The sequence below is a fragment of the Perognathus longimembris genome, chromosome 28 (genome assembly GCF_023159225.1).
Source record: "Perognathus longimembris pacificus isolate PPM17 chromosome 28, ASM2315922v1, whole genome shotgun sequence".
NCBI classification, from domain to species: Eukaryota; Metazoa; Chordata; class Mammalia; order Rodentia; family Heteromyidae; genus Perognathus; species Perognathus longimembris.
This window is the reverse complement of record NC_063188.1, coordinates 2,383,582-2,455,670: the sequence shown is the minus strand read 5'-3', so window position 1 is coordinate 2,455,670 and position 72,089 is coordinate 2,383,582. Positions and strand designations below refer to the sequence as shown.

Sequence of the window (72,089 nt, the reverse complement as noted above, 5' to 3'; positions counted from 1 at the left end):
GTCCCATCCTCCAGGAGCTTTGACTTTTCATGCAACTCATAGGTAGGAGGTCTGTCAAATCATGTCCAGTTCCTCATGTCATGGCAAAGTTTGAATTGGTAATGTAGCCAAGAATGACTACTGGAGAATGTCTAGGAGAGCTGTTCTCCTGGCCAGTGCAAAGAGGATATCATAACTGCTTTGGGGATTTCTCTGCAGCTAGGAATCTCAGTGCAATCAGTTCCCAAACCACTCTTGCTATCTCTAATTCCAATGTGGAATAAAGAGAGCAGGAGGAAGGTAAAATGACAAGGCTATTAATATACAAGGAGCTGCGAAGCCATTATCATTTATTTCAAGTGGTGGTAAAAGCAGATGACTCATCTTTCAGAGATGCAGGACTTTGTACCAAACATTCTCGATGGTTTACTGGCTTGCCTATTTTCCAGAGCCTGGAATTCAGGAAACAGGGCTTCTGAGCTTGATTAACTCTGATAAAGACTTTTCTAGAAGGTCTCAAGGGAACAGAGAGATGTATCAACAAGGATTGGGAGCAGGGTGGTTTCCCCATGGAGATAGAACTATCATGCTAAACCAAATGCTCTGCCTTTTCCTTGCCCTCCATCACTAGCCACAGTTCCTTGCTTTAAAGTGTAACAATGAATGGTGGGAGTCTGAGGCTGCCCTTGTCAGGAGGAGCACATTTTCCCTGGTGTCTTGATCAAAGCATGTCTTCTCACAAAGCAATGGGAAATCAATTACTGAGTTCATAATACCGGCTGGGCCCTGCTGTTGATCAGTCATATGCCTGGCTGATGATCAGTTTCAATCATTGGGAGAGTTGAGCTTGGTCACATGCTCTGGGTAGAAGCTCTGCCACTGAATGTAGAGTGTGTAGCATCCTGTCCTCCAAGAGATTTGCTCAACAGTTTGGAACTGGGTGGTTCCAGTGTAAGGCACAGCCATACTCTTTTTAATGCATCATCAGTAATATCATTGATTGGCCATGGCTCTGAGGATGGAAAGGGCATAATGGTAGAGTAGATAAATTTGGGATCTATTTGCATGGACAGCTTTGACATCTAAGGGGAATCAGAATTTGGAAGACAGTCCTAGCCTATTCCCACATAGGAGGCACTATTACAAATGGGACATTCAATTTAGTTTAAAGCAGGAATGGACAGCCCACTAGCTTTACAGGACAACCTAAGTCACATTTAGACTAGCTCCACAGCAAAAAAAAAAGTTCTTTGACATGATGAATGAGGAATTTTCTGACAGAAAACTGGAGAAGCCTATAGAAATTTCCTCTTGCTTTGCAACTCAAAATTGACCAGGACAAAATATTTAACATTGAAATTTTCATGACTCAACTACTCTCATTCTCTGTGTACATAGGCAGGCCTGATTAGATTTCTGTATGTATAGCTATCCACTCCATCACATTGGTATGTGTTTTCATAAGGCCAACAAACAGGTGGCACAAAGTAATAGTCCTGATAGTATATGGACCAGAGATTAGCCAAGTGCATAGAGTCATTATACTCATTTGGCTATCTCAAACTCAACACTAAGACTTCTACCATTTCTTCAGAGACAAGTACGTTGGAATTTACTCCTTGCCAGATTACACTAGTCTACAAACAGTCCTAACTATCCTGTGGAATTCTGGCTTCCAGGCCCACAGAAGCTAATAGCAAAATTATAAGGACACACAGAGTATTATTCATATTGATTTAATTACAAGGGAAGAGCATATTATTCATAGAATAATCCAGACTCCAAATAGTTGTAGGTATTGGGACAATCAATGTAATTAGTCATAGAGTTTTGAGGGTATTCTTAGAAAGAAAATTACTTTCCTTTCTTGAGCTCCAGTTCTATTTCTATTTGTCTGATACAAGAAAGATGATATTCTCTTGCACACTTAGGCTGTGTTATTGTTCAAGTCAACTATTGTGTTGGATCATTTGTGGCGCTTTTAGTGCAAATAATGAAAACTCTCACCTAGACTGACTCAGACAACAAAAGCATTTATAACCAGTAAGTTGAGATGTACGTGGGCTGCTGAGTTGCTTCATTCAGCAGCTGAGCTATGTCATGGAGAGCCATGTCTTCGACACCACATTGTCATTGCTTCTTTTCTTTAGTGATAGAATTTGAAGAACAAGGACTGAACCTAAAGTCATCTGACAATTAACTCACATATCTGTCTACTGCCTGTGCCTCCATGAGATTATGGCTATTCAAAATACATCAATTGCCTTCTGTTAAGAGTCTGTATCAGATAAAAAAAAAATCGCTGAAATAAATCTGAAGAAAGCTATCTCAAGGAAGCTCTAGTGTCAAGTAGCCTGTGAAGTCCCGAAACTTTAGTAATGATTTGAATCCAAGGAAAAAGTAACAAATAGATTGCAGGCATCATGGGATCTGGTCAACACACTTCTGCTCAGGCTTGGTAAGAATATTTTTATTTAGAGGGATTTGGAGGGAAGCAAAGCTGGACTGTTTCTCTAGTGTCCATGTTTCCAGGCTGGGTTTTCTCCTCTAGATTCACAGGGGTCCTTTAAGGATGTATGGAAAAGGGTCTGCCACTGGCAAGTATGGTTTAAGGAAATGATTATGGTCAGAGGTTGCTGAATGTCTTCAGAAAAACAGGTCTAAAAGCCCATTCACTATTAATCTCAATCTAGTAGCTGCTGATAGTTTGAATATGAATGGTGACCAGAGTTCAGCCAGTGAAGACCTTTGGATTTCAGCCAGGACCTCCAATGCTTCTGGTGCCCTTCAGTGAGATGGGCTCGGCAAAAGAGACAAGAAGCCATGCAACAGCAGATAGAGGGGTTTGGTGTTTTATTTTGGACTTTTTAAAATTCTGTTTTGTAATTTGGATTATGTTGACCCTGAATCCAAGTGGAAATTTCCAGGAGGCAGTTGAATAATATTGAGCTAGAGTTTAGGACAGAAGTCTAGGCTACAGGCTGACTCATTAATATTAGGCATGATTTTATACAGTACTTTGTGTTTTACAAAGCATCTTCATCTTTGGTATTTTAATTAAACTTCATGTCAATTCTATGAGATTCTACTTTTTATGCTTCCTAGTTGAGGCAACTGAGTCCTAGGTAGTGTAGAGTCAGGAAGTAACAAAGGTGAAGCTAGATTATAGTACCTCCAGTGTTGAATACTTCATATATTTCATGGTTCTTCAGACAGAAAACCAACACAACAGAGATCATAGTAGAAGCTGTGAGAACTGCTGAGATTTCCTACAGAGAGCCAGAGGAGAATTAAGCAAAGGGTAGAACCCTAGGGCTTTCATGCAAGTAGATGTGAGCTCTCTCAGGCTGGGCCTGCAGAACTATGAGCCAAGGATGAACCTTGTCTAGGATCTTAGTTCTGGGTATTCTGCAACATTGACATTTCCAAACACTTCTATAAGTATGACTACTGCAGCCTATTCCTCTCTGTGTCCTTAGTGATGTCACTTGATTCTACCTTTTAGTTTGGACTGTAACTATAAAAATTGTGCTTTAGGTGGGTGCCAGTGGCTCACACCTATAATCCTGGCTACTCAGCAGACTGACATCTGAGGATCACAGTTCAAAGCCATCCTGGGAAGAAAAGTCTGAAATATTCTTATCACCAATAAACTACTCAGAAAAAGCTGGAAGTGGCACTGTACCTCAAGTGCTCTACCACTAACCTTGAGCACAGAGAAGCTCAGGGACAGAGCCCAGGCCCTGAGTTCAAGCCCCAGGACTGGACAAAAAAAAATTGTGCTTTGTGGTTCTGACTCCTGGATACACTCTTAAATTCTTCCCAACTCACCCTGGGCCTCCCAGTTTTGGTCAAGGTGTAGGCTGTCTAGCTGGCTACATCTGGGAGCCAGTGACTGGGAAGTGTAACAGGAGAGAAATAAATTCGCCTCATTTTTTCATCTTGCCTACTAGATCATGGAGGAATGCTGTGATTTGCCCAAATGGCAAACAAATCCAGGGAAAGTTCAGAGGACATATTAGAAGTGAAGGCTTTGTAGATTACAGAACAATTTTCCAGATGGTTCTTAGAGGGGAGGCCATGAGAAAAGTCTTAAAGGCAAGCATTAACGGAAGTTCAGTTAGAGGAAGTATCAACTACCAAGGAAGAGGAAATTTTGGGCTCCTGCCCTCTAGGCAATTGGATCCCTGGTTCTAGGAGCCTAAGGGCAGGAGGAGGGGAGCAAACCTGGGTGGAGGATAGCCATACTTCCTACATCTCTTTTCCCAGCCCAGGAATGAAAGCGCTTCATGGGAGTATGAAGAGGTGGGTCATCGCTATTTAGCATCAAAGACTTTGAAACAAATTATTTGTACCATATTAGGAAGGAAAAATTTCTTCTAGAGTGCATTTTTCCAACTTAGCACAATCCAATACTGCAGACATGTGTAACATCTTCCTGATGACTCTCGGTTCTTCTGTCCTTGGTCGTGACAGTAGTTTTCTCAGATACTACTTAGAGACAGTCACTTTACTCTTATGGAAAATGGACTCTGATGATTGCACCTTATGAATCTATGTATCCCTTTTTTGCCATTAATCTGTCAACTGCTTCTTTTCATGATTGTCAGTAAGCCTATTTCTTTCATGCACCTACTTTGTGCTTCTGTTTTTGAGACAAGGTCTCGCTGTATAGATCAAGCTACCCTCCAACAAGCCATTCTCTTGCCTCAGCCTTCAAAATGCTCTGTGAATCCACTTTCTCTTGCTATATTCCTCATTTGCTTTGAGATGGGAGTTTAAATGCATATATTTTCCAGAATTTTCTGTAACCTAAAGCTTGTGGACTCTGCTTCCTCTGAAAAATAAAGTGTATGTGATATTGAACTTGGCAGTCACAATTATGATTTCAATTATTCTAAAGGCCTCTTTTTTCTGTTTCTTTTCTCAGTAAGCATAACATATTCAGTCTTTTACCAAATATTTTTGAGCACTTATCAAATGCCAGAGAATCTTCTGAAGGCTGGAGGTACAGAAGGTCTTTGGTCTTTGAAACTTTCATTCTGCATGAGAAGACACCTTACATGCTGTACAAGAAGATAGAAATGCCATGAAGATAAATGAAGCTGAGGAGGGTCATGACATAGTGTTCAGGATGCAGGTCATTATTTTTAATAGTATGCTGTAATCGATAAGGAAACTGCTTGAGGGAATGAGCTATATGGACATCTGAGGTGGTGATCACTCAGGTACAAGGAGGAGAAACACAAAGGCCCTGAGGATGGAGATGGCATGCCTGATAGATCGGAGACAGGGCAATGCTGTTAAGAATGCTAAGCAGAGTGAACAAAGGACAGAGGAGAATGGTAGGAGATGAGGTCAGGGTGATGAGAGGGAACAGATCTTGTAATGTCTTCAGAACTACTGGATGGAAAGATGTTAGTTTACACTCTGATTGTAATAGGGACCATTAAAGAGATTTTGTGCAGAACAGTACTGTTAGGGCTGAATTATATGCCCCAAATTTATAGACTGAAGTCCTCATCCCCACTACCATAGACTGAGACTGGTTCTGGAGATAATGTCTCGAAGAGGTAATTACAGAAAAATGAGGTTATTATGGTCCAACACACACTTGGCAAGTGGTTCTGTCCATTTGAAGTAATCCAAACCAATATGATTGGTGTCCTTATAAAAAGAGCAGATGGTGACACAGATAGGCACAGAGGAAAGTCCCTGTAAAGACAGAATGAAAAAAAACAACCTTATACAAACCAAGTAGACAAGTTCTGGATATGCAGACACCTTAACCTTGACTCCAGCATCTGGAATCATGACAAAGTGTATTTATATCGCTTAAGTCACTTACTGTATGCCACTTTGTTATAGGATCTCTAGAAAATCAACACAACAAACATAATCTGACAACTTAACAGAAAACCGCCCCTCTTGGAAGTGGCACCATGGCTCAAAGTCATAGAGCGCTAGCCTTTAGCAAAAGAACACAGGGACAGCACCCAGACTCTTGAGTTCAAGCTCAAGAGGACCAACAAGATAAAAACAAAAGGAAAGTCACTCTGACATCTAGACAATAAGCTATTTAAACCTGGGGGCAGCCACTTGAATGTCACTTGTATATGAATATTGTGGAAAAAGAGTGAACACTGTAAGAAAACATGTGTGGGACGCAGATATGAAGGAACTGATGAGCATAAGCTTCAAGGAATAGAGAAAGGATATGCTAGCAAGTGTGAGTGACATGTACAATGAGATAAACCTGTTTTCAGTAAGAGTGCAGAAAAAGAAATGGGAAATTCCTTGGTCTGGCTGTACCTAGGAATCCCTGTTAACAACACACTCTCAACTGGGGAAAGAGAATCACAATTGACATATTTTTGAATTGTGAGGAATAATAGAAAACACAGACAAAGAGATGAACTGATCTCAGAACAATGTAGAAGATGGTTCTTGGAAAGGGTGAAGATAGAGCACAGGACACTGAAGAATATAGGTAGGTCAAGTGTGCACAACAGAGTACTATAACTCAGGCTTGCAACCTCCTAATAGATAACTTCTTTGAGTTTTACTTAACTTCTCTTTCCATTGGAGCCCCAAATTCACACCTTCCCTACTCAGAGATGTTGAGGGTGAGGGGAGGGAAGACGAAGGCTGAGGAAGGGCTTGTCTACCAGTTTTTCCTTACTGGCCACTAACATTTAATTAGCTGGACAACATCAACGTCATGATGAATATGGAACCAACAACCTACAAGGAACCCGAGTTAATGACTTCAGAGGAACAGGACTAATTGTCAAGAGAGTCTTTCAGACCAAGACTATTTAGTAAGAAAAAAAGTGCTTTGTTATTACAGCCATCCTACTGATGGTCTCTGCTAGAACAGCTTAGCTTTATGCTAACTAAAATGGAATTGCATCTTGACATAGGATACTATTGCAGAAAACACCCAGCAGGTAAATGGCAAGGACAAAGCCATTGGATAGTTTAGGCTTGAAAACTAGTAATTCTTTTCATGTTATGGGAAAGCATGCAGAAACTGTCACCAAAAATCACTTTATATGCAGTGTAGTATCCGCTTATCTGCTTGAGATTCTAGCTTTGAATATTCTCAAAAATCCAATAGACTGTTCAGTCAATCCAAAGATGAACCTGTGGTAAGGATTAAGCTAAAGAATACCTTAGCACCAAGCCCATTATTTTCCCAGGCACTCAAGTAGCTAGAATTACATGGTACAAAGAAACCATGAACCAAGCACAGAAATAAAGAATAAGGCATATCTGTAATGAGAATGTAAAACTGGAAGCAAATGTACTCAAGCCAACCAAATTTTGTTTCAAATTTCTCATGTAAATGTTCAATTAGGTAAAACATACAGAAAATAATATGAACTGCAAAGTACCTATTTTTAGCCCTACTTGAATAATTGTCAACTTACCCATCCCCCTCACTCTTCCCTGGGGTTGATAATAAATGTAGTTTTACAATCATTTTGTTGATGAGTCAGAGAGAGAGAGAGAGAGAGAGACAGACAGAGACAGAGACAGAGACAAAGAGAGATAGAGAGAAAGTGGCAGAGAGGGACAGAGGGAGAAAGGGACAGAAAGAATGAGAGAAAGAGAGAGAGAAATGAACATAACCTAAGGTTATAGCTCAATGAACATATTCTTTTAAATTGTTTTTATTAGAATTATTAATTATACAAAGTGAGTCCTTTCCCCATGATATTTCTACACATGCATGTAATGTAAGTTAATCATATTCACCCCATTACCTTTTCTTCTTCTCCTCCCCCAAGTTTCTCTTATTTAAATTTTCTTGCAAATGTATTTAAATGGATTTCATTATGACCTTTTCATATGAGCATGAGATGTATTTCAATTATATTCTCCTCTCGCCCTCTTTCTCCCTCTCACCTTCTACTGCCCCTGTAGTCTTTTTAGGTTGATGAACTTTCTATTTGTTTTTGAGTCCAGATCATTTCACTTAACATGATGATCTCCACTTCCATTCATTTTTCAAGCAAAGAACATAATTTCATTCTTTTTATGGCTAAATGATGCTTTATAGTGTCTACATTCTTGTAACCAGCTTCCATCTCTGGATACTGATTATGATCCATTCTCCAGAGCAACTCTTAAAGCTTCCTGCATGTACCAAGCAAAGAACCAGGTTATAGTGACTTCTAGCATCATTGAATAACTACATTTGTTTTGTATTTATATAATTTTAATTTAGAAAGTATGTGTCTAGCTTTTATTGTTAACTGTACAGTCTACTGAGGCTCTCCCATGTTCTGTTATCAGAACTTCCATTTTATTCACTTATAATATATAATGATAGATTAATTCTATTTTATTGGACATTTGGAAGGGTTAAGGGTTATTATCAATAAATATGCTCTCGAGATTCTTGAACACATTGATACCTGCATGTGCTTCTTTTGGTTATATCCCAAGAAGCAGAATGACTTGGGCAATGGGTACACATATATTTCAGCTTCAGCAGACACAGTCATTCTGAAAGGACTGCACTGACTCACTCTCATGCCAGTGATGAATGAGAGCTGCCTTTGCTCTACACTGTTGCTAATGCTTTGTGTGTACACACGGAGTGCAGGACACCCTGGTATGAAGCTATGGTTTTACTGTTCATTTTCCTGATACTGTTGACAATCACTTCATACATTTTGGAAGGAGCTATTCAGGTTTGTTAAGACTCATTTGCCCACGCTGGGATGTGGCTTAGTGGTAGAGTGCTTGTCTACCACGCAGGAAGCCGTAGGTTCAATTCCTCAGTACAACATAAACAGAAAAAGCTGGGAGTGGCGCTGTGGCTCAATGTGGTAGTGTGCTAGACTTGTGAAAAAAAAAAAAAAAGAAGCTCAGAGACAATGCCCAGACCCTGAGTTCAAGCCGCAGGACTGGCAAAGAAAAGAAACAGGATTTATTTACCCACTGGCCTTTAGGGTCTTCAACATTTTTTCTTAGTGATTTTTGAAAAGTTATTTATAAATTCTGTGTATAAGCAGCACATTGTTGAATATATTATAAATGCGTTTTCCCTTTTTATGCAATGTTTATAGTCTTTTAAACAATTGGTCTTTCCACAATGCTATGAAGATATGTCCCTATATTATATTCTGAAAATTTAGGATTTTTTTCTCTCACATTTGATGTATAACACCTTTAAATTGATTTACATCTCAAATTTAGATGTGTAACCCTCTAGAATTGATTTATAAATATAGCAGGATATAGACATCAATTCATTTCTTCTAAATGGATAACAAATTGATCCAACATGGCAACCACGCCATCATCATAAATCAAATGACAATATTTGTGTGGATTTGTTTTGGTTTTCTGTTGCATTGGTCTGAATTATTACAGCTTTATAGTAGGTCTCATATGTGGTATTTTTATTCCCACAACTTTATTTTCCAAGATTCCCATGACTTTCCTTGGGCTTTTGAATTTCTTTGTAGGGTGTGTGTGTGTGTGTGTGTGTGTGTGTGTGTGTGTGTGTGTGTTAGAATTATATTGTACTGTTCATTTACATACATATGTAAACATGCACCCACACTCAAAACCACTAAAAGTTTGGTTGTGAATTGTATTAAATGTATATGCCAATTTTGTAAGGACAGTTATTAAAATATTCTTTTCCAAATCATCAACATACTTAAATATTTTAGATAAGAGAACACATAGCCACTTATGTTGACTACATTTTCCCACAGGCTCTGAAGTTGGGAACATATAACTATATTCTCCCTTAATCACTTAGAAGCAGGTATAAAGTGAAGCTTAAGATGGTAGGTGTTCTGGTTTCCATTCTTGCTGACTGAATCCTTTTTGTGGTAGTCATTAAAGCTTGAATGATGTAGAAGGCAGTATGTCCTAAGGAATAGAACAATGGGATAGCAAGGACTTGTAAAGAAAGACACTGGGTCCCAGGATGATCTTAGGATACAAAGCTAGTTTAAATTAAGACTATTATATGAAAGAAAAGTCTATGCATATATACAAGCACGCACATACTTTTTCACATCAATGTATACATGTTTTAATTTGCTATATTCGTTCCATTAGTTGTCCTTTTAGCACTAGGTTTACCACAGTAATACAAGAGAAAAAGTTGGAGAAACTTCATTTTCTGTGTTCTATCATCAACTGAAACTTTGGAAGTTCACAATCACAAGGAGGAATACAGCAATTACCTTAAAATACATGACTATTATCTTTTATTGGTCCTGTTCAGCAGAAGGTATTTATAAATGGCACATCCTGTCATGTCAGTAATTGGCAATTGGCCTTCAGAAGTCAGTCCCACAGGAAGGCTGTGAGAAGAGGGGAAAATACCAGGCAGAAGGAATCTAGGCCTAAATCTGAGGTTGTGGCACTCACAGAAAGCTTGAAAGGTACTATTTCAGCTTCTTGCTCTCTTGAGTCTCAATATTTTGCTAAAAAATGTTGTACCCTCTCTAGTCTACATTCCAATTAGCTCAACCTTCCAAGAAAGAAGAATGTGTATGGTTCACCAGAAAGGAAACCTGCCACATGGTTCAGGCAGAAAGGAGTTTACTGGGGGGAAAGAAACTGCCAGCCCGCACAAGATGGAAACGTGGGGAGACAGAGGGGAAGGAAGCAGGGGAAGAGAGGGAAAGAAGAGGGAAAAAAGCAAGAGAGAGTAAGAGAGAAAAGAAAAGAGCGGGAACTCGTGTGGAGCCAGATTATGTAGGAAAAGGCTGTAAATATTGCCAAGTGGATTGGATGTGACCTCAGAGAAGGGGGAGGTAACTGCCTCCAGGTGTGCCAGTTACCAAGTGAGGCAGGTACTGGGCGCAGACTTAAACTAAGCCTCTCTATCAAAATTATTGGCCATCCTTGTACAAAAGCACCATAAAAGCAAGGCCCATAGTGCCTCTCGCTATCCCTGTCCAGTCTAGCTCCCACTGGCATTGAACTTGTGTATGTAGGAGGTGTGAGTTAGCATTATATCTGAAAAACACAGAACAGTTCTTTGTCTCTGACCACCCTCAGTAGGAACTCAGCAAATTCCAAAGGCTGGACTTGCTTACCAATTGTGACTTTCTAAGGGAATAAATGAAAAACATCATGCAGATGAGTCATTGATATCTATTGAACATTTCTAATTAGTTCTACTTTCGTTCCAAACCTGGTAAACAGATTGGTTAGTAATTGACAAGATCACTGCTTTATGGTTAATAGTACAGCAAGACGATCCACGTGAGAATTCAACCTCTGCCGATATATTGCCTTAGTAAGTAAACACATCTGCATATTTAGGTGAGGGAGAGGAATAAGTCCAAAGACTATGGAAGTTCCGTATGGCCTTGAACTTCTATGGTTTTCCTAAATGTGTGGGAGATAAGTTATGTGTACATTATCCTAGGCCATTACTTGGACAGTCTTGTAGGACAGTCTAGGGAAGGAGATTCTGCTGTTGGTGGTTTGTGTTAGTAATGGCTCTCAATTACACCACAAATTTCCTTTAGCCAGATTGCAGTGAGCTGGAATGTGTGTCTTATGTGTATCCTCCAAAGTTATTTAGTTATTCCACTTGGCCAGCTAGTTTGTAGTATGCCTAAAGCAAAGTACGAACAACAACTGCTGCAATCTATACAGATCTTTTCACTTCTGACATGCTTTCAATACCTACATTATGTATTTGATCTTTACATCACTCCTGTGATATGGCTGGCATGAATATCCCATTTTGTAGATGAGGAAATTAAGACTCTGTAAAGGAAACTGGCTTGCCCAGGTCTTTAGCTTCTGGCTCTCAGAATGTCCATTTCTGTTCAGAGGTATGGAACCTCTGACTTTATACAATGGTAAAAGCTCTTTTGGAGGCTTCACCACCTAGTCTAATTCCTCAAGTATATGGCCAGTATCTTTGGAAAGTTACCTTCAGAGGTGTTTGATGGTGAGAACTGTGGAGCAGTTGTGCAGGAGAACCTTGAATTGCCATGCTTGGGCTAATCTAAAGCTTTGTTATTCTCTATCCAACACGCTGCCCTCCCTGACCAGGGAATCAGCTCCCAATAATATGTAACTATTTACATATCAAAATGTAAGCCTTTTGTCATATATATACATATACATATATATATGGAATGTTTTAATTTTTCTACTAATTTTAATGGTATCTTTGGAACAGAATATTTTATTTTTCAATATATAATGAAGATGTCAAAACATTGAACAATATGAACATTACATATCAATACCTAGATTCTACCACAATTTCATTGTATTTACTATATTACTTTTCTCCATCTCTGTAAGCCCATAAATTCATGTTCTTTTGTAAGCATTTCACAGCAAATACGCAAGGGACAAGAGTTATTTCCCTCATAAACACTTCATTAGATATCTCATTAAGTAAAATTCAGTATTTCTTGACTATGGTTCTTTCCCTATAAATTTTACAGTTGCACAGATGTGAAGGGTGTGTCCCTTGAGTGTATACCAAACTTAAGTAAGCCATACTCTCAGAAAGATTCTAACGTTGCCCGTGATTACTTTTCGTGCTCTACAATTATTTGGTTGTATCCATTTTCTTTAAGTTTGAGGTTGCATTTTCTTGTTCTATTTTGGAGAGCTTTATTAATGCAATAGTGTCTTCCTTTTGATTGCTGGATAGGCTTCCATGATATGGGTAGCCCATATTTTATTTCTTCTCCTAATTATAGACTTTTGTTCTGATTTTTTTATTATAAGCAATATTCCCACTATGAACTTTTTTTTTTTTTTTTTGCCAGTCCTGGGGCTTGGACTCAGGGCCTGAGCACTGTCCCTGGCTTCTTTTTGCTCAAGGCTAGCACTCTGCCTCTTGAGCCACAGCGCCACTTCTGGCCATTTTCTGTATATGTGGTGCTGGGGAATCGAACCCAGGGCCTCATGTATATGAGGCAGGCACTCTTGCCGCTAGGCCTTATCCGCAGCCCCCATTATGAACTATTTTGAACATTTTTGTCAATATATTTTTGTCAGTACATAGTTCCTGTATTTTTATTAGAGCAATATGGAGGGGGTTTATTGTGAAATTGGATAGTATCAGGGGTTCATATTCACTTCAGTATTCTTTGTCATTTCCTCAACACTCTTTTTCTAAAATACCTCAATTTTTCAATGGGATCGTTATGAGCTTTCCATACATGCATACAATTTACTTCAGTTATATTCTGTCACACACACCCTGTCCTTTCTTTCACCTCCGACTTCCAGTTGGTTCCCTCCTCTAAAGTCTTCCATTTATCCTTATACCCATTTTTTTCTTCAATCTAGTTTCCACATATGAGCAAAAGCGTACAATATTTGTCTTTCTGTGACTTGTCTTAACATGATGATATAGCATAATTACATTCTTCTTTGTAATTTAATAATAGTCCATAATATATACAAGCCACATTTTTATCCACTGATCTATCAAAGGGAATTAAGCTCATTCTATAACTTAAGCTGTAGTGCTGCAAGAAACACGTGTGTGCAGGCATCTTTGGTGTGCTAATTTGCTTTCCTTTGGTTATATGCCTGAGTGTAGTATAGCAGGATCATATGATAGCTGTGTCTTTACATTATTCAGAAGCTCTATTATGCTTTCCACATTGGTTTCACCAACTTACATACCTATTCACAGTGTATAAGAATACCTTTCATCCTAAACAGCTTTTGCTACTCTTTGTACTCTTTTTTTTTTTTTTGGCCAGTCCTGGGGCTTGAACTCAGGGCCTGAGCACTGTCCCTGGCTTCTTCCCGCTCAAGGCTAGCCCTCTGCCACTTGAGCCACAGCGCCGCTTCTGGCCGTTTTCTGTATATGTGGTGCTGGGGAATCGAACCTAGGGCCTCGTGTATCTGAGGCAGGCACTCTTGCCACCAGGCCATATCCCCAGCCCATACTCTTTGTATTCTTGATGGTGGGCATTCTGACAGGTAAGACAGAATCTCAGTGTCACTTTGATTTGTGTTTCCTTTATGTCTAAGGATGTAGAATATGTTCTTCATGAATTTCTTTAGATACTTGTATTTCTTTTGAGAACTCACTGTGCAATTTATTTGTCCATTTATTAATTGGATGGCATGTTTTGTATTTAATATTTTGACCTCTTTATATATTCTGCATGTTAATCTCTTCTCCAATGAATAGCTGGCAAAGATTTTCTTCTGTTTTCTGTAGACCATGACTTCATTCTGATAATTGTTTTCTCTGATGTGCAGAAGATTTGTAATTTAGTATAATCCCATTTGTCAATCTTGCTCTTGTTGCCTGAGCTATTGGAGTCCCATTCACAATGGCAAGACCTGCACCTGTATCTTCAAATGTTTTCCTGAGTTGTTTCAAAGTTTTAGTATTCTGTTAAGGTCTTTGATCCACTTTGATCAATTTTTTCACAGACTAGCAATGATGTAGTTTGTTTCCTGCATAAGTAAATTCTGTTTTCTAAACATCATTTATTGATGTAGCTGTCTTTTCTCAAAAACGTCCTTTTGGCACCTTTGTCAAAAATCAGATAACCATAACAGTGAGGAATTATTTCTGTGTCATCAGTCTATTCCATTGGTATATGCACCTGTGTTTTTACCAGGACCATGCTGCTTTTGCTCTCTGTCCTAATAATTGAAGTCAGGTATTGGAATTTTCAGGGCGATTGCATTGAATTTGCAGATTGCTTTTTACTATAGAGCCATATTCACAATATTAATTCTGTTGATCCATGAACTCATTATTAGTGATCTATTTTCTAGTGCCTTTTTCAATTTATTTCTTTACTGTTTTACAGTTCTCATCATAGAGATCTTCCACTTGTTTAGTTAAGTTTATTATTTATGAGATACTTTACTTTGAGCAAGCCTATTTCCCCAATTTCTTTGCTAGCCTATTTATTATTGGTATCCAGAGAACTACTGGATTCTTTATGTTGATTTTGTATTGTGTTACTTTGCTTACAATATTTACCAGATTAAGGTATTTCTGGTGAAATCTTTAGGATATTTTGTGCAAATAGAGATAATTTTATTTCTTCTTTGCTTATCTGTATCAGTTTTTAATTTATTTCTCTTGCCTTATTGCTCCAGCTAAGAATTCAATAATTTTATTTAATAAAAATAGAGAAAATATGCATCTTTATCTTGTTACTGACTGCAGAGGAAATATTTTCTATTTTTCCTCATTTAGCATAATGTTGGCTATAGGTTTATCCTATATAGTCTTTGTTCTCTTGAAGTACATTCTCTATGGCCATAATTTTTTTTCTCCTTGATACTTAGAAGTAGAGTGGTTGGATAATACAGTAGAAATATGCTTATTGCTTATAATCATCAGAAGCTTCTAGGCCTTTTGTAATGTGTTGTAATATTTTATATCATATCCAACATTGTATAACAACACCAATTCCTCTCCTACTCTCCTTAAATTTTAATGTGTATTTAATGGTATTGCCTTTAAATTTAATTTTGCATTTCCCTAATAATAAATGGTGCTTAATTTTTTCGTGTATTTTTTATCATTAGCATATTTTCTTCTGTGAGTTATTTTTCATCCCCCCCCTTTTAACGGTTTTTGGGGTGTAATCCTATAGGGATGTATAAACTGAAGATAGTGATTCCTCCGATATGTTTTAGTGATATTTTTCTTACAACCTATCACTTGAAATCTATTTTATTAGTAATGTATTATTATGAGCAGAAAATTTAACTTGAAGTCAACTTTTCGTCTGTATTGTTGCTTTCTGTTTTGTTAGGTTTTTAGTTTTTACATAACTTTACAAAATCTCCTCCTGAATTATTTTATTGTGTATCATAGCAGCTGATGTTTATTGTGGAAGATAGATAGATAGATAGATAGATAGATAGATAGATAGATAGATAGATAGATAAAGTAGATAGTAGCCCTAGCACTATATTTTCCAAAGGTTTTTATTTCTCTCTTGGATTTCTTTGAAACTTTTTTAAAAAGTAAACAACTATATAAAGATGAGTCTATTTCTGAATTCTCAATTATGTTCCACTGCTCTATATGTCAGTCTGTCTGACACATTTACAATCTCTTAATTAATGAAGGCTTACAGTAGATCTCAAAATCTGGTAGCATAGGATCTTGAACTTTGTTCTTCTTTGCAAAGCATTTTAATTTACAGCAAACACATTTTTCATTCTCCCCTTTTATGGTTAGTGACTTTTGTATATTGATAAGAACTTCTTGCCTACTCAAAATTAAAGTGAATTTTCTAAAACAAATTCTAGCAAGAAGTCTAATAGTTTTGGTCTCCACGTTTAGATTGAGGCTCAATTTAAAATTAAAATGTGATAATTGTGAAGACGGGATTAGAGTTCTCCTTTGTCTCAGTTGTTCTAGCACCTGTGATTAAAATACTTTTCTCCGTTAAACTGACTTGATTACAGAAATCTGAATGGTTGTATCCTTTACATTGGAGAAATTCAAAGGTGGGACCTAGAGGAGGTGATTCGATGATGAAGACTAAGCCTTCATGAATGAGACTAGTGTCCTTAGGAAAGACTGCAAGCTGCCGTTCCCTTGCCACCTTGTGAGAGTGCAGCACAGAGCTGCCTCTATATGGAACAGACACTAACTTATCTGCTTTGTAATCCTGAAAATCCTAGATTCAATAAGTAAAGTTCTTCATTCTCTTCAGTTTTTGTTATTATTTTAGAGTGCTGGAGTTTATCTTGGGGCCTTATAGTTGTCAGACAAGGTCTCTAAATATGCCCTTGGGCCATTTTCATATAGTTTTTTTTTGTTTTTAAAGTTTCAGTCTTTTGGCCTGGACAACTATCCTTCTATTTTTCCTTCTCACATAGCTGGAATGACAGAATATGCCACCACACTCAGTTCTTAGTGGTTGAGATGGAGTCTTGTGGACTTGTTGCCCAGCCTAGCCTCAAACTCTGATCCTTTTGGCTTCTTCATCCTAAGTAGTTGTGATTAAACATATGAGACACTGCAATTAGCCACTCTTTTCTACTTTCACAAAATGTTTTTTTCTTTTAACTATTCTAGTTTTTTTGTATTTGCATAAAGGTTTTAGAATCAACTGACCAATCTAAAAAACTATTGGACTTCTCATTGGAACTCTGTCAACTGTAGATACCAATTTGGAGTAAAGGACATCTTTGTAAGACAATCTTGTCTTTCAGTCCATCTTTTTATTCTTAAACTTCTCTCAGGTTTATTGATAGTATGAACATTTACTGTAATGTTAGTTACATTTACTTCAGAGTTATAATTTGGTGTTGTTGGTAAAGGTTATTTTTTCAACTATTTGCCACTAGCATACATACATAATTGTTATTTTCATATTGACTTTATAATATGGCATTTTATGGATTTTCTTTTTTCTTTTTTGGCCAGTCCTGGGGCTTGAACTCAGGGCCTGAGCACTGTCCCTGGCTTCTTTTTGCTCAAGGCTAGCCCTCTGCTACTTGAGCCACAACGCCACCTCTGGCTGTTTTCTATATATGTGGAGCTGAGGAATCAAACCCAGGGAAGCAAGCACTCTTGCCACTAGGCCATATTCAAAAATTAATTTTGTTGTACATATGAGAGATTCCTTAGAATTGCTTAGGACTTCTTTTTGTAGGAACTTGTCTCCAAATAAAATCTGTCTTCCAAACATATTTGCGTTTTATTTCTTCTTGTTCCATTCCTGTCCCACTTATAGTAAAAAAAATTGAAGAAAAGGTGTGTAAATGAATAACCTTGCCTGGCTCCTATGCTTAGAGAAAAACCACTCATATGTTTTGCCAGAGTAAAGATGCTCATATCTATCCATTGTTTCCTAAAAGCTTTTATAATGAAAGGGTGAAGACATTTGTCAAATGTTTGTTTTTAATAATCTTACAGAGATAGGATTCTTTAAATACTTTTACTATAGTGACTGATTTCTGAATGCTAAAAATATTCTTGAAATCATGGATTTGTCCTGGGTGTAATATATTACCTTTAGGTAGTGTTGGATTCAATTTGCTAACAATCCATTGAGGAATTTTAAATGGCCTTTCATGAGTAATCAGCCATATTTCCCAATTCTTATTTTTCTTGGTCATGGGATTTGAACTCAAAGCCTAGGCTCTGTCCCTGAGCTCAAGTTTAGCACTCTACAGCTTTGAGCCACAGTGCCACTTCCAGTTTTCTGGTGTTTGATTGGAGATAAGAGTTTCATAGACTTCGCTGCCTGAGCTGACTTTGAACAGCATCCTCAGATCTCAGCCTCTTGAGTAACTAGGTTATTTTCCAATTCTTAGAAGGTTTTGATGACTGTAAGATGAACTGAGAAGTTTACCTCCTTGTATATGTTCTGAAATGACTTGTGGAACTTTGGTCTGTTCTTCCTTCCTTCCTTCGTTTCTTCCCTTCCTTCCTTCCTTCCTTCCTTCCTTCCTTCCTTCCTTCCTTCCCTCCTTCCTTCCCTCCCTCCCTCTTTCTTTCTTTCTTTCCTTCTTTCTTTCTCTCTTTCTTTCTTTCTTTCTTTCTCTCTTTCTTTCTTTCAACTTAGGGGCTTGCACTTGCTCAGCAGGCCATTTATAATTTTAGCCATACCCCCAGCCCTTTTTGCCTATTTATTATTATTGTTGTTATTATTATTATTACTTTCTGAAGGCAGCCAGAGATTATAATCCTCCTATGTCCAATTGTCAAATCGCAGAGATTAAAGGTATGTGCCAAGCCCAGAAAATTAGGGTCTTGTTAGATTTTGCCCAGGCTGGACTTGAATCTCTGTCCTATAAACCCTGCCTCCACAATAGCCAGGAGTACAGGTGTGGTGGTGATATTTAGTCTGACATATGGCTTTAAATCTTTAAATTTCCATCTAAGTAGTGCTTTGCCGGCATCTTACAACCTTGATCCATAATATTGACTAATATTTGCTGTAGAGTAGTTTTAAAATTCATTTGTGATTTTTTCTTTGATGTATTTTATTTTTATAAAATATTTCTTTTCTTTTTTATTGTACAAAATAATAGGTTTCATTATGACATTTTTCCACATGTGTGTAATCTCGGTCAGATTCAACCTCCATTTCTCTCCTCCTGCTGCATCCTATTCTCCTTCCCTTCTATTTGCATGTTTGGCTTTTTAAACTCAATTCTGTATCTGAGGAAAACATGACAATTGGCTCTCTAAATCTAATTCATTTTACTTAAAATGTTGATTTTCAGTTCTTGTCTACATGATTTAGAAATTGTTTAATTTTCAAATATTTTGAAATGTACTAGACATTTCATATCAATTTCAAATGTAATTATGCTTTTGTTCAGATAATATTTGCATAAGATTTTAATATTTAGAAATATATTGAATCTTATGGTTCAGCGTAAGATTCCTTTTATGATTTATCTATTTTAATAGAAATTAAGATGTTGTTGCAGTTCATGGTTGTATACTACACGTATTCATTGAATTTTATTTATTTTATTAAGTACTGAAAATGAGTTTTTAATCTTCAAATTTTCAATTCAGCGTGAATTTGCTTGTTTTTTTAACTTGAATTTTGCCCTAATACATTTTATTACAGGCATTTTGAATCTTTCTGTTTCTTTCTCTGTGTGTGTCTTTCTCTATGTCTCTATCTTTATATGTCTTCCAGTCTCTATCTCTCTCTATAAATATAAGTATAACTGTGTGTGTGTATATTTTTCTGCCCTTTAGTATTTCCTTGATATCTCTGAACCTATTTTACTTTAGTCATTTTTATCCACCCTTTTTTCTCACTGGCTAGTTTCTATTGACTTATTCTGCAGTGCTTAGAATCAAACTCAGAGCCTCACAGATGTGGAGCAAGCAAGTATTTAACTACTGAGACACAACTAACTCATTTGCTATTTCAAGTCTGCTGGTAAGCCTAGCATTATTCATGTACATAAACATATTTTTATATTATTTATATAATATATGTACTATGGCCTACATGTTTTAATCATTTCACTTTTCAATACTCATATTTCTACTTGTTTCTTTCCATTTTTTCCTTTTACACCATGATGTCCTACTTGTTTATTGCTCAAGACCCCATTTTCTTTAATTTTTAAAATATATTTATAATCATTGTTAAATCTATTTCTTGATAATTACTGGATCATTTTGAATTAATGGCTGTTTTCCGGAATACGCTCTATGTTATACTGTTTCTCTTTACATTTTGTTGGTTTCGATTTTATTACACATATTATGAATGATACTTGGTCAAGTCCATAGTCAGTTGTTTTTCTCTGATAGTAGTTTTTGTTCTGAAGGTCTGGCTGGTCATCTTGAAGTTGTTTGGATTCACTTCATGCTTTCTTTAGAAGATTTTCTGAAAGTTAAATGTGTTTTGTATAATCCTCTAACTTCTACCTTGATCGTCAAACACTTTGTACCTTGCAGATCAACCCTTAGTCCAAGATCTGACGTTGGTCAAGCTAGATAAGGTATATATATTTCAAAGAAGCCTTTGTCACTCACAGTACTTGGATGGTTATGGATGTTTAACAAAAATTACTCCTATCTGGGGAAGAATTCCAACATCTACTAAAATAGCTCAAACTCTGATATTCTTGCTCCAACATTGACCCTTACCCACTTTCTGGTAGGTTTCCTGTTTCTGGACAGCTCATTCTTTAGCTACAGACTCATAGGGGAAAGTCTTTAGCCTGCCTCTATGATGGAAGCCTCCATGTGGACTTTGGAACTTTGAGGGTATTCCCTTTCTTGCAGATCCCCCTTCTTCAGCATCCTGTCACACCGATCCAATCATTTACCTACCTTTACCTCGGTATTTGCTTTGCTTCCATTCTTGTCCACTGCAAGTGATGAGGACACTTTCTGTAGGCAGAGATTAAGATGAATCTGAGTCTTAATTCATAGGCTTTATTACCTTAGTTATCATTCATGTACTCCTGTTCACTACATTCTGAAAACAATTTTCCCAGATATTTTGAAATGGCTTATGGTTGTTAATAACTGCATTGCTTTTATACCGGTTAATATAGCATAGATAAAATTCATAGCAGGTTTTAAATTACCACTGTGACTACTTTAATGAAGACTATAGGAGAGCAGTATAGCATTTGGGGCGGGGGGAGTCGGGAAAGTGTATCAGTATAGAGAAGGGATGATGGTGGATTGGGACAACATAGTAGCAGTGTAGATTTTAAGAAAGTATTGGACTCTAGATATTACTTTAAAGCTATATGCAATAATATCTTCTTTTTTTCCACATTGGAGTTTGAACTAAAGACCTTGAACTTGTGGCAGGCAGGTGTTCTACCACTTGAGCCATGTCCCATTAACCCAAATTGATATCAGCATTTAATATTAAAGCATCTACTGATGCCCCCCACAGAGGTAGAAGCAGAGGCCCATGCCACCACAGCTGCTTGGTGATTGAAATGAGGGTCTCACTGTCATTTTGCCCAAGCTGGCTTCAAGCCACATTCCTTATCATCTGCACCTCCTGGATAGCTGACACTCTATGTGTGAGTCACCGTGCCTGCCTACAGCAGTATTTCTTGATGAATTATATATAAAGTAGAAAATTAAAGTAGGAATCAGGTATAATTGCAAGGTTCATGTCTTCAGCTATCTGGACTATGAAATTCTCATCAACTGAACTAGGGAAGGATTTTTGTTTTTTTTTCAGAGAAAATTGTGAGAGTCATTTTGGAAATAGTGAATGTCAGGTGTCTTTATGACGTGTACAGATATTGAAATAGCAAGTGGACATAGGAAAACACAGTTTTCAAAGAGTGAACTGGAGTTATAAATGTGAGAGCTCATGATATATAGTCGGTATTTAGAGCTGGGAAGAAACTCAGTGTCAACGGACAGAAGTGGCTCTGAAGCTCCTTGTATCACTCCAACAACGAAAGTTCAGTAAGTAAGAAAATCAAATAAGACTGAGCCATCAGTGAGCTAGTAGGAAAATTAAGATTGCATGGTAACTTGGAAACCAAGTTAGAAAATAATGAAACTGTAATTAACAATAGCAAATGCTGCTAAAAAGTCATGTGAAATAAATGATGAATCTTAATGAATAGATGTAGTGATATAAATGTCATTGTTGACCTTGTGAAGAGCACTTCTTCTGAGGGGGGTAGGGGTTATGTTGAGTGATTATAGAGCACTCAAGAGGAAGTTGGTGATGAGAAGTGCTAACTGGTATCAGTAGTTTAGGAATAAGGCAGAGCCTTGCAGGGGTCAAGAGAGAGTTCATTTAGAGTAGTGGGCACAGACAGAGCATATGGCTGAAGTTAGTTATACAGAGTATATGTGAGGAGGATAGAAGTTATGTGCTAAGTGTTTCTATTTCTTTGAGGGAACTAGAAAATATGCTCAGGGATTGAGACTGAAGCTACGAACATGTGAACCCAACTAAGTTGAAGCCCTTCGTGGCCTCCAATCTCCCTGTCAACTTACATCAGTATTAACATCAGCCCAGAGTATGAAAGGAGAACTAGAGAAGGATTCCAGAGTTAGGACATAAGGATTTCGTTTTTTCCCCCCAGGCCTGTAGGGTCTTACAGGAATCTAAGCACCACTCAGAGTTGGTGCTAAGCAGTTGACATTATGTAAGTGCTAGAATATGTTCCTCCTTTGGTGTTACAAATGTACTGAATTAGGAGAGGTAGAGTCTTGCCATGTGGAAATTGGGTGGCTGATGGGAGTAGCAGGATTAGGACTAGGCCCAGAGAAGCTTGACCCAGTATGTCTGTAGTAAGCATTGGCTTTGCTCTTTGGTGTACCTGGGTAGGTTTGAGCAAGGCAGAAAGGTCATAAATATGTAGTCATGGGATTTCTCTAGGCCTCTCTGAACCCCCTACAACTTCCCATTGATGTGAGATCTGAAGAGCACATAACTACCGAAATTGGGCTTCAATCCAGAGTACCAGGGATCTGGCTCATTGCTGGGGGAGGGAGCAGCATTCATTTTGTTACCATCTTGAGAGCAAAATGGAGCATTTTAATTTTATTTTGAAAATGTTTACTTTTTTGTTTGCCAGTGCTGGGGCTTGGACTCAGGGCCTAAACACTGTCCCTGGCTTCTTTTTGCTCAAGGCTAGCACTCTACCCCTTGAGCCACAGCACGACTTACGGCCGTTTTCTATATATGTGGTGCTGGGGAATCAAACCCAGGGCTTCATTGCATGCTAGGCAAGCACTCTGCCGTTAAGCCACATTCTCAGCCCCTGCTTAAAATGTTTTCTTTTTGTCTGCTTTTAATTAAGCTTATTGTATCAAATTTGCAGCATATCAAAAATAAGAGAGAAACTGAATAACACTCAGGTAAAAGCATTGGGACCTTTTGGATTTTGTTTCAGGTATTTTATTATATATCTATACAAATTGTTATTGGATTCCTCCCTTGCTATTAAGCGGTGACTGATGAGAACATCAGCATATGACAACCATATCTATAGGTTTTGAAGAATGTGAACACATATAAGAGAATGTGACAAGTACTGTGTAATCTCCCCATTCAAGTATCCCCAGAATGGATAATGCAATTTTCACTAGCTGCACCTTCTTGTGTCTGATGTATTCTTAGATAACTAAATTCAAGAATTTGGGCTTTTTTCCTATCCCCCCAATACTATAGGTCTATAAACCACTCTCACATATGGTTTACAAGCCCTCCCCCCCAGCTCCCTTATTTTACAGGCGAAAGTAAAATCAGAAGTACTAGCTTCCCGTCCATGAAGAAATGAGTCTGCCGCCCAGGGTTTTTTTTTTTTTTTTTTTTTTTTTTTTGCCTTGAAACATAGTTCACGCCACTACATGCAGCCACTTTCCCCTCTGTAGACGGAACAATTTTCAGCGCCACCTTCCTTGACCTCCCCCGCGCCTGGCTTCCTCCAATACCCTGAGTGACGTAAAGAGAGTTTAAAGAAGTCAAATTAGCCCAGAGTGGCAGAGTGAAGGGCAGCTCCTGGGGGACGTGGGAGGTAACAGAGTGAGGCTGCTTATTTGATTGGAAAGGAGACCCTGAGGTCTTTCAGCAGGGAGGGAAGAAGCTCATTCATTCAATTATTCATTTATGTTCGGAGAAAAACAACTGTTATTTTAAGAGCTGGTTACAGACTGAGCATGTTAGCCCTGGAGGAAAGCTGAATTTTATTAGAAAAAAATACCCTTTGTTTATAAAATCATCTGATTAGTGCCATGTGGCCATGAGAAACAGAGCCAGTGGGCATAGAGAGGAGGTGGAAAAAGAGAGAGCAACAAGAATTAAATTCCTTGGCATAATAAAGTCACAGGTGGTTTGCTTTTCCTCGGGTGATCCAGGAACAGTGAAGTTTAGAATTCGTAGAACTGATGTGGAAGCTTAGAGGTAAGAGGATGAACTTTCCAGAAGATGAGAACAATACAGCCTAGAGGGCCATAGACTAAAGGGGCCAGGGGCCAGTCAGGTCTCATACTTGATTCTTGTTTGTTACTGTATTCAATATAATCTCTCTGTGACCCACTCCAAGGATAACAATTATTAGTATTCATATTATTGGCATGTATGATATACAATACTGTTAAATGAGTATTATATTCTTTAATTCTCACAATAACTATGAAATAGATATTATCCATATTCTCATTTTTCAGATAAGGAACCAAATAGCTTAGTAACTTGTTCAAAGTCAATCAGCTGGTAGAGGCTTCAGGAAGGATATGCTTACATATGTACTATACAATAAAAATTTCCAGTTTAAGGTTGCCAATGCCATCATTTTAACTTGTTTTTGGACTTTGGTACATTTTTGTACTGGTACCTCACACTTATTCAGCTTTCTTTTTAATGGCTGGTGGTTTACCACTTGGACCATGCTTCTTCTTTGGAATTTTATTGCTTAATTGGAATTTAGACTCAAGGACTTTTCTTCCCAGGCTGATTTCAAACTGTGATTTTTCTAGGTGTCAGCCTCCTACGTAGCTGAGATTATGAACATGAGTCATTAGCACCTAGTAGACAGACTTTTGAAGATGTACAACTAGATGATCTCTTTAAGATTCTTACCTACTTTGTAAGGGTGGTTGAGTTAAAATTGAAGAAGATTATGATGTGGCTTTTCAAGGTTCAGACTTGTGTTTTCTCTAAAACTAGTGATATTGCCCATAATACATAAAGAGCTCCCAAAATTGAACACTAAAAAAGAAATAATCCGATAAATAAGTAGGCAAATGAAATGAATAGAAAGTGTATAAAAGAAGTATGAATAGCCAATAAATATATAAGATATTCAACATCTTTATCTAATGCAAATTACATTAACATTAAAATATCAAAATGATAACTCCAGTAATATCTATCATCAAGGAACCAATCCTTAACAAATCCCAGAACAAATATTGGCTCAAATATATATATAATACATATTATGAATATTTATATATATTTACACACAGATGTATAAAGAACATATTTGCAATTGTGTGATTGGTGGAGGGAGTTAGGGAGGGAAGAGAATGTTAGCAGTTGAACAACACTGAAGCACGTTGCTATCTATGAATGAAGATAGCCAAATTAAAGTCACAGAAAGATGGAAGTGAGAGTAAGCAAGGGGTGAATCTGATTATAGTACTTTAATATTTATAATTATCCTTCTATTCAAACCTCAAAATCATTTAAAGTAACTTCACCTGTATGTATGTGTGAAATACCCCAGTAAATCCCTTTGAATTATTAGCATATACTAAAAATAAAAGAGACAAGAATGTAAAACCATCCCTGTCCATAGTATGAGTACTACTTGGAGAGAGACTCTGATCAAGGTACACTGTATATGGACATGCCAAAATGGATCCCCCGTGTACAAGTAACACATCCCAATAAAATGTAGGAAAATAAAACAAACAGCAACAAATACTTGTGAGGAGACAGAGGAAAAGGAATCTCTCTGCACTGTTGGTGGGAGTATAAATGAATACAGTCACTACAATACGGATGTTTCTCAAATAATGAAAACTAGAAATACCATATGATCCTACTATACCACTAGTGGGTATTTAGCAAAAGAAAATGAAGTCAGCTTACAATACAGATGCCTGCATACCTAGTTACTGCAACACTATTTACAATAGCCAAGTTATAGAATTAGCCTCCATGCTATTGACTGATGAATGGATAAATAAATGTGTTCTATGTGGCTAATAGATATTTAGACAGGAGATGATAGATGGATAGATAGATGATTGATTGATTGATAGATATATGATTAATAGATAGATGGATTGATAGATGATTGATCGATACCTCCTAGATAGCTACACATAATGGAGTATTACGCAGCCACAGAGAAATGCAAAGTTATTCCATGTTCAAGAAAATTGACGGAGGGGCTGGGGATATGGCCTAGTGGCAAGAGTGCTCACCTCGTATACAAGAAGCCCTGGGTTTGATTCCCCAGCACCACATATACAGAAAATGGCCAGAAGTGGCGCTGTGGCTCAAGTGGCAGAGTGCTAGCTAGCCTTGAGCAAAAGGAAGCCAGGGACAGTGCTCAGACCCTGAGTCCAAGGCCCAGGACTGGCAAAAAAAAAAAAAAAATTGACGGAACTAAAGATCATCCTGTTAAACAAAATAAGACAGAATCAAAAAGATAAATATTGTGTCTTCTTTCATAAACAGAACCCAGATTTTTTTAAAAATACATGTCAAAGAGCAACAATTTGTTTGGGAAAGGGGTCATGGTAATGGACTGAAAAAGAAATAGGGGCAGATTTAATTCAAGTACATTATGTACATGTGTGAAAATGTCATAACGAAGCCCATTATTTTGCAAAATAGAAATACCTAAGCTTGGCACTAGTAGCTCACCTAGCTACTTCAGAGACAGCAGAAAAATCCCCATGAGAGCATTACCTCCCTCCAATAAACTACTCAAGTTGGAAGTGGTTCTGTGGCTCAAGTGGTAGAGCACTTGCCTTCAGCACAAAGAGGCTCAGGGACATTACCTAGTCCCTGAGTTCAAGCCTCAACAGAAAAAAAATCCAAAAAAATTCCTTCCTTGGAAGATAGGTTGTGGCACGTAACTTCGAAAAAAAGTGATACTTAAAAACTTTGCAGATTTTTTGAACCATCTGAATATTATCTTTAATTTTTTTCTACCCAGTAACCTCAATTATTGTTGGATGGTTTGTTTCTGGTAAGTTCTGAAAGTTTACTTGCTATTGTAGATGCATGTCTTTTATCAAATACATACATTTGTGTTTGGTCATGCTGTGTATTGGCAAGGAAATGAACACATATTGTAGGTCATATTATAAAACATTGATCCTCATATACCTCATGCTAAATTTGCTTCTAGTAAAAACAGTTACATCCCAAAGCCTTGCCAAGTCAACAGAGGCGTACCTCCACCACTATCCCAATTCTCTGCAGGCGGTGTCAGTTGCACATATGAGAAGCAGAAGGGATAATTAATAGAGTTATGAGAAACTGGGACCATGTGTGAACCACAGCTAGATTGGAGATATTCAACGAGACAGAAGGACAGCCACCTCCTCTAACATAGATGAAGACACAAATAAAGATGAGTGCATCAGTGGTTTATTAGCCTTGACATCTGGATATTTTCCTCTGATTATTTTTATTTTGCATATGTAATATTGCAGTGAGGCATCTGTTCAGAGCAAGGGGAGATTAGATGTGAGAATCAGAGGTTTGAGATTGTTATTGTGGGTAAATGGGAGGGGTAAGCATTTGGCAGAATTGCCAAGAAGTGTTGGAGGACTGTTGGAAGTTGATTATCCTATATTTAGGATGGAGTCAGCTTCCCTTAAGTACAATTTTTTTTCTACAGAATTATTCAAATACTGATGTTCAGGCAGAGAAATATGAGCTTTTGGTTTATGCAGACTTGAGGTGACCAAGAATCAGATGAGAGTATAGTCAAGGCAAGGAATAAACTGTATGACTCAAACAAAGTGAAAGGTCAGTCAGAGGAGGGGAGTGGCTAGCAGTCTAGGGTGGACAAACAAATAGTGTCTTCGCCCCAAGTATGCAGCAAGCAATCCAGAAAGTATTGGTGGTCAAATAGTGGAGTGCTTATAGTACTGGTTTGTGAAGTGGACAGGACCATAAAATGACAACATCCAACATAGGACTTTGCAGGAGTGGGGCTGTGATGAAATGAAAAAGTCAGCTGTTGGAAATAAGGAAGTGAAAGAACTTAGAAGGTAGATTTAGAGAAATTAGATAAACACACACACACACACACACACACACACACACACACACACACACACACACACACCCCAGACCTTTGGGTGCAGAAAAATACTGTGAACCAGGTGCCAATTACTGTGAATGGAGCTATTGTGGATAGGAGATTAAGGAAAAATATCTGTACAGTATAACAGTAAGGAAAGAGAAAATGGGCTTGCCTAAATGAAATGGGATTTGGACAAACTGAAATCTCCTTGTTTTGTTTTACAAGAAACCAGAAAATCACAGTCCAGAGCAAAAAGTGCACCCATACAGTGTCTGTACCCTAATGCATCTGAGGTGTAAAGAAATAATGTACTTAAGAAAGCCATAGGAAAGGTATATTTTTAGAGGAAGATTGAAAAGCATACATTGGAGGAGGAGAGCAAAATTGAAACAGAAAACTAACATTAGTCAAAAGAATGCAAGCAGAATAATAAATTATGAGCAATTTGAGCCAGAGTATGTATCACACCTTTGTATTGCAATAAAGGAGCATTGCACATACTCTGAGCCATGTGATACATGTTCCACTTCTACTCCAAATGTATAATAGAAATTCTTAGGGCTGGGCACCAGTGGTTCACACCTGTAATCTTGGCTACTCATGACACTGACATCTGGGGATCATGGTTTGAAACCAGCTCAAGCAAGAAAGTCTGTGAGACTCATATCTCCAGTAAACTATTAAGCCACAAGTAGAGCTATGGCTTAAGTGCTAGAGTACTACTCTTCAGCAACAAAGCTCAGGGATGGTGCTATAGCCCTATGTTCAAGTGCCAGGACTGGCACACACACCCCAAAAAAACTCTTAGTACAAGATATAAAGAGGTAAACCCTTGAGAAGAAATAGGCATGCCCAATATTCCTGAGACTCAATGTCAGGTTAATAGGGCAACATATCACCCTTAAAATGACAATTGCTTTTGTCTTTTCCAGTGATTACTGAAGGCTGTCATGAAAGTTACTCATTACCTTCCTTTATTTTTTGATTATCAGAAGTAGAGATCTGGAGAGAGATGGTCAGAGTAGGGGACCATGTAGCTCTGTGGCTCCTTTTGTCTTCTCTTTGGAAGTAAGCTCCTCAGAAAGAATCTATATGAAGAGAGAGTCAATCACTAGAAAGGCCTTGGACCCTTCTGTGGCAGGTTGCTACTGCGGAGGCAGATACAAATGTTTTAAAACATGGGAAATTCCTTAACTCTTTTCATTTGTGGCAGTGTTTCTAAAACCCTCTGCTCCTTAAATTTCAGTGGACTTGTGACTTCTTCAATCAATATGGTACAAGGAAAAATGATGCTATTACTTTAGAGGTTAGCCATAGAATGCCACAAACCTCCCACCTGGGTTACCAGAACATGAACTCTTGCAGACCTCACCTGCCACTTTAAGAAGTCCAATCACCAAAGGCCTCATATCTAAAATATATGCAGAACTAAAAAAAATTAAATTCCTCCACAATAAAACCCCAAAGAACCAACAGCCCCCTCAACAAGTGAGCTAAAGAATTAAAAAGAGACTTCTCTGATGAGGAAATGAGAATGGCCAAGAGACATATGAAAAAATGCTCTACATCACTGGCCATAAAAGAAATGCAAATCAATACAACATTGAGATTCCACCTCACCCCAGTAAGAATGTCTTATATCAAGAAAACCAACAATAACAAATGTTGGAGGGGATGTGGTCAAAAGGGAACCCTACTTCATTGTTGGTGGGAATGTAAAGTGGTTCAGCCACTCTGGCAGGCAGTATGGAGATTCCTCAGAAGGCTAAATATAGAACTCCCCTATGACTCAGCAGCCCCACTTTTGGGTATTTATCCAAAAGACCACAAAAATAATCACACTAAAGCCACAAGCACAACAATGTTCATCGCAGCACAATTTGTCATAGCTAGAATCTGGAACCAACCCAGATGCCCCTCAGTAGACGAATGGATCAGGAAAATGTGGTACATATACACAATGGAATTTTATGCCTCTATCAGAAAGAATGACATTGTCCCATTTGTAAGGAAATGGAAGGACTTGGAAAAAATTATACTAAGTGATGTGAGCCAGACCCAAAGAAACATGTATTCTATGGTTTCACTCATAGGGAATAATTAGCACAGGTTTAGGCTAGTCACAGCAGAGGATCACAAGAGCCTAATAGCTATGCCCTTATGAATGCATAAGATAATCCTAAGTGAAATGAACTCCATGTTATGGAAACGACTGTTATATCACTATTGTAATTACTTTCAACATGCCATGTGAAACCATAGCTTCTTTTCTTGATGATCCTCTTGTACCCGTGCTATCACTGTATCTCATCTGAGTACCTGGATACTGTATATACTGGTATTAGGGAAGTGAAAGGGAATATCAAAATCAAGAGACAAGGATAAAAAGACAAATGACTCCAAAAGCAATACTTGCAAAACCATTTAATGTTAACCAACTGAACAACTCATGGGGAGAGAAGGAAAGGGGGAGGGGGGAAGGGGAAATGAGGGAGGAGGTAACAAACAGTAAAAGAAATGTACCCAAGGCCTAATGTATGAAACTGTAACCTCTCTGTACATCAGTTTGACAATAAAAAATAATAAATTCTACATAGAAAATAAAAAGGAGTCCAATCACCTTGAGACGTGCTATGTGTTGGTGCTCTGGTTAACAGGGTCAACTGAATCTAGTCTTTCAGCCATCCCTGCTAAGGCACCCAATATATGAGTACATCTGCTTCCATGACAGACCTTCCAGAAAGCCTATCAACCAGTCAAATACCACTGAGTAACTTATACTGATCCAAAGAATTATCTAGCTGAGCTCCCCCTGAATTCCTAAACCATGAGCTATGTATGCTATAATAAAATGCTTTAATCAACTGTGTTTTAGGGTCATTTGTGGTACAGCAATACCTAAGCAGAACATCAACTATAAGAGTGCAACAGTCAGTCTTATCCTCCTATTAATCCTGTCCATCTCTTTTCCCATGCTCCTGCCTGTAGCCCAAATTGGCTCAAAACACACATTTCTCTTCCCTTCCTTTATTGAGTTGCTCTATTTTGACTGAAATTGCCTTTCTCATCCCCCACAACTAAACTTTAATTCCCTATTTTCAAAGCCCGGTCTCACCATCAGTAACTTATGTCTCTTTTCCTGCTCACATTGCAGACATTCATGGCTCCTTTCCCCATGTTGCCACAAGCCATCTACTTACCCCTTCCACCTAGAAGCTTTGTAAAGGACATAATCTGTCACAATCTTCTTATCTGCATTGTTACACTATCAACCTCTTGTGGGGCAAGAATAGGCCTCTGTTTTCCTTTGTATCTCCTCTAGTGCCAATGATATTGCTCAAGTGGGTTCCCCATGTTACGGATGGGAAAGAGGACAGGGTAGGTGGCTTAGTCAGAAGGAAGTGGAAGTCAGGATGTGGTGGATATTGAGTTTACCTGGCAGTTGATCTCCAGAAGATGCTTTAGGTACGGTTAATCCTCATGGGTGAGCCTTTTCTTAGATTGGGTACAGACCAGTGGCCAAGAGTAGCCTGTAAGCAGTGTACTGCTCAGAGTTGTGATGTTTATGTATTCTAAGAATTTGCCATTTTGTCATACAGCTTGCAAAACTCTAGTTGACAGAGGACTGACTTCTCTGACCTGGTAGGTGAGAACAAGCGGGCAGCTGCAGGAATGTATGAACACATACCATCTCGTGGTTAGAAACTTGAAATGGCCCATTCCACATGCTCCCAGTGGATGAGCTCGGCCCGCCTGAGCACATGGACATGGCAAGGGGAGCAATGAACGGCATAGAGAGAGAGTGAGCATCACAGTATGCTTCCTTTTGCTCTACAGATTTCTTTGGTCTCAGACTTCGAGATCTATGGGAGATCTAGGGGAGACTTCATATTAGGGATCTAGGGGAGACTTCATATTTAGGGACATTGATCATCTTTTAGGTTTTAGTTCCTTCCTGTAGTCCCTAACTCTGCCCCAGAATATACTGCAAGAACCGTTGAACCTTCTTGGTGATTCCTGAGAATCAGCAGCCTGAGTGTTTGCATGCTTATAACAAGGCATTTCCATGTCAGGAACTAAGTTTGCCATCCACAAAATGTGACTGGGCGATATGTGAGGCCTCCCCCTGCCCTGCCTCCAACAGCAGTAGCTGAAAGGGCGAACTGCACGTGTGGCCTCCCTTTGCCATGAAGCCTTGGCTCTTGGCCATCCCACAGAACCAGGCGCTGGCAGGTTTCCAAGGACAAGTTGGGACTTTTGTACTTGCTCAGGCCAGGGGGCCAATTAAGAGTGGGGTTAATCATACTCTTAGAAGCTCATTCTATTTATTTACTGAGTCATCACTAGGTCAGGCCAATGAATAGTTTTAGGGTGGATTTCTAATTTTTGTAAGGCCCATATGTGAAGGTGACAACGTGCAATTAGCAAGGCAACAGGTGATAAATGACAGTGGCATTACAAGGAGATGAAAGTCTTTCCCCTAATCCCCTTCATTCCATATGCGGAGAAATCACCAATAGAAGAAAAAAATACTCGGTGAACCTCACTATAAATGATGCAGCACTGAAAACCCCTATTATTTTTGTGATATTGCCAGAAATAGAGCATGGAGACCGAAGGACAGGCATGTATACCCCTTCGGTGATTAGCAGTTGGATCACTTTGGCTTCTCTTTTAGAAAGGTCCAGGGCTCTAATTCAGGTCTACATTGCCGGTATTTTAGGGGAATTCAAAAGGCAGGCATCTATGTCAGCAAAAAGAGGTCTTTATCAGGCTGAGCTCTTTAGTGAAGGGAGCTTCTGAGTGTCGACACCCAAAATTCTTTAGGACCTTTGATCCTGACAGCACTGGAGTTTGTGTGTCCGAAGGCATACTTCTCTGTAAGGGTTCTGTACTGTCTTTCTGGTGAACAATACAATCTTGAGTCAGAAACTTCTGTGTGTTTTATTCCTATTCTCTCAGTAGCTGACTGAGAATGTAGTCTCTTCATCTTTTTTAGTCCAGTCAAATGGCTGTGATAGTAATTCGTAAGTCAGAGGGATTGTGCCAAGGTGGCCCCACCTTGGGTGGGAACAGAATCTTCCCAGAGAGGCAAAGCAGGAAAACATCTGAGAAACTCCCACTTCCAATATTGAGTGCCCACAGTTTGGATTTTCTACTCCACTCCAAGTCCCTGTTAGATTCAATGTCCTGACAAAGTGTTTGAGGGACTTGCTTGAGTTCCAAATGTCTGAGTGCAGACTGAGAACATGGTGTATATGGGGCAGTAGCTGATGAGTCAGGTTCCAGGGGCAGCAGATACTAACTAGGCAAGGCAACAGCAACCCAGGGGTGGCACTCAACTAGGGGAGAGCCATCTGGCTCTGGCCAACAACCATATCCATGCCACAGTCCATCATGTAAACTTGGCCCAAGGCCAGGTGATTAGCCACCTTCCTCACACTGAAGTTAGAAGGCCCAGTGCTGCCTAATGCTGTTCTTCCTTCTGGCCAGTTAGTAGAATTCCAAATTACTTTCAGGATTCACTTGACAGGGAAAGACTATATTTACAGTGCTCCTCATATTGTAAAGTGACCGGGATCTGGATACGATGTGGATCTTGTCTCAGAAGGCCTGGGGTTCACCTGTGGACCTTTATTTCCAAGATACTCCTAGATGACAGAACTGATGCTGGGGCCTAGACCACAGCTTGAGTGGCAACTAGGAACTAAATGAGGCTGAAGCCAAATCCTAAACGAGTCTGTCCAGGGTGGTAAGCCCCAGTGCCTGATGGAAATGCTCCATGGCTGCCAGAGCCGGCTCCTCCTCATGGCGGCATTCTAAATAGCTAGAATTGTAGCATGAACTACCTTGCCTGAAAGCTATTAATACTGATTGTTCTATATCACGAATTCTCTGTCTTGGCTATACTTCACAATCACGTGGATAACTGGGATTAAAAACTTCTGGACACCAGCCAGGCACTAGTGGCTCATGCTTGTAAATCTAGCTAGTCAGAAATTGGAGGATTTCAGTTCAAAGCCAGGCCAGGCAGGAAAATCCATGAGACTCTTACCTCCAATTAACCACCCAAAAGTCACAAGTGATGAGGTGGTTAACGTGGTAGAATACAAGGCCTAAGCAAAAATTTAAAAAAATTACTAGAGATTATAAAATGGGAATGGACCAGAGGGAGCTTCCTGGACCGCCAGAAACGGTCTCTATCAGTGGTCAGGAAACTACAACTGATTGGTCAAAGTGGACACACCACATATTGCCTAATTTTATTGGATCACACCCATGCTCATATGTTTATAGAGTCCCTATGGCTATTTTGTGCTGAGTACTTTTGACAGAAACTGTGTGGACCCCAAAGAAAAAAAACTCAAGTGCTGTGGTACCATTTCTAGATATTCTCGTTTAATTGTCAATGGGATGGGATGCATATCAGGATTTTTCAATCAGCTAAGGTAATTCTAATGAGTAAACAAGGTTGTGAACCACAGAGCTAGATCTTCATTTTTATCTGGAAACAGGCATACTAGGAAAACAATATAAATCCAAGACATCCATTGTATAACAACAAACCCAATGACAAAACAATTAACACACAAAGAGATCTTCAAAATATAAAAGAATTTGATGTCCACTAAACAAGAACCATCAGTTTTTAACACGATTAACCAAAGAAATCAGTTGTTTAAAAAATGATTAGCATATATTAGTCATGGGTTTCAATGGGAGCTATTAATATATTCAGATAATATCCTTTGATATTTGCCCCATTCCTTTCTTGTTTACTCTCCCTTGTCAATGTTGTATTTTCACGCATGCATGGTAGTTGGATCATGTCCAGTTCTCCAGCACCTTTTCTTTCACCCTCCCCCATCTTACTGCTCTCCCACAGACCTCTTTCATATTTGAGTCCATTTTAACTCTATTTCCTACATATAAGAGATATATGCAATATTTTTTTTCTTTCTTGAGGCTTATTTCTCTTAACTGAATGGCCTCTGATCACCAGTTCCATCCACTTTCCTGCAAACAACATAATGATTCTTGATGACTTAATAATAATCTATTGCATTTATATATACACCACATTTTCTTTAATCATTCATTAGTTGATGGGCTTCTAGGCTAATTCCATAGCTTAGCTATTAGGAACACTCAGAATCTTTGCTGTGACTGGTTTAGCTAGATCGTATCGTAGTTCTATTTTTATGTTTCAAGAACCTCCATACTGACAGAAATCATTTATCTTGAGCTAACAATTATTATAAAAACTTCTAGTAAAGCATTTAAGTTACACAAAAATATAATATTAGCACACATTAGTGATTATGGAAGTTAGCTGGACACAGTCTTCCTACATGTAATGCTGAAATAAAAAGGGTTAGGAAGATTATAGGAGACAAGGAGCACAAGAACTGAAGAAGCAAATGCCCATTGAAAATAAGTCAGAAGAAGGAACAGACAGAACAGAATAATTGAACAGTAAATTAAAATGTCCCTATCTTTTCAGGAAAACTTAGTACACATTTTCATGACTGTCTAAATGTGTTTCCCCAGATTGTGATCTTAATTAGCCTGTCAAAATGTAATCATTGGACTGGGACTATGGTAAAGTGCTTGCATGCATGAAGCCCTGGGTTCGATTCCTCAGCACCAACACATATAGAGCAAGCCAAAACTGGCGCTGTGGCTCAAGTGGCAGAGTGCTAGCCTTGAGCAAAAAGAAGCCAGGGACAGTGCTCAGGCCCTGAGTTCAAACCCCAGGACTAGAAAAAAATGTAATTATCTTTGTTTTTGAATGAGGATGATTTTATTCTTGACTGGCAAGTATCACTCCCAGGAGTCCCAATTTTAGGTTATTTCCATATATTATTTATATTCAGGTGAGAATAGCCATGTGTAAGTAAAGTGACCAGTAATTGGGGGGAAATTAAATGATATACCTATGTTCTTCTTAGAGGAAGGCCACAGTACTGCATTTGGAAAGATTTATATAGTGGAATGAAGAAGAGATCACATAGTTTCACTTATTTTGGCTGTCATAGGGCTTGAACTCTGGGCCTAGGTGCTGTCCCTGAGCTCTTCAGCTCAAGGCTAGTGATGTACCACTTGAGCCACAGTGCCACTTCCGGTTTTCTGGTGGTTAAGTGGAACTAAGAATCTCATGGGCTTTCCTGCCTGGATTGTCTTTCAACTGCAATTCTCAGATCTCAGCCTCCTGAGTAGCTAGGATTACAAGTGTGAGCCACCTGCGCCTGGCTATGGATTCATTCTTGAACTAAATAGAAGGGATTCTCAGACTGTGTGAAGGTGTATAGCTACTTTTTGGACAGTTAGGGCTTGCTCAATAAAGCATACTGTATCCTGGGACCTGGTATGGAAGATAATTTATAATTGTATAGACAATGAGAAAACTCCAGAGGTATTAATCATCAGAGTTCTATATTATTCTTCAAGGGCGTGAGGAGACATTCCTGGACTGTAAAGCTGAAGATAATGTCTTCCTCCATGAAGAAATTTCTTTATATTCTGAAAAAACAGTAGAAACACAAGATTCTTTAGGAGCAAGAGTTTTACTCCTTCCTGTGGACACAGCCCTCCCTCTTACATGAATTCCTGTATTCACTTCCATGTATCTTGCTTGCGATGAAATTCTGGTTATGTGATATGACATTCTGCTCTCATCTTGTTACCTTGGTTATAAAAAAACTGAGACCAAGAGGATCCATATATCTGCTTGAAAGTAAATAACACTCTATGATCCATAAAATGTGTATGATACTAGTAAATAGGGAGATTACAAACATGCCCTGCAAACTTAACCTTCTTTGTCACTCACGAGCATGGTATTTAATAGTGTATATAATTAGATCAGATGGAAATGCAATTACATGGTTTCACATTTCTTATGAGTTGCTTTACTAAATAAAGAAAATCCAGAGCTGAAAGATAGGAGATATGCTTTAGGTAGGTTTTGTGATTTTCTATGGATAATTAATAATAATTTTAGCAACTTGCAGCTTTGATTCCTTAATATGTTACCTACTTCTACTACAGAGAACCACAATTGTGTACATAGTTACATTACACCATATGGTCCTCCAAATGGCACAAGAGAGATGAAGTGGGGCTTGGTTGTGTGGTGATAGCAGCAGCTATCTGAAATCACAGAAATGAATCCCACAAATGATGGTTTGCTCTTATGCTGTGTTATTGCACTCACTCATGCATCTGTGCTGCTTTCATAATCACAAAGCTGGATAAAAAAAAATCTCTGATCTTAAAACATCATGCCATGAGTAAAATACAGGATGGGACTCCAAGTTCTTGGATAACACACATCACTTGCAAAGAGGAAAATCTTACCATGTGTTCAAGAACAAAACCAGTCCATTTAAAAAAATTATTTTGCCACCAAATATTTTATTTCCATTTTTCATGAGAAACATTTACTACTACCCATGAGAAAAAAATATTAAAATCCCATTCTATGACTCACACTCTCAAAAATCTAGGATCACTGAGTGGTGATGGAAAGTTTTAATCTGTAATGAAGATGGTGTCTTTTAGAGGAGAGGCTTATGAGTGAAAAAGTACAATTGCTTGGCCCTTCATAAGCACTATTCACTGGGCAACAGCAACAATGACTTCATGGGAGAAAAGGAAGCAAATCCTAGATTATTTCATGCTCCATATGGGAAGGAAAATACTGCAATTTTCAACAGAGAAAGGGAAGATTGCCTACAAAACTATGAATATGAATGACATTGGACTTCTCTTCTGAAATGAAAAAACATTAGAAAGCCAAAATCAAAGGTTAGCAAAATAAAACACCAGGAAGTGGGTACTTAAAAGGGATGAGGTGGAGTTAATGGGAAAAGGGTAGATGAATGAAGAGAACAGGGGAAAATGCAGACAAGAATCCAATGTATATCCTACAAAATTCGTAAGAGTGAGGGAAGGGGTGGGGGGTATGGGTAAGAATGTTGAAATGGGTAATATTGATTAAGATGTATTTTGTTCATAAACTGCTTTGTTAAATGGCAACTGCTCTGTACAACTACTTAAACATAATAATGAAAGATACTTTAAAATAAATCAAATTGAAAAATAGCAAAATATCAAACAATAGAGTGATGTATACAAGCTGCTCAGACAAAAAAAATTAGCCACAAAAATAGCAATCAAGTATAAAAGCAAAATAAAGTCCTTCTTAGAAAAATTAGGTTCAGGAACAGTGGAAGTATTATGCTGACAAATATTTGGGCAAAAAGAAATGAGACTCTAACAAAAGAAATGCAAATTATTATCACAGAAAAAATTATTCCACTCATGCATACTTGTCATCCCAGCTATGTGAGAGACTGACATCAGGATTATGGTTCCATTGCAAGCTGAGGAAACATGCTTGCAGAATACTATGTCTACCAAAAAAAATCTGGGTGCGTTGACATGCACCAGTTATGCCTGCTACAATCAGAAGTGTAAATATGACTACAGTCCAGATGATTCTGGGAAAAAATGAAACTATTTCAAAAGTAACCAGAACAAAAATGGCTGCATAACTCAAGTGGTACAATATCTGTCTAGCAAATGAAAAGCCGTGAGTCCAAACACCAGTAATGTCATAAAAGAAAAAGGGAAGAAGTATTGAAAGGCATTTGTGAAAACATAGTATGAATGACTTTATTCAGAACCATCAAAATAGATATAGGACCACTGGAATGGTTATTAGAGGGAAGAGAGTAGACAAAACATTGGATACAGTGTAGGTGAGAAAATAGGATAGAAACAGACCATAGGATATAAAATTATTAAGAGGATATACTGGAGTAAGGAGGATTCTGAGTAAAAGGACAACAGAATTCTTTCTGAAGATAGGCCAAAGCAATTCAGACATCATCTGAGAACAGGAACCCAATCAGATATTGAGGATGGGCTGTGGAGAGAGTTCTTGCACAACTGACTTAGCAGAGTTCTTGCTAAAAGTATATTTTACCAAGAAGTACAAAGTGGACAGAAGACTCAAAATCTTGACTAAAGTTAGATTAAGCAAAAAAAATGTCCCTATAAAAAATAATGGTGGAGGCTGGGAATATGGCCTGATGGCAAGAGTGCTTGCCTTGTATACATGAAGCCCAGGGTTCAATTCCCCAGCACCACATATACAGAAAACGTCCAGAAGTGGCGCTGTGGCTCAGGTGGCAGAGTGCTAGCCTTGAGCAAAAAGAAGCCAGGGACAGTGCTCAGGCCCTGAGTCCAAGGCCCAGGACTGGCAAATAAATAAATAAATAAATAAATAAATAAATAAATAAATAAATAAAATAAAAAATAGTGGTGGACAAAAACATAAAATAGTTTATAATAGTTACTGGTGACAAGAGTATAAACACTTAATTCAATATTTATAATAGCTTATAAAATAGAAATGGTACCATAATGAAAATAGTGATTTCAAATAAAAGGTCAATTGACATCAGTAAGACATGAATAATGTGGGACAAGCTGAAAATAAATAAAATCCTACTAAAAATCTTATTTGAGGGGAAAGGTAGATTTTGTATAATATTCTTGTTGATAGGAGATTCAAAGTTTGAACATTCTTGCTGAAAGTTTTAAGGTCACAACTCACACAGCGGAGACAAATAGTAGAAGTTCCAAAATAGCAGGTGACAAAGGAGGAACAAAATGAATTCTTATGCGTCTAGTACATTAAGGAAAGAAGAAAATTCTTAGTCCATTTGTATTGTCCTAATAGTGTACTAGACTGAAAACTGCATATTTCCTGAAGGATGTAAGTAAGTTTATTGCTAATTTTTGGAGGTGCTGGCAGGTCATGTGTCTGGTTCGGGCATTCTTGCTGCATTTCCACATGGTAGAAAGTATACAAGGACCAAGAGGTGATGAATTCTGCTTCCTGTGGTACAGGACCAGAGGAGAGTGAACTATCTCTCTCAAAACCTTCTATAGGGATTGGGGAGGAGGGAAGCAGGGAGAAAAATGAGGGAGGAGGTAACAAGTTTGATAAGAAATGTATACACCACCTTACATATACAATTGTAACTCCTCTGCACATCACCTTGACAATAAAAATTTTTAAAAACCCTTCTGCAACAAAGATCCCAAATGCCATCCATGATGTCTCTATCTTCATGACACGATCACCTTTCAAAGGAAAACACTTTCCTCCATATCAATAGATGGTCCCTTACCAGAGGAATGTTAGAGGACACACTCAGATGCTAACAAAGATCAAATATAGACAAATAAAGGACATGGGAAGCAAGAGAAACATAACATCACTTTAGTTTCTGAAATTTCACGATTTTTAATACATTGCCAACAGAAGCCCTCTAATGACACACACAATTCTATAACCAAATGATTCAATTGAATATTTAAAATAAGAAACAAATTCCACTAAATGAATTTCACATTAGGCATTGACAGCATGAAGAGCTCTATGGAGCCACTCTAAGTGAAACTAAAAATCATTTGAATTTTGGCTATTCTTTTCACAGTACTGGTAGTTAAATTTAAGACCTTGTGTTTGCTAGGCAAGTGATTTATTTCTTAAACTGCACCCTCAGACCCTTTTGTTTTAGTTTATTTTTCACATAAGGTCTTGTGTTTTTGCATAGGACAGGCCTCAGACCCCCTCCACTTCTACCTCTGTCTCTAGCATAACTAGAGTTAAAGGCATAGGCCACCACATCCATCCTAATAGCCATTGTTAGAATAGCCATTTGATATCTGTGGAAAGATCCTACTGGCATACAGAAAATAAAGAAAAATATTCAGGAAAGTTACACTTACTAACAATAGTGGTGACATGGCATTGATCCACTCATCACCACAATGTAAAGGCAGCTCCACTGCAGGTAAGTGTAGACAAGAGCAGAGGGGTCTCTCATCCTTAGATTCCAGTTGGAGGGCAAGAATGTTGACGTTTGTTATCCCATTCCAAGTAACATATTTCAGATACCAAGCTCCAACAAAGTATAGTTGAGGAGCAAAAGACTGCCTTCCACCCAACCCATACTCATGGGACAAAATGTGTGTTTTTGTTACAATGCACTGAGAAAACAAAGGCTTCATTTTCCCCATCATGGTTCAAAGGGAAGAGCTCCCATGCCAGGAGAAGCAAGCACAAAAGAACTGAGGCTATTTATACTCCATGCCTCCCCTCACTCAAATATGAATTTTCATCTTTAAAGCAAATGTGTTATTTAGAAATAATTCCACTGGTTCTTTCACCTGCTACATAACCATGAGTCACTTTAATGGGGTGGGGAGCAGGCACGGTGCCAGAACACAGACTTCTGAAGCTTTTTCTAAATGAACTGACTTCATTTAATACACAGGGTGGGAGAATTTCAAACCTAAAAACACTCTTTAAAATAGAATGTTGTGATAAAAAGCAATTATGAAGGGACAGTAAATCCATTAAGGAAATAAAGTAAACCATAGGCCAGCTAGTTTACCAGAAATAACCAGGGAAACAGATAACTAAAAGCCCTCCCAAAGGTCAGGCTAAACCCCAAACTCTGAACTTAAAACTATTTCTGCAACAATCTCAAAGTAGATCAATCTATGGAACAGTTTTTAAAGCCTAAAAGTAGAATGTGGTTGGGAAACAATCAAAGACAGCCATGTTAAAGCCACTGTCATCACAGCATAGCAGTCACAAGCCAAAGACTATATTGTCTGAAGAACACCACTACAGCATTCACAATATGGGGTAGACATCCCTAAACTGATCCAGGAAATCAGGCAAGAAGAAAGCACACAAAAATCAACACAATGAGAAAGCACATAAAAATCAAACTAAGCGAAGTGAGCCAGACCCAGAGAAATGTAGACTCTATGATTTCCCTCATTGGTGATAATTAATACACATCTAGGATAGTCCTGGCAGAAGATCACAATAGCTCAATAGCTATGTGAATATGAACACATAAGATGATGCTAAGCAAAATGAACTCCAAGTTATGGGAATAAGTAGTTTATCACTGTTGTTATTTTCAATATACTGTGTGAAATTATGCCTTTTTCTTTTGTTGTTCTTCCCTATGGTTTTACCCCTGATGTCACTGTAACTGATTTTGGTACCCTGGGTATTTTATGGTTGTTTATTGGAACTAGGGATGGGAAGGGGAACATCAAAATGAAGAGACAAAGGATAAAAGGCAGACCAATACAACAGCAATACTTAGAAAACTGTACGCAGTAAACCAACTGTACCACTGGAGGGGAGGGAATTGGGAAGGGGAGAAGGGGGAAGAAAAATTAGGGAGGAGGTAACAAGTTGGATAAGAAATGTACTCACTGTCTTATGCATGAAATTGTAACCCCTCTCTACATCATCTAGGTTTTTTTTTTGCCAGTCCTCAGGCTTGGAGTCAGGGCCTGAGCACTTTCCCTGAGCTTCTTTTGCTCAAGGCTAGCACTCTACCTGTTGAGTCACAGTCTTAAGTCTTCAGTCACTACTGCCTTTTCCTCTTTATATGGTTCTATGGAATCAAACCCAGGGCTTTGTGCATTCTAGCTAAGCCACATTCCCAAACCCCTGTATATTATTTTCACAGTAAATAAATTCAAAGAAGGGAAAGCACACGAATAAAAGCAAGATATCCTGGAATAGGAGACAGAACCAACACTTGCTGCATTTTCTAAAAGATCCCAATTTCCCACGAAAATTATGAAATATGATAGGAAAAAATCTTTAACATAGCTTTTGTAAGTATATTCACAGAACTAAAGGAAAACATGTTTAAAGAAGTAAATGATGACATTCACTCCATCTTGCCATCAGATACCATCTGATATGCTGTTAGACACAGCAAGGAGCCTCTTAGCATCACCTCATTCTTCAGAACCATGAGCAATGTAAACAGCTATCTTTTATTACCAAAAATGAAGCAAATGAAGATGTAAAGATGATGCCTTTGTAAAAATCTTAATGAAAAGAACTAAATGAGAACTCTACATTTAAAAACTAAAACATCAAATAAACAATTTCACTATGTATTCTCAACAATGACATTAAATGGTAGCAAGACACATCAATAAATTTATAGACATCTGAAAGACTTAAAAGCAAAAGAATTAAAGAAACTAGAGTCACTAAGAAATGCAGGCTTCTTCTAGGCACATCACTATACATATGATTAGAGTGCTAGAGGCACAAAACAGAAATAAAGAAACAAAGACATTTAAATAAATATAACCACAGCATCCTAAATATGACAAAGAATTAATGTGGACCTTTATCACACTCTATGAACTCAAATAGTATAAAAGATAATGAAGTATAAAACACATATTTAGTAAAAACAATGCTCAGAGATAAAGAAAGGAAACTGAAAGAAAAAGAATAAAATGACTCCTCATATTCAACACAACATTAATAAGATTAATAACTTTTAAAACTAGAAATAGTGGTGGTCACACCAGACTGATGTTATATACTATAAGTGCTTAAAGAATAAAATGATGCAAAGGAAGTGGAAGTATGACTCAAGTGGTAGAGCACCAGCTTTGAGCAAAAAAGCTAATAAGCAAAAGTATAAGGCCCTGAATTAAAAACCCTATTACTGGCATGTAGTACCAATAAAAGCAATCAAACCAAAAACATGAAATTTCCAAACAGAAAGATTTCACCAAGTACTGGCTGTTCATGCCTGTGATCATAACCACGCCAGAGGCTGAAATCCAGACGTTCAAAACTAGCAACAAAAGAAGCAGAAGAAGAGCAAAGCAAAGAAAGAGAAAAAAGAAGGTGTCCCAGGCAAAAAAAAAAAAAAAGTCCAGGAGACCGCCGTTTACCTCTAAAAGTAACTAGCAAAAAAACAGGCTGCAGGACAATTCAAGTCTGAGGTGCTGAGTTCAAACTCCCATAAAGGAAGAAAAAAAACGATGGAGGGAGGCAAGGAAAGAGGGGAAGAGTGAAAGAAAAAGATCTCATTACTAGTATATGAACTTCTATAAATATGAAAGAAAGCTCTTCAAATTGAAAGAAAATTACCTTTACTAATTTAAGAAAAACAGATGAGTAAAACAGTATGTGTCTAATTGCACTGTTGGACCTATAACACAGGAAAGCCATATGTTGTACAAAAGACATGAGTGAGACTCAACTTATATTGAGATAGAAAACTAGCAACAGATGGTTACTTAACTCCATGGAACAAATGAAGAAAACTGAATATGGCAATAGGGAAGGCTAACATAAAATGCAGTGTTAATACATACTTTAGTCAAATTATTTAAAATGAACATAGTAATTACAACAGTGCATTGTTTGGTTTAGAACAGGTGGAAAATAAAAGTATGGAGTAATATTTCCATCTTTCATTGGGGCTAAGTTTTCAGGAATCTAAGGCATATTTTGAATCATTCCAGGATAATAAAGAAATATTAACACCCATTAAACAAAAGAATAAAAATATGAGGAAATTCAATCATTAAAAGAATAGTTATTCTTTGAAGATTATAAAAATATTCTTGCCCAACTCTGTGTCTATACTAAAACCAAGTAATCATACTCTATGCAGATTTGTGGTATGTGACTTGGAAGGAACTATACTGTAATAAAGTATAATGAAATTTACGTAAAAATATATGACTTAAATGTATGTATAATAATTAAATTTATCTCACTAAAAGAAACAGGCATTCAGATTTTTTTAAAAAGAATAAAGCTCCATGAAATTGATATAGTGTCCCTGTGACAAAATATCTGAAATAAACAACTTAAAGAAGAAAAGTTTACTTTGACTGGAGTTCAGATGCATTGATTTGGGCCTATGGCTAGACAGAACAATATGAGGGAGAATGTATGTTTGAGTAAAGCTGCATAACATACCGTGGACAGAAGTTCTGTCTGGGCCATAACGTACAGAGGATGTTGAAATTTGAACCATAAAAAGATACAAGAAGGGTATAGGGTCCCAATATTGTTTTTCTGGTCCTGAGGCTAGCACTCTATCACTTGAGCCACAGAAGCACTTCCAGCTTTTCCTGAGTAGTTTATTAGAAGAGTCTCATGGACTGTCCTGCCTGGGCTGGCTTAAAACAATGATCCTTAGATATCCATCTTCTGAGAAGCTAAGATTACAGGCATGAACGACCCAAGCCTAGCTTGGGTGTCCAATATTTACTTCAATATTTACATCCCAGTGACCTAACTTCTTTACACTAGACTCCACTTTTTAATGGTTCCACTATATCCCATTAGTGCTAAGCTAGTGACCAAGCCTTTAGCATATGAGTCTTTTAGGGACATTTAAGATTTAAACTATAGGCCAAGAATGGTGGTACATTTCTATAATCTATTTCAGAAATAAGCTGGTTAAGAGGAAAATTAGTAATATAAATATACAAAAATTTTAATATTATTATGAAATAAATTTTAAATAATATATTGTCCAAAATATAAAATGTAAATACATATTGTGTCAGATTGCTATACTTTGATATTCAGGTATTAGTCCTAGTTCTACATTTCCTTCTACCTAGGTGAAGCCTTATGATTAAACTTTCATAAATGGAATACTACTGGCAATGATTTGGGCATCACATTGTAAGTTTTTGCCTGCAATGATTAAATAAAAGCCATTTGGCTTATATGTTCACTTTCTCATTTCCAACACCTAGAACAAAAGTGTGTCTCAGTTCCAGCTCATACATGAAACCAAAAAAGACAATATTCCCAGGACAATAGATTACCAAAATAGCAGGATCATGGCTTCTAGACCCACCAATTAAAGCACTGTGTCTTAGATAATAGATAATAATTAAATATGTACAGACATTTGCACCCAAACATATACATAAAAATGATAGATAGACAGACACACAAAACACTAAGAAAATAACACTAAAAGTCTAAGCAAATTCCTTTAAAATTGAAATGAACAATAAACTATCAGAATGTATGAAAGACAATGAGATCATTATGTATAAATACCAATGGGATGCATAGAGACAGCAATATTCAGAGAAAAAACCATAGTTTTGAATGCTTTTGTTAGAGCTTATAAAAAAACAAGAATCGCTTAAATTGGATAAATTAAATATTTAATGTGAGAAACTCAAAAAAGAACAAAACTATTTACCAAAAGAATATATGAAGTAGGAAACAATCAAAAATATATCAAAAGTTGATGAAACAGAAAATGTACAAAATAAAGTTGATAAATGAAACCAAATATCAAGGTTATCCTTCAAAATCATATATATATGTGGCAAGTCTTGAGAAATAAAATTCAAATAGACATAAGACAAAACAAAATGTTACATAGAAATACATTAGAGAATTTAAAGTGAAGGATAGTATGATGAATGACCAGTCGCAAGAATAGATGAAAATTTATATCATGTGGACTGTGTTTTAGAAATCATTGATAGTAGTGCGTCTGGCTGAAAAAGAAATAGAAATGCATCTATCCTCTGACCTGCAACCTTGTACCACTTTAAATCCATTCTAAGCATAGAGAAAAATATCATGGGTAGCAAGCAACGTTTTTGTCTGTTTGTTTTGGTTTAGTTTTTGCCAATCCTGGGGCTTGAACTCGGGAGTCAGGCACTGTCAATGAACTTCTTTTGTTCAACACTAGTACTCTACTACTTGAGCTACAGCACCAGTCTGGCTTTTTCTGTGTATGTGGTACTGAGGAATCGAATCCATGGCTTCATGCATGCTAGGCAAGCACTCTACCACTAGGTCATACTTCCAGCCCGTGACCAACTTTTAAATGCCTAAGTAATCCAGTAGAAGAGCTCTGGTATTACATTTGAACCCTGCCATCCCACCGTCCACACTTCCTTACTCCCAGTCCCCTCCTGACCTGACTAACAGAATTGGAAAAACTTATCGACTCACTAAGGCCAGAACTTTCTCTGAGCCCACTAGGCCTCCCTCAGAGTGAAAGTCTTTACTATCGGACAATTTCACTTAAATGTAATACTTAAGATAGAAATATTGAAAAATATGACATTTGGTGACAATATTTTATTTCAAAATAATAATAATATGGAATGTTTAATAATTTAATTTAATATTTAAATAAGGACTTCAGAAAAAATATATTAAGTATATTATAGCGAAATCAGGAACTTTGCCATGTCAATGCAATAAAGATACCATAAATGAAAATATGGTATCTATAAGAAAAATCCAAAAATCACCTTGAAAGGATTCTAACAAAATTCAATAAGCTCTTAATGGAGATAGTTGTAAATATTTGCTGATCCATTGAGATTAAGAAGTAAGTAGGGTAGAATATCATTAAACAGTAGAGCAAAAATATGATGGCTGAATTCCTCTTATTTAAGGTGCTTTATTTGCTGATTTTGTCCCAAAAGCAAAATTGGAGAAAAAAATTACAATGACCAAACTGTAAACCAACAAAACATGAAAAAGTTTTAAGGAGATTTAAGGGTATGCTGAAGTAATATTGGTGTTTGGCGTGGACTTAATAGAGGATAGATAATGAGTTTGAGGAATATATTTAGACTGTGTAGGTTGTAGATGGCAAAATGATATAGGAAATAACGTATCGCCTTGCTTCAGTTTTTAATGTGAGAAAACACCTTACATCTCAGTAGGTTTTAGGCAACGTCAGGACTGGAGAGTTAGTGGTCATAAGTGAAGCCATCTTAGTGCAAAGTAGCGCAATGTAGTAGAGTTGTACTTTAGTAATCCATAAAGAATGGACTAGAAGAGTGATTGACTAAATGTCACATTGTAAGGTACGTAGTTTATGAAATCTTGGGAGTAAACATAAAAGACGTTAAGGAAGATTGAGAAGACCAGAAAAAGGGGATCGCAGGATTCACTCTCAACTGTATAATTATTTCTGGTGAGCTATAACGCACAGTGAAGACCGAGTCGCTCACTGTGGGCTTTATTCCACCCTCGTCCCCCAGTCCTGGGCCTTGGACTCAGGGCCTGAGCACTGTCCCTGGCTTCTTCCCGCTCAAGGCTAGCACTCTGCCACTTGAGCCACAGCGCCCCTTCTGGCCGTTTTCTGTATATGTGGTGCTGGGGAATCGAACCTAGGGCCTCGTGTATCCGAGGCAGGCACTCTTGCCACTAGGGTACATTCTGAGTCCCCATCATTGCGGGATTTTTTCCAAAAGAGGTTAGGGCTTATGCTTATGGAAGGAAGAGTGGTGCTGAACAGTAGCCGCGCAAAGCCATATTGGGAAGTCAGTACTTGACGGAGTCTCTAGGGACACTGCATCTGCACTTGATTCCCCTGCCATCCTGGAACGTGCGCGGAGTGTGGAAATGCCGGCAGCACGGCTCCCTCACCGGGAACCTCTCACACCTTTTCTGTGGAGAAACTGACGTATGGACCATAAAGGGAGAATCGCCAATCGCACAGCAAAGCTATAATCTTCACACACAACTCAGATACCGAATACAAGACTCCCTCACAAACACAAGCCACTCCTGCCATCAGTGCTGGCAGCACCCTCCACAACCTAACCGGATGTAGGCGCTTGTGACTTCCGCCTGGCCTAGCTCACCACAGGATGCTCACTTGGCTGGAACCGCCTGCTGTCAGCCACGATTGCGAAAGAAGACCAAAGGTAGGGGTTCTGCTATCTGCTGCACAGCAGAGAGGGGCACACTATCTTGGTGACTAAGAAAAAACTGCAGTTCTTCACTCTGCTTTTCAAAATCAAACAAGAGCCTCGCCATTGTGACGTGAGACTCAGCTGACTTCCTGTGGAGGACAGGAAGTCACATGTCCATTTCAAAACAAGACTGGAGCAAGGTGGGGGATGGGTACATACTCCAGAAGCAATCTCCCCTACTTACTACCTAGGATAGACTACACAGCAAATGTACAGCACTTGGACTCACCTCGTTGTTATGGAAAGACCTGTATGTGTACATATGTACTTTCCATTATATTTTGTATATTACTTATACTATATAATACACATTATGTAAAACTTTACACACTACACTTTATATTGCTACTCACCACTCCCTTCTACCTCCTTTCTTAAGAACGTATTTCATGAGTTTTAAAAATTCTTATTTTTACATACTTGCACAAAACAGTTTTAATTAAGCCTATCAATTTGTAATCACAAAGCATGCTGAACAATGTCACCACTTCGATGTTGTCTTCATACACTCATATACAAAATTCCTATCCTCTTCACGCCTCACCATCCTTTCCATTCCCTCTGTCCTACTTTCTGATCTCACACAGTTCCTGTTGTACATTTACATTCCACCATCATCACAATTACTGTTAATATTATTTATAATAAACACATACAGAGTGACATTTTCTGCCACAAAGTGGCCTAGACAGTTTACATATCGTGAAGAAGTGGATACTTGTTCCTAAGTTCATTTCAGGACATCAGAGGGGTGGAATTCGTGTTTCATCTGTTATGGAGAGTACTCAAGGAGAGGAAACACAGAACCTTGATCTCCAATCACACAGGAACCTGTACCCTGCCTTCACCCCTAAATTACTCTGACCAAAGTCACAATATATGCACCCCCATCATTTCTGCTTCTGGGTATCCATATGGACTATGTCCTTACTTTTCTCCAGATTTAAGGTACATGAAGCTTTGCACTAAGAAGAGTCACCAGTACATGGAACCCTGTCGGGTCAGCAGAAGGAGGTTTCCAAGATCTGCCAGGAGTCAAGGTGAGGAAAGAGGAATCACCCTCACCCAAACACACACAAAATCCCATTCCTAATGTACCCCATTTATGATATATGGGAAAACCTGTGCACATGGGTGGGCTGATCACTCTGTTCTTGTTCTAATGTCTCAAGCACAAGGTCTTTAGTTTAAGGGACATGCTGTCAGGTCATCACAAGAGAGTTTGAGAAACTCTCATTTGGAAAGATGAGGACAGAGAAAACCCCTGATCCATTTGACCTATACTGAATTTTCACACGTATTTCTGTTGGTTGTTGGCAGGTGTAGTCACATGGGATATCCACTGTTTCCTTTTCTTGTATCCTTCCTGACGCTTGAACTCAAGGTATCCTCCTTTTGCTTGCCTTTTCCTTTCAAGGCTAGTGCCCTACCATTTGAGCCATAGCTCTACTTCTGGATTTTTATTTGTTTGTTTTCTGGTACTTAATTGGACATAACAGTTTTATGGGCTTTTCTGCTTGGGCTGGCTTTGAAGCATAATTCTCAGACCTCAATTCCATGAGTACCTATGATTACAGGTATTAGCCACCAGTATCTAGCCTCATGGTGTTTTATTCCATATCAGGGAGTTAGACCCTTGTTCTGAAACTTTTTCACAGACTAAGAAAGGGTGGGTTGGGGTTCAAGCCTAGCCATGATAAAGGTGGGGTCCAAACTAGGCACAAATGGGTTATCTATTTCATAGCAGTACGGAACTAAGAGAATGCAACTTTGCCATTCTGTACAACTAGGGGCCCAAGTGTAGTCCTTGTACAATGCAGCCTGACACAGGAGAAGAGCGAGGGTTGGAGGTCTGCTTAGTGCCTCTTTCATGAAATCCATGGGCTAGGAGATTGGGAATTGGTTTCAAACAGTGTCTTCAGGCCATAGAGCATAGTCACTGGAAGGTGAAGCACTGTCAAGAATTAAGATGGGATGCACACACACTTTGTTTATCAATGGCCATTACTCGCACCACAGAACATTAGGGACCTATGTTTCATCCCCATACATTCTGCTGGAAACCCCAGAGTCTGACTCATTGTGATCTATACTCATATCCTCCCTTACACTCTGGAGGCACAGGCCCATCAGGAAGACAGGAGGCCTACAAACTTTCATGAGAAGCACTCTGAGTACAATTTCAGCTCTGCATTCTCAGGCCATTCACATTCTTTCTCTCTCTCCCAGGCTTGTGAATTTCCATCAGCAAAATCTTGCCTTGCTCTCAGATCAGAGTCGTCATGGCCAGAGCTCCAAAGCGTCGGCGCTACATGATTGAGGAAGATCTTCAGGCCCAAAATGAGACACAAGGCTTAATGGCTGTGCAGAATCCCACACCTATGGAGGAAGAGGTTTCCTCTTCCACCTGTCCCTCCTCTTTACCGTCCCCCTCCTACTCTATACCTAAATCTCCTTTCCGTCCCTCTCTCCCAAGTTCTTTGTCTTTTTCCGCTGCCTCCTCTCCCTTCTCTCCACCCTCCACCTACTCTAGCTACAATCCTCTGTTGCCAAGCATCCCAGAAGAGGATTTTGATGCTGCTGCGACCCAAAGTTCCAGCATTCCGGTGGAACCCCAGAATCCTCGTAGAAATCAGCAAAACCTAAGGTCTGGAGTTTTTGGCCAGCCTCATTGGCAGTGATCCCAGGTCTCCATATGGTATAAAGAGGCTTTGAGAAGAGAGAGAGAGAGAGAGAGAGAGAGAGAGAGAGAGAGAGAGAGAGAGAGAGAGACAGAGACAGAGAGAGAGACAGAGACAGACAGAGACAGAGAGACAAAGAGAGAGCACGCCTAGACTAGACTTCCCATACAAATGATGCTGATTTTCCAGATAGTTGTAAGTTCTAGGCTACTAGTGACTTCTGCTATAAAGGTCAGGCAGGTGCTAGAAATACACAGTGTAAGATATCCCAGCCTCACTACTCTATTTGGAAGACCTGAATATTTATCTTTCCAGTATAGTCAAATATTGTGATTTTTTTACGCTATTGTTTATTAGGTTCAGAAGTTAAGAGGAAAACTCACATTACAAAAATATTTATTGCTTTTTATCTAGTGTTTAAAAAAAGCTTTGCTATTTGCTAAAACAAATCGGGATGCCTTCCATCTTAATTGTAAGCTATAACAAGATGCTATGGTATTGCAATTTGCTTGGAATTGTGAAAGAACTTAACATTAAATAAACCAATAATTAAATACTGGTATATTTCTTTCCTTGTTATTGTAGTCTGTCATTATGGAAAATTTAAAAGAATACACTGGGGTCTAAGTTCAAGTAGCAGAACACCAGTGGCTCATGCTTGCAGTTCTAGCTAATGAGGAGGCTGAGGTCTGAGGATCCCAGCTCAAAGGCAGCCCAAGTAGAGAAATCCAAAGACTGTCTCCAGTTAACTGGCAAAAAGCCAGAGTGGAATTCGAGCTCAAGCAGTACTGTGCCACACTTGAGTGAAAAACTCAAATGATCACTGTCGGGACCTGATGGATCCCTTCTCCTCACTTCTCTAGAGGAGATGCCCAAATGTTGGGGTCTCTAGGACCCCTTCCCCCTTATCTCCCGGGGGAATGCCTGAACCTCAAATCTATGGAAGAAGCTCTGCCCTACCCCTCATACCGGCAGAAGGAGTAAGGCGTGTCCTTACCGGACTGCTCTAAGCTGAAGTGGGATGCCAAAATCCCTTCCTCGGCCCCCCCATAATGTGTCAGGAGCCTCAGGACAAAGATGTCTGGGAGACGGTTGGATGTTTGAATGAGTCTCAAAGGATTTAATTGGGAGGGGGTATAGTGGTAATGGCGGGAAAGGAGGGGGACTGGCCAAAGGGCCACTCATAGGCTAAAGTCCGTGTCCATCAGGTGATGTCATGAAACTTCCTTTGTGGGCTGGACAACCCCCCTCATGGTGGCACCCACGTGTCTGCCTCCCCCAGGGGCGGGGTCTTCTCTTCCGGTTGAGGCCGAAAGGTGGGAGTGGCTAGCCCCAACACTGTCCTAGGGATGGGGGAAGGGCAGAGTCTCTGGAGCTCTTGTCGCCCTTCTCCCACCAAGGCCAAAACTGAGTCCCCCAAAATCACAACACCTTGAGTTCAAGCCCCAGAAACACAGAACACACACACACACACACACACACACACACACACACTTCAGTGCAGTGGCCATTTCCTCCTGAAAATGTCATGGAGTATCTGCTCCTGCAAGGCTGTCTGTTAGCAGTGGGGTACTAGGTAAGTCAGACCTGTCCTGGGATGGTGTGGTCCAGGAGGCAGAGTCATTCAGGGAGATATTAAGAGGTTCTCTGAAACACAAACACCCAGGGAATGAGAGATGAGGAAGTGGGAAAGTCCAGGGAGAATGCGCGAGTGTCCACGCAAATACAAAACAGTTTGGGTTGGAAAAACAAATGCTTTTGTAGGAGTTGAATTTATGAGGCTGTGGCGGGGATAAGCTAGAGCTTCACCCCATAATGTGGGGCATAAGCCTGAGAGGACCAAGTCCCCTTTGCATGCTGCATAGAGCAGAAAGCAATGTTCACGGGGGCAAATGTGACCAGATTATAGCACAATAGATCTAGGTGACCTCTCTATTCTCCAGCAAGGATTTCTTGGATGAGAACGGCAAATCTGTGTTGAGTCCTAGAAATTCCTGCACAGATACACTTCTGCATGGCTTGGGGAGCCAGAGCTAATTATTAAAATGCAATGTTGCAACTGCATGGATCCATGGTCATGTGACCATATTTAAGTGTCTGTGGACAGGTGATCATCCCATTTGCCTCAAATAAATTTCTCTCAGATGTCGTCAAGACTTACTTTTTGGTGATCACCTGGGAGCTTTTCCATCCCATCTCTCCCTTTTCCCAGGGTCCACAGAGGTCTGCCTGGGTTTTCTTTTCCAGTCTATAACCCACTTCCTTAGGCTGTCAAATTTCAGTGAATATGCAGACTTGCTCCCCTGGTGGCTTAGTCTTGTTACAATCCTCAATGCCCACTTACCATAGTAATAACTCAGGCTTGGCTTTTACCAGTGTAGGAAGAGAAGGCATTATTTTGTTTTCCAGAAGTCAAAGGGATGTTTGCAGGTAGGAAGTAAGCCTGATGATTCCAGTGTATGGGTGTTTTCAATTTTTTAACCTTTCTTCTGATATTCTGTCACATGTAACAAGTTGTTTTTTAAAAAAATATATCCATCATTGAAAGGGCAAACTAAAGTTTTATGTCTGTAAGGAAAATAATACATACAGAAATTTCTATCAATTAAAAATGCTTCTAGAATAATTAAGTTTAGCAATGTTACTAGATATAAGATAATTATGTTTACAGTTTTATTGTAGCAATTAGCAAATGGAAATTGAAATAAAATCACAATTTAAATTATTATTTGAAAAGATGGAATAAAATAAAGATGAAAAAAGATGTAGAAAGTCATTACCCTAAAAACTAGAAAACATTGTAAAGACAAATTAATAAACATCTTAATACTGTGAACAGTAGAAAATAAGCATGGGCATACTGGTATATCTTTTGTGTACTGACTTCTGACTTTTTGTATGTACGAGTTGCATGCTGATAAATGTATATAATAAAATTATACACACACACTTGTTTTAATGTGTGGGGATTTCTTTTCTTACATCCTCCTTATATTTTGTTTTCTTGCCAGGAGCAATTGCAATCAAATTGAGTTACAATCTCATAGATTTGATCACATTTTCCCAATGGCCGATAATACTGAGGTTTTCTCTCATGGTGTTTGACCACTTTTTGACCATACAGCATGTGTTTGTTAAAGACTTATGATAGAATTAGTTGTTCGTGAATCTGGGTTTTTTTGTGTGTGTTTTTTTTACCATTTTAACTGATTAACTGATTAAAGAAGGCCCAACACATGTGCTTTATCACTTGATGTTGAATGTGAATAATTCTACGAAATGTAATCACTGCAGTACCTGTTCTAGTGTCTTGGCCATAAAACAAAATACGATGACTGAACCAAACTGACACATCAAATTCATCATCATAAATATTGCTCTCCATATTAAAATGTAAGTCAAAATGAATCACAGGCCTAACAGTCAAATACAGATATTTGTATGTAAGATCAAAGAAAAAGTTTCTCCTTTGAGTTACATGTCATTCAGCTTGGATTGTTGTAAGAAGATGCTATCAGTATGTAATTGAAGCAAATGTTTATTTCTTCACAGTTCCCGAGGGTACAAGTCCACAGTGCAGGCCTGGCAGGATTGGTTTCTGGAGGTAGCATGATTTCTACCTGAAATTACTGTTTCTTAGTGTTTCACTATGGCCTTCCTTCAGTCTCTTTGAGAGAGAGAGAGAGAGGGGGGGGGACGGACCTTTTTTTTCATCTCCACTCCTTATAAGAATACTAATCGTGTCCCATCAAGGCCCTAACCTTTTGACCGCCATTAACCACCATTACTTCCCTAGAGGCCTCATGGCCACACACAGGATACTGGTAGTGAGGGCTTTGATTCAGAAACTGATGAAAGGACACGAGAGCAATCTGGGTTCTTGGATTCCACCCCTGCCCTCCAGATTCCTGTGGTCACAGGCGAGGTGCATTCATTCCGTCCCCCAGCCCCAGTAGTCTGCAGTCATTCTAGTATCAACTGTAAAGGCTGAAGCCTGAGGTTCTATCAAAAGTGTCATATAAATGGCGTATGAGTGGAACATGAGTTAGGATGGCTCTTGACAAAATTTCCTCTTCATATGGGAACCTGTGATAGCCAACAAGTTACGTGCTTCCAACCACAATTATGAAGGTGCTAGTGACTTGCACATACAGAAAGTTGTTTTAGTAACCTCGTAAGGTGTGTTAATCCTGTGTTCAGCCCTGGAAGCTGCAGACAGACAACACAGTTGGACTGTATATTGGCCCCGCTGTAGGCAGTTGGGCATCTGAGGGGGGCATTGTGAAGTACACTGTGACATCAGGTACGTGGTCCATGGAGAGACCCCTTGTGAGTTTCCTGTGAGGTCTCCAGTGAGGTGCCCTCTGAGAACGACTGTGAGGCCCCCCCGTGGGGTTCCCTATGAGAACACCCGTGTGGCTGCTGTGAGGCTCCCCATGAGAACGCCTGTTAGTTCCCCATCAGACGTCCTGTGAGGACTGCCATGAGTCCCTTGGGAGAACACCTGTGAGGCTGCCCGGGAGAATGCCTGTGAGGTGTTCGTGAGGTATCCCATGAGAATGCCTGTGAGGACCGCAGGTGAGAACGCTTGTGAGGCCCCTGTGAGGTTCTCTATGAGAATGCTTGGGAGGTCCCTAGGAGTCCTGTGTGAGGCTCAATGTGAGAATTCCCATGAGGTCCCTTGTGAAAACTATGTGAGGACCTCCTGGGGCCCCCATGAGAACACCTGTGAGGCTTCCCGTGTGCCCCCTCTCCGTGAGGTCCCCTATGAAAACGTCTCAGAGGCGCCTATGATGTCCACTATGAGGCCCCCGTGTGCCCTCTGCCGTGCCCCCCCCCCGTGAGCTGCCCCTTGGGCTCCCCCGTGTGCCCCCCCCTCCGTGAGCTGCCCCGCGAGGCCCGTGTGAGGCCCCTCCCGCCCCCGTGTGGTGCCCGGCGGGGGGCGGGGGTGGAGGCTCTGCGTGGCGGGAGGGGGAGCCATGGCCGCCTCCCGTTCGGCCGTTTCGGTGGGGGGGGGCGTCCGTCCCCGTCGTCTCCCCTGCCGCCCCCTGCCCGCCGCTCCGCCGGGCCACGCAATGTCAGGGTGCCAAGGCCGGTCGGGGGCCGGGGGCGCAGGGGGACCCCGAGTGCCTGTGGGGTCAAGGGGGAGCTGCCGGTGCACGGACCGCGCTCCCCAACCCAGGCCACAAATCACGTGCGCTTGCCGCCGTGGAGCCCACCCGGCCCCAAGGGAGCATCCGCGTCGACAAGGGCGCGAGGCACGTGACCGCCTCCGCCCGCGGCCCACTTCCGCCGGAAACCGCGGACGGACGAGCTGCCCGCGCCGCACAGCGTCGAGCTAGTTCAGTCGCGTCCCGGGTGTGTGGAGGACGGACACGACCCGCTGAGCCTCGACGCCGTCAGTACTCGGGGAGCCCATTGGAACCCCTCAACGCTTGGTAATTCCCAAATAATAATTTAGCCTTCGCTCTGTAGTGACATTTATGTGACAATGGGGTGTGTCAAGGGAATGCTAATCCCATACTTTTCTTTAACCTTCGCTCCGAGTTTCCACCTCAGGGCACCATGGGCCTCAGAGCCTCAGTGTGGACCTATGGCGGGACGTGACTATATAGAATTGCTGGGGCGTCGAGTGGTAGCTGGGGAGGGGGAAAGAAGCCTCGAAATCTGTAGAGAGAGCCCAAATGCTGTCCTGCTGCCCTGACTCCCGTTTTACCTCAGCATTCCCACCTTTCCCTTCGCTCCCCCACCCCTCCGCCACTCCGACCTGAGGTAACCCCAAGCCCCACAGCGTGAGTGTCACACTATGGCGGCGGGAAGGGGAGGGGGAGTGACAGGGAGGGGAGGACAAATGCCTAATGTGCAAGGTGCTTTAAAATTCCACTTGTGACCACTGGGGGCGTTAGGTCTGAGGAGCACCGCCATCCCGCCGGCCTTTGCCGTGCCCCTCCCCCACGTCTATGTCTAGGAACAGGGACCGTCACCGCGCTGCTCCTTTATGCGGGAAGACGCTGCTGGGAGCGGTGGCTGTAGGTGATGGGTCCCGATAGGAGCGGACGGATGATGAAGGACTCTCAACATAGATGAGCAAGCTAAAATTCCACTTCTCCTTCATTTTGCATACCTGCTCCACTAGGTGGACCCCTACGAGCATGCCCTCCCCTCCCCCACTCCACACACCTCACGGGACTCTGGGATTTGCTAACTTGGTCAAGTTCTGTATCCCGAAATGGCTGAGCCAATGGGTGGGATTTCTAAGGGATCAGAATAAAAGATGGGAAAGGACGAAGTACCCCCCGAACATAGAGGGTACCCTAAAATAACACTGCACTTGTCTCATTTCAGTACCACTAGATGGCGTTCGGTCTCGCGACCACCGCCGCCGTTCCCCACCGCTCGATCGCCCGGAGTGCAGCGCGCACCTAGTGGCACTCTGCACTAACAGCAGCCTCAATGCCTTGCTCCGGTCTGTGTCGGGAAAAAGAGGCTGGAAGGTCTTGAGGAGTCAGATAGGAACTAGAGCCGAAGGGAGGAAGCCCACAACCACGTATCGATACCCCAACATTACATTACTGCCTTCTATTCCACCAGGCAACACCAGGGCACGTTCAGTCACCACACGACTACCACCTGCCTTCCGAGCCTGTGGACCAGACATCAGTCGTCGTGACACCCAACACTGGATAGACGAACAAACGAAGCACCCCCAAGGTACAGGTCACCCTGAAAATCCAGCCCTGTGACATATTTTGGGGGGGAGTAAGATGCTAATCCGGGGGATTGAATGCAGGACCTAGACTCTGTCCTTGAGTATCCTTGTGCTCAAGGCTGGAGCTCTACCACTTTAAACACACCTCCACTTCTGGATTTTTACAAGAAGTTTAGTGGAAATAAGAGTCTCACAGACTTTCCTGCCTGTACTTGTTTCAAACCACAATCCTGACCTTATTGTCCAAACTACCTACAATTACACTACCACCTGCCTTGCCTTTGTTTTTTTAATACTAGCACCACTAGGGAACCTTGAATCAGGCAGATGCCCCTCCCCCCCTACCCTTACCCCTCCTCCACCTTTCCTTAGGCCTGGTGAATACCTACACCTCACATCTTTGTTCCATGACTGTGGAGGAACATGGCTACAGGGTCGTCTGTGAAGGGTCAGAGTAACAGTTGACTGGAGGGATGAAGCACACCCAAGGTACAGGGTCCTCTCAAAATCTAGATGTACCTCCTACTTATCCCTGGCAGCCCTAGCAGGCATCTTGTCACACAAGGCCGATCACGACCACCCCCACTACCCCTTTGTACTCAGAGAACCCTGGGAGTTATAACCTTGTTTGGAGGTCTGAATAACAGAAGTTCACACTCTGTGATCAGTCACATGACACTTGGGGAGAACGAGAATCAAAAGCACCCTCAACACTGAAGATCCTCCAAAATTCTAGCCCTGCCTTCTTCTGTACACTGGCACCACTGGCAAGTGTCAAGTCACATAAATACCACTACCTCTTGCACACCTTTCACCACCTTTCTCCTACTCTCTTCTCCCTTAGGGATCCTTGGGACATATACTCTTGCTTGGAGGTCTGGAAGGCAGAGGTTCTGGTTCTATGAAAGATCAGAATGAGAGTAGAAGAGGACACAGGCAGCCCCCCCACAAAAGGCATAGGATTCCGCACACCCAAATCCCATCACTGCATACTTTATCACACTGGTACCACTGGCGGCATGGAGTCAGGAGGGTTACCAAGCTTACCCTACTTTTCCCATACTTCCTTCAATATTTCTGCTTTGGCAAACTATGGGAGTCACAGCACAGCTGGGAGGTTTGTTGGCGTTGGCAGAAGAGCCTAGGGAATTTCTGAGTTGTTAATGTGATAGCCAAAGGAAGACAAAGGAAGTATATCCCCCCCCAGAGCCACTCCTGCCACTATGTAAGATCTACACAAGGAGCTTTTAGTCAGTTGAGTGCTGCCCCCATCCCTTTCTATAAGCCTGAAAGGATAGTGGGAATCACAGACTTCACCTGAGGGGTGAAGATGAGGTTAGCATAGGACAGTTTCTACACTCTGCAGTTAGAATCCTTGGTAGTAGGGTGATGGGTGGGGGCAGTTACTGTAGCCTCGAAGTATAGGTTCCCCATCTCAGGCTTCCAGGTGAAAAAAAGGAAGGGAGTGACTATTGTTGGAGAGGACCTTGAACTCCAGGAAAACGGAGGCCCCATGCAGAGTGCTCATGTCAGTAATGCCTGACTTCTATATCTCAGTTTGAGAAAAAGTGGAAATTATTTTAAAGCAGTAGTACCTCTGGCAAGCACTGTGAGAGTCCAGACCAAGCTGAAGTTAAGGTGAGGGCATAGGAAGGGTTAAGATTATCCTTGAGGCTTCCATCCCCAGGCCTTGCTATGGTACTTCCCATGCACTTTGATCAGGCAGATAATTCCTGACCTCTGCCTCTGGAGCTCAGATAAGATGGGGTTTTCTAAAGAGGACATCATCTTAACAGAAGGAAGAGCACAAGTCCTGTTAGAACTCAAGATGAGACAGGAGGGAGAACTGGTTGATGTGGTGGTCAGTGAGCTGATATCCTTGCCCTCAAGATGTGTGTACAGATCAGCAGAGAGAAAGGGCCAAGGCCCCATGAGGAGTAAGTATGAATAGTTTGAGGACATTCCATGCAAGAGGACTCCCCGAAAACAGCCACATCTGTAAGGCTAGGTGACTTCTTCACGGGTGTCCACATGAGCTGCTTCTGCTTTCTTTCAGATCTCAGGACTGTGAGGCCTTCAAGTAATTGGAGGCGTTGGAAGAGCAAAAGGGACCATACCAGGTCAGCAGACCTCCTGTCCACGATCTTCCAAGAGCCAATGTAAAGGGTGGAGGGATCACACTCACAAAAATACAGGGCCCCAGCCCCAACCTGCCAGCTGTTGGAAAAACCTAGGCACTAGGTGGATTTGCCTTCCCTCAGCTCCTCTTCTACTATCTCACAAAAAAGGACTTTGGCTTAAAGATGGCAACTTAGCAACATCAGGAAAATTCTAGACCTTGCCTCTTATCAAGATGAGAAATGACAGGTCTCTTATCCACCTGTTCCACACTGAATTTGATCTGTCTTGCTTTTATTCCTGGGAGGTATAGCTAGATGTGGGGTCCTCTTTCTGCCTTTTCTCTTGGGAGGGTTGACCTTTGTTGTGAGACTTGTCCTTAGTCCACCAATGGGAAGGATAGGGTTCAGGTTCTTCCAGGAGACATTTGGTGACTCACAGTGAATTTATATTCTCCACGGGAAGAGTTGGAAACTCTTAGGGTGCAGCCGATCCTTCCTGTACTAGTGGCATCCCAATGTTCTTTCCGTAGGTTATAGTCCCAGAGACCTGCTAGGTGCCCCTTTCATGAGTTCCAGAGACCAGGAGTTAGGATTTGGATTTCACACAATATCCTCAGATCACAGAGAAGATAAGGCCCAGAGAGAGTTAAGGAGTAAAGGTGGGATGGACATCCTGCATGTGTCCACAGCCCACCCAGAAACATAGAGGGCCTGTGCTGTCAGCATCACAGATCCTACTGACAGCTCCAGAGTATTCATCTCTGAGCCATGTTTATCCCCTCCCTCAAAATCTTACAGGACCCACCCACCAAGAAGACAGGAATCTTGTCTGGAAAGCCTTAATATATCACTTTAACTTCTCAGTTGAGGCCACTCACACTCTTCCCTCTCTCCCCCAGGCCTGTGACTCCTCATCACTAAGACAAGAACCATCATGCCCCAAACACCTAAGCGTCGGCGCATCATGACTGAGGAAAACCCTCACACCTCACATGAGGAACAAAACCTAATACATATGCAGATTAATGCATGTCTGCAGGAAGATATGTCTCCTTGTTCCACTTGCTCGCCTTTCCCTTCATCCCCATCCTCTTCTTGCTCTTGCTCCTCCTGCTCCTCTCTCTCTTCCTCTTCCTCCTCCTCTTCTTCCTCCTCCTCTTCTTCTTCCTCCTCCTCCTCCTCCTCCACTCCCTCTGATGATGTTGGGTCCTCAAGTGATTCCCACAGTTCTGTGGGACACAAGTCTAGAAAACGAAGAAAGCGCTCTTCAAGCACTGAAGAAGATTCATCTGACTCAGAGTCTTCGCCCTCAAGTGAAATAGATGAAAAGGTGAATGATTTGGTATACTTCTTGCTCCTCAAGTATCAAACGAAGGAGCTTGTTACTAGGGCAGAAATTGTGGAAAGAGTCATGAAAAATTTCCAGGGAAGCTTCACTTTGGTCTTGAATGAAGCCATTGAGTGCTTGCAGCTGGTCTTTGGTCTTGATTTGAATGAAGTGGACCCCATTAACCACACCTATGATCTAGTTACTGCCCTGGGTATCACATATGATGGGATGGAAGCTGAAGTCCACGGTGTGCCCAAAACAGGTCTCTTGATATTTATTTTGAGCCTAATTTTCATAGATGACAAGTGTGTTCCAGAAGAGGAGATTTGGAAAGTGCTGGGTATGATAGGGGTACGTCCTGATAGCTACCACCACATCTATGGAAATCCTGGGAAGCTTATCCTGGAAGAATTTGTGCAGGAGCAGTATATAGAGTACAGGCAAGTGCCCAACAGTTTTCCTCCTTGTTATGAGTTCCTTTGGGGACCAAGGGTCCTGGCAGAAAGCACCCTAATGAAATTTCTGCAGTTTTTGTCCAGTCTGATTGGGAGTGAACCCAGCTCTTTCCCCATATGGTATGAGGAGGCATTGAGAGATGAGATCGAGCGAGCCCAGGCTAGACCTCCTGAAACAGATGCTAGTGCAATAGGTATTGCTGTTGCCCCAGACATTTACAACCTGGAGAGCATTAGTGGCTACTACCCTACAGAAGGGCAGGCTGGGGCTAGAAATACAGTGTAAGACATCCCAGCCGCACTATTTGGAGGACCAAGGCATTTATCTCCTTAGTATTCTTAAATGTTGTAACTTTTACTACAGTTTATTAGCTTCAGAATTTTATACATGTTCATTGCTTTTATCCAGTTTAAAAGTTATTGTTATTTAGTGAAACAAATCAGGATGCCTTCCATCTTAATTGTAAGCTGTAACAAGATGCTATGGTGTTGTGATTTCCTTGGAATTGTGAAAGAACTTAACACTAAATAAAACAATTAAATGATTATTATATCTCTTTCCTTGTTATTGTAGTCTGTCATTATGGAAAATTAAAAAAAATACATTGGGCTCTAAGTTCAAGTAGCAGAACACCAGTGGCTCATGCTTGCAGTTCTAGCTAATGAGGAGGCTGAGGTCTGAGGATCCCAGCTCAAAGGCAGCCCAAGTAGAGAAATCCAAAGACTGTCTCCAGTTAACTGGCAAAAAGCCAGAGTGGAATTCGAGCTCAAGCAGTACTGTTCCAAACTTGAGTGAAAAGTCAAATGTCACAACACCTTGAGTTCAAGCCCCAGAAAGACACACACACACACACACACACACACACACGTTTCAGTGCAGTGGCCATTTACTCCTGAAAATGTCATGGAGTATCTGTTCCTGCAAGGCCGTCTGTTAGCAGTGGGGTACTAGGTAAGTCAGACCTGTCCTGGGATGGTGGGGTCCAGGAACCGGAGTCATTCAGGGAGATATCAAGAGGTTCTCTGAGACACACCCAGGGAATGAGAGATGAGGAAGTGGGAAAGTCCAGGGGAGAATGCGCGAGTATCCACGCCAATACAAAACAGTTTGGGGTTGGAGAAACAAATGCTTCTGTAGGAGTTGGATTTATGAGGCCGTGGCGGGGATAAGCTAGAACTTCACCCCATAATGTGGGACATAAGCCTGAGAGGACCAAGTCCCCTTTGCATGCTGCATAGAGCAGAAAGCAATGTTCACGGGGGCAGATGTGACCAGATTATAGTACAATAGATCTAGGTGACCTCTCTATTCTCCAGCAAGGGTTTCTTGGAAGATAAGGGCAAGTCTGAAACTTCTGGACAGGAACTCCCTTCTTTTTTTTTAATCTTTAATGGGGTTTGGAAGCTGATAAGCTGATGCTAGATTTTTTTCGGTGATGAAATAAATCAAAATAGTATGGATGAAGGGGCAGTTTTAAGGGAAGAAGAGGGAGAGTGAGGGAGTGCTGAGAAAACACAACGAAGATAATGGTATGAAAGGAGAGAGGGTAGGGAGTACCTGGCTTTTGATTCAAACTCCAGCAAGTGCCCAGTAAAGAAGTGTCCTTCATACTTGGGTTTTACACCCTGCCCTCAAGGAGGGGATATGTACTGAATTTGCTTCATGAAAGTTTGTTTTCACAGATGAGCTATTCCATGTCCTACATAGCTGCATATTCTCTAAGCTGTCCTAGTGGAAGCATGAACACTTCAAGAGAATGCCAGGGTGGAAGAAGCTGGTATTAAAAGAAGTGAAAGGTGCTGAGCACATACACAGATGAGCTTGCCTGGGTGGTCAGCAGCCAAAGCTGTCTAAAAAGTGGGAGATGAAGAAGGACTATGGAAATCATGTACATTGAAACTCGACTGAATTTCTTTCTTAAAAACACCAGCACCCCCAATGAGATGAAAAATAGTTTATTTGCAAAACTCTAAACCTAATTTAAAAGGGAAAAACCCATTACCATCCTTTTATTTCTTGCCTGTGAATCAATAGCACAGGAAATTCCTTATTTTCAGTGTGCTTATTGACATATATGTATGTGGATATATCCAGTCATGTGAAAAGGAACAAACATAGGGTTTTGAATAGGCATCCAAAGATGAGAAATTTCTCAACCTGAGATGATAGATATTATAGAATATGGAGGACATATAGTTGATTTTGTACAGAAGATGCTTGGACAGTGACATACTGTATTTGAATGCACCTCTCCCCTAGTATGCCCTAAATGAATATCTGAAAATATTTCTACATACATATTAAATACTCTCTTTGGATTTCTGGATGGGTCATTGTCTCCCTTTAAAGCCTTTCTATCTACACTATACTTTGGATGACTTTGTTGTCTTAGATCACTTTATGCTGTTTTAATACAATACTGATTACCTGAGACTAATCAATTTATGCAGAAAAAGAGACTTTCTTCCACTGGTTTTCAGGCTGAAAAATCTAATATTTCAGACCCTCATCTGCTCAGAACCTTTTTACTGAGCCATAACATGTTGAAAAGAAATACATGTTGATTCTATAGTTTGAATTTTCAATGGCCCCCAAGGCCCTTCTGTTCTCTGTCCAGGGCAGTGTTGGGATAGGTGAAGTGTTCAGGAGATGAGGCCTAATGAATGGTCTGGGGTCATTAGTGGAATTTCCTGGAAGGGTCCAGTACTACTCCTACCCTTGCCCATCTCTGTTATTGCTCTTGACTATGCGAGGTAAGTGAGCATCCTCTACCCTGTACTCTCCATTCTCAGCAATAGAATGACTACCCTTCTTCCAATTCACCACCTCCCCTCTAAGGATTTTTCATAGTCTCGTCCTTCTAGTGACCTTGTGTCTACCTTTATTTCTAGTCGTGCTGAAAGCTCTGCTATGGGGAAGAGTACTCAACTATTGCCTTTGCCTTGTTACCTATCAGAATCAAACAACACTGCACACATTTTCACTTTCTCTTTTTCATTAGTGTGTACAAATTGTGCAAAAGGGTTTTATTGAGTTATTTCCACACATGCTTATCATATACTTCCCACAAATTCACATGTTTCTTATATTCATTATTTTTTTTCATTTCCTTTTAAAAGTACTCATATCACATGCAAGTAACTTGAGCTAGAACAAAGAGTGTGAAACATTTTACTTTTATATACCCCGTCCTCATATCTATAGGTTCCTCACCTGTGGTTTCAAACAAATGAATGCTCTTCGTTTGTTTTTCAGGTGTTATATGTCATGGAGAGATAAGACATACAGGATAATGCTTGTACATTTTAGGTAACTGCTATAGCACTTCATATAAGGGACTTGCACATTAGTATAGTTTGCTATCTGTAGGAGATCCCAAAAACAGTCCCTATGGATATCAAGTTACCATGATCAACTTTGGTTGTCAAATTGGTCAGATTGAAAAATTCCTGGGAGATTAGGGGGACATATTTCTGTGGGTCTGATTGAAGGTTTTAATACACAGATGGATTCAAACTTTGAATAGGTTATTTGGAAGGTGATGGAAGTATGTGAGCTGGATCCTAGTTTGTCTTTGTCCCTTTCTTGTTTCTTGCTGCTTCATAGCCACCATGAGCTGAGCAGCCCCCTCTACCATATGTTGCCGGTGTCCTAGGTCAATAGCGATGGAACTGGCCATTTTATTTACACCTCTAAAATTTTGAGCCAAAAAAAACCCTTTAATCACCTCTTTAGAGGGTAAATGGACTTAGGGACACACACACATACACACACACACACACACACACACACACACACACAACTTTTTGTTTTTGTTTTTTATTTCTGGCCAGTCCAGGGGTTTGAACTCAGGGCCTGAGCACTGTCCCTGGCTCCTTTTTGCTCTCCTTTTGCTCTCTAGCACTCTGCCACTTGGGCCACAGCGCCCCTTCTGGCTTTTTATATATATGTGGTGCTGAGAATTCGAACCCAGGGCTTCATGCATGATGAGCAAGCTCTCTACCACTAAGCCACATTGTTTTATAGTATAATTTCACAGTGTACAGGATTCTACATTGGCACTTTTATTTTTGTTTAATTAAATACATTATTTTAATCCCATCTTGATTCCATTATTTGCTATTATTATATGCATTAATTTTGCACAAATTACTCTGATATATCCATGCATACATATGATGTGTATTGATCATGCCCTTCCATCTTTCTTTTATCCTAGGATCCTTCCTAATCCCCAGTAAACCCTGTCGTACTGAAAGGCAGTATTAAATCTAGTTTTAACTTACATCTGCTCCTTCATAGGTAAACATGCTTTATTCGCTATGTATTAAGTTCTTTGATTTTGATAGACTTTGCCTGAATTTTTTCATAATCCTTATTCTTGGGATTCCGTTAGCTTTTAAAACTGTGAATTTACAGTCTATCAAATTTGCAAATTTTCAATTCATTATTTCTTCAAATACTTTATCTTCCTCATTTTTCTTACCCTTTAGAGTTAACAAATACGTAGCAGGTCCCTTGAACTCCTTTTACACCTTACTAATATTCTATTTAATGTTTTCCTCTCCGTATGTTTTATTCTGGAATGTTTTATCACATTTGGTTTTTTTGAGGAGTAAATGTCCAACTTATTAATATATAATAACTCTGTCTTCTCAAACTTAGACATAGTAGCTTTCATATCTCAAAGTTGGTTAAATTTCTAAACAATAGTTCCATGCTCCTATTTAACACGTTTAATCTTTTCTCTTTTTGACCATATACAGTTATATATAATACTAATTTTCTTAGCATACATTTACTTGTGGAATAGAGGTTTTATTTAGACATTTCATATATGCATCTAATATTTTCCAATGAATACCACCATTATTATTCCTTCTCCCTTCTAAAGCAATTTCAACACATTTCATTGTCCTATTTTTGTACACACAAACAAATTACAATGACCAAATTCATCCTCATTTCCAATTCCTGCTGATAATACCCCTAACAGAGCCTGCTTTAACTTTCCCATTAAAGAAAATACCAAAGACTTTTCCATATTATATTTCTCTGCTGTCACACATGTTTCGTTTATAGGTCATTTTTGTTTTTCTCCTCATTATTTTTTTTTTTTTTTTTTTTTGCCAGTCCTGGGCCTTGGACTCAGGGCCTGAGCACTGTCCCTGGCTTCTTCCCGCTCAAGGCTAGCACTCTGCCACTTGAGCCACAGCGCCGCTTCTGGCCGTTTTCTGTATATGTGGTGCTGGGGAATCGAACCTAGGGCCTCATGTATCCGAGGCAGGCACTCTTGCCACTAGGCCATATCCCCAGCCCTGTTTTTCTCCTCATTATTGATCATACATTGGTTTCTTAAAATGTCTTGAAAATTGGAATTGAATGTTAAACATTGTGAAATTTACCTTGTTAAATACTGGATACTTTCGTGTTTCTATAAAAACACAATATTGATCTTCATTGTGCAACACAGTCAAATTATTTGGGAAAACATGATAATATGGAGACATGCTTTTCAATGCTTTTAGTGGTTTAATGTGTAGTCAATATTTATTCCGTTCTATGGCAAAACTGTTCTCTATACTCTAATGTCCTATATGTTATGATGTTTACTATTCTGACTAGTAGGAGCAAGGGTAATTTCCAAGCTTGCATGGTCCCTGGTGTTCTCTTCTTTCTGAAATTTTGGACAGTCATAGGGCTTTCAACTCTAGGCATAAAAAAATCTCTTAAAGGGCATTCTTCTTGATAACTAATATATTGAAAATCACTGTTTCCATGTATTTTCTGTTTTTTAGGTGTCTCACATATGTGTAAATATTTCCCTGTGTTCTTTCCAGTGTTTTAATATCATGTGTGTGTTTGTGTGTGTGTGTGTGAGAAGAGAGAAAGAGAGAGAGACAGAGACAGAGACAGAGACAGAGAGTGCCCTGGAGATTGAACACAGGGCCTGGTCACTGTCTCTGAACTCTTTTTTGCCCAGGACTTTGTTGTGTGGTGAATTGGAGATCAGGCTCATGGACTTTCCTGCCCAAATTGATCTCCAACTGTGATCCTCAGATTTCAGCTTACTGAGTAGTTAAAATTACCAGTGTGAGCCCCGACACCCAGCTAACACAATTTCTCTGTTTCAAGTGCATGTTTCACATGTATCCTTGGGGAAAAAAACTTCCCTCTAGAAAAAAAAATCATATTTTAATCCATATTTTCCATGATATTACTAGATTCAGTATTTGTAAGGACTGTCAAAGAGGTTTATCCTAATTTTCATTATGAGTGTTGTGTTTATGTCTCCTGTCAAAAGTTGTCTCTTGTAAAAGCCCATACTGAACAAATTGTCACTGATCAATGTATCTTCAGTCATGAATTTAATCTCATAACAGAACACTGCTTCTTCTTCTTTTTGGTATCAGTCCTGGAGCTTGAACTGAGGGCGTGGACACAATCCCAGAGCTTTTTATTCACCACTGGAACCACAGTTTCACTTTTTTGGTGGTGAATTGCAGCTCTAAGAGTCTCATGGAATTGCTTGCCCAAGTTGACTTTCAACGGTGATCGTCAGATCTCAGCCTCTTGATTAGCTAGGATTACAGGAATGAGCCAGTGGTGCCCAGTGTCTTTTAAGCACTGATTATTGTAAAGATGATACAATATTTTCATAATAATGACCTGAATTTACCTTGTGTTTTCATCACTTTATTAATACTCAGTACTACACATTTTATCTGTTTTATTGTTCATTATATCTCACGTACTTACTGTTTTGCATTCATACTTCCTCTATTTAACAATTCACCTCACATACTGTTATAGCAAAATTACGAATAGTTTCTCATATTAACATGATAGCACAATTTTCTTGTGCATTGAAAATTTTCTCATCATTGAATAATTGGTCCTTTCCTTTTTTAAAGGGCCACACGTCTTCTCTGTCTTTATTTATACACCTAACATTTCTTTTCAATAGAATGACTTTATGTTAGTTTTTCTTCTTCTAAAATATGTCACATTCTACAAAATCAAATATAATGGAATTAACAAATACCAGTATTCCTGCCAAGACCTTGCTTTCCAAACTTATATCTCTCACAAAATAAAAATAGTATTTTTGATTTTTGAATATTACCACTTTTATCTTTCATATGGATTTCAGTAGAGCTAAGGAATTTCCTGTAATTTACATTGTCTAGGGTTTGTGATATAAATATCATTCTAAGCACTGCTTTAACTGAATCCCTTACATTGTAAGATATATTTTATCTTCATTCATTTAAAATATTTTCTAATTTCTGTTTGTAAGTTCTTTTGAAATATGTTAGTAAAATATTTGGTTTGCTTTTCAAATATTTCATCTCTTCTATTTAGATTAATTCTATTATGAATAAATAATATGCTTTGCATGACTTGAATTCTTAGTGAATGTCCCAGGAGAACTTCCTTATATTCTGCTGTTGTGTTGTATGAAAGCATATTAAATGAAGTTGGTTGATGGTGCTAATTGACAGTTTCTGTATTTTTACAGATTTTCGGTCACTTAGAGAAGATTACCACAGTTTCCCAATATAACTATGGATTTGACTATTTGTATTCTCAGTTCTATGTCTTTGCTTTAATTCATTACAAAGTTCTACTTTTAGGTAGTTATTCATTTAGGTTTTTTTTTTGTGGAATTACTTCCATCGCTATATAGCAATTTACCTATGATAACTTTTCTTCTAGTGAAATTGATTTTTTGCTTTCATATATTTACTCCATCTTTTCATTTTTAAATTCTCAAAAATCAGTGACTACTAAAATTCTTCTTTAGAAAAAGTTGATGTTAGTCTGGATATGACATGTCCATAAGGCTCATGTGTTAAAGGCATGGTAGCTAGCTGGTGGATTTGATCCTGTTGGTTCTGATGTAATCAAATGGGCTAATCTTTCAATATGATGGCATAGGAAGGAAGGACTGAATGAAAGAAGTAGATTGATTCTGTCAGCTCTCACAAGGTGAATAATTTTGCTTCATCACACACTTCCTGCCATGCTGTTTAATGGCACGTTACTCCCAAAGCAATGGGATAAAGAAACATTGGCGGAGATCTCTGGACTCAAAATAAACCCTTTCTCCCTGAAATTGTTTTGTTTGATATTTTGTCCCAATGATGATAAACAGACTAGTATATTTGGTTTACACCTAAAATCCATGTATATTTTTGTATAATCATAAGGAAAAACAGGATTTAAAGTAGCATATAATGTCCCACAAGAAAGTCTTCCACGTTACTGCTTTCTAGTTGTACTTTCCCTCAACATCTAAGCTTGACACTCACATTCATCTATTCGCTGTTGCTGTCATTTTTATCCTTTCATGGATATCATACACATGGTAGAATAAATATTTTTGAAAATGTCTTCTTTCACTAAGCAAATAAGTTTAAGATTCAAGTTGTTGAGTGTGTAATAATTTGCCCCTTGCTTCCCAGTAACATTCCATTTATGAGTGCATCACAGTTCATTCAGCAATGGAAGGGTATTTGGGTTGTTCTAGATTTCAATGTATATGAATCAGAGCTCTTATAAACAATTATGTAGGTATGGGAGGTTTGTGTGTGAACATAAGTTTCTATTTCTCTCAGGAGTACCGTTCATGAGTCATATTCTATGTCTATCCTTAAAAGAAATTATCTAATCATTTCCACAAAGGGTGTGTCAGGACACTCCCACCCCTCACAGGGGAGATTTAGAGCCTTCTCAAATTTGAGTCTTCTCAAATGTGTGTGTTGGTAGCTCATCATGATTTTAATTTACATTTCTCTAAAAGTTTGGAATGGGGCTGGGGATATAGCCTAGTGGCAAGAGTGCCTGCCTCGGATACACGAGGCCCTAGGTTCGATTCCCCAGCACCACATATACAGAAAACGGCCAGAAGTGGTGCTGTGGCTCAAGTGGCAGAGTGCTAGCCTTGAGCGGGAAGAAGCCAGGGACAGTGCTCAGGCCCTGAGTCCAAGGCCCAGGACTGGCCAAAAAAAAAAAAAAAAAAAAGTTTGGAATGTATTTTTGTCACTCATGTGTTCATGTTGCCTACAAGAAAGGTTAGACATTATAGCTATGCATTATTGAATATACAATTTTCAGATACCTCCAGTTCAACTTTTTATGATGACACAGTCCAATTTATCATTTTTAATTATTTGAATTTTTTCAGGTTTAAGATTGTTTGCCTAACCAGGTCATGAATATATTAAAACTGTTTATACATATTTTCTCCATTTATCCTTTGGTTCTAATTTCAATTTCGATAAAATATGGTGTTCAGCTAGAAATGTATATTTTTTTGGTTTCTTAGATATATAATTGTCTGATAGTTCCTTTATAATTTATTGAAATGTTGAACATTTCCCAATTTCCCAATTGAATTGTCCTTCCTAAACACTTCATGAGCTATGTGTGCATGGATCTATTAGTGGACTCTGTGTTCAGTTATGTTGATATAAATGTGAACAACTTAGTATCACATGATACTGATTAGTATAGCTTTCTATAATAAATTTGAAGTATTTCATTTAGGTAATGTGACTTTTGCAACTTTATTTTTCCTTTTTCAAGATTGTTTTTATTAGCTATTTGGCTTTCTTTGCCAGTCAATAAAATTTCTTGTGTGTGTGCTTGCTTGTACTCAGGGCCTGGGTACTGTACTTTGGCTGTTTCGATCAGGGTTGATGCTCTACCACTTGGGCCACAGCTTCACTTTTCTTGATTAAGTAGAGATCATTGTCTCATGGACTTTCCTGCCTGGGCTGGCTTCACACTATGATGCTCAGTTTTTAGCCTCCTGAGTAGCAACGATTACAAGAATGGGCCACCATCTTGGACCACAAAACTTTTAAATCAACTTGTTTACTGTGCACAAGAATTCCTGCTGGGATTTTGTTTGACAGTTTTTGTTCGTTCTTGTTTTAGGGGCT

At 39.6% G+C, this 72,089-nt stretch overlaps 1 protein-coding gene across 1 annotated transcript; it reads left to right on the top strand.

Annotated features, from left to right (window-relative positions):
• Positions 1-59,147: 59,147 nt before the first annotated feature.
• On the top strand, positions 59,148-62,424 carry LOC125344076 (melanoma-associated antigen 10-like). The gene is made up of 2 exons (XM_048336676.1): positions 59,148-59,350; positions 61,581-62,424. The coding sequence occupies exons 1-2, from the start codon at positions 59,148-59,150 to the stop codon at positions 62,422-62,424; spliced, it is 1,047 nt and encodes a 348-aa protein (XP_048192633.1).
• Positions 62,425-72,089: the final 9,665 nt, after the last annotated feature.

Coding starts and splice junctions, on each gene's coding strand:
- LOC125344076 (XM_048336676.1), top strand. CDS start 59,148: ATGAGAGTAGAAGAGGACACAGGCAGCCCCCCCACAAAAGGCATAGGA. Junction 59,351..61,580: donor AGTCACAGCACAGCTGGGAG/GTTTGTTGGCGT, acceptor TGATTCCCACAG/TTCTGTGGGACACAAGTCTA.